This window comes from Chrysoperla carnea, chromosome 5 (assembly GCF_905475395.1).
Source record: "Chrysoperla carnea chromosome 5, inChrCarn1.1, whole genome shotgun sequence".
Classification (NCBI taxonomy): Eukaryota; Metazoa; Arthropoda; class Insecta; order Neuroptera; family Chrysopidae; genus Chrysoperla; species Chrysoperla carnea.
This window is the reverse complement of record NC_058341.1, coordinates 42,092,774-42,164,862: the sequence shown is the minus strand read 5'-3', so window position 1 is coordinate 42,164,862 and position 72,089 is coordinate 42,092,774. Positions and strand designations below refer to the sequence as shown.

At 29.3% G+C, this 72,089-nt stretch overlaps 1 protein-coding gene across 1 annotated transcript; it reads left to right on the top strand.

Annotated features, from left to right (window-relative positions):
• The first annotated feature begins 28,357 nt into the window (after positions 1-28,357).
• On the top strand, positions 28,358-69,076 carry LOC123301181 (monocarboxylate transporter 10-like). Its single transcript, XM_044883915.1, has 6 exons — positions 28,358-28,637; positions 29,320-29,619; positions 65,151-65,484; positions 66,292-66,812; positions 67,945-68,082; positions 68,301-69,076. The coding sequence occupies exons 1-6, from the start codon at positions 28,370-28,372 to the stop codon at positions 69,074-69,076; spliced, it is 2,337 nt and encodes a 778-aa protein (XP_044739850.1). The 5' UTR covers positions 28,358-28,369.
• Positions 69,077-72,089: the final 3,013 nt, after the last annotated feature.

Here is a 72,089-nt window from a genome sequence, read left to right as displayed (position 1 = left end):
TTCAGCTGTTTACAAAAGCGTTTTTTTGTTTTTGTTTTTTTAAACCATTATTTATTATTCAAAGGTAATTTAATAAAGAGAGATACAAGAAAAAACGCGAATTTGTTGGAGGTTTTTTAAATTTTGTAAATTACACTTGTATTTTGTAATTTCAGATAACTTATAATTGTTATTATGGAAGAAAGTATTTATTTTAACATTGCCTTATTTATATCTGACATCAACATATTTGCGCTAGATATTAAATAGGTGAAATATGTACGTGCGTAAATTTTATCGAACGACAGAATATTTTTAATATGATGGCCTAATGCCAAATATACAATATTCATAACAATAATATTTTATCTACATATATATTGTCAACACTTAAGTAATCTTGTAATCTTACATATAAAATATCTGGGAAAGATTAAACTAGGAAATTAAAAATAAAAGATAACTAGTTATTGGCTGAATTTACGTCTATGTACAAACTAAAATAAAAGATTACGTCTCTCTGAGTCAATGATAGATTCTAACCGCGAAATATTCATTACCATATAGTTTCTCTTCTCTTTTTCCTGATATCCTCTTAATAAACTACACGTTTAGGTAAATTATCAAATATTTTATTATTAATCATAATTTAAATAAAATTATGTTGTTATTTTAAATATCAGATGTGTAAAATTTGTCGTTTTTAGTGGTTTCGAAAATTTCCAAAAACAGATGTAAATTTAACGTCAGTTCTATTACGTACATTCTTAAATAGAACAAATTACAATAAACATAAAAAATTAAAAATTAATTTAGTGAAATAGTGCGGAAAAATTTATTTTCTTTCCTATGGTGGAAAATTTACTTTCTCATACAATTATTTGTTTTATTGTCCGCTAGTCATTTTAAACACCAGAAAAACAGGTATAGTGACGTCAAAACGCTAGTTAAGAATAAAAAAAAATTGTCAGCTATAGGGACTGCCGATAGCAGTGAAAACTTAGAACTTATAGTATAAAAATTTGAAATTTCATAATATTTGAATCAAAATTATCATCATCAATCTGGTTTTCACATCTATGGAATTATATGTATGTTTATATGATTATTTTAATATATTGTTTAAATAAATGTGGTTGTTTAAATATATCTAATAAAATCTTGGACAGCCCGTAAAATAACCCGTAAATAACCAATGTACAGCTACAGATATACTGCTATAAGCATGTCGGTGACGCGAACACACGAGATTTAACCCATCCAAAGAGCGTCTCACGCGCACAGAACACGACCGCTGCGCATGCGTCAGTCATGAGCATGTCGGTGACGCGAACTCATGGCATTTTATCTACCAAAAGGTGCCCAACGTCGCTAAATAAGTTTTCACTTAAAAAACGGTTTAACAAAATATCGATAAAAATTTAGATTAGAAGAAAAATCCAAAAAACAGCAAAACGTCATTCGTAAAATAGCCTATTTCATCTGTTATTTCGAGTTTAGTTAGTATACTGCTTGTCTTACCGATAAATACCAATGTAAGAAGTCCAGTCTCGGATCAAAATTTAAACAACAATAATAAAAATGGAAACCTATTAGTACAAGATTCTAATTAGGTTCGACCTTCACCCATCTGTTTATCGAATGAAAATTATTTTTTATGGAATGTAAAATATTAACAAATATCTATTCCTGTAATGGGTTTCCAAAAAAATATGGTCAAGGCTTCTTTTAATTAAAATATCAAAACCTTTCTTTATTAGATATGTGAGTCAATGAATTAACAGATGAACGTAATTACTATAATCTTGGCCACATTTTTTTAGACGACAAATTGCAGGGATATTTATTTACATTTTATATTTCATAAAAAATAACTTTCATTCTGTAAGCAGATGGGTAAAGATCGATCCTAATTTAGATCTAGGTCATATTCCTTATCTTTGGAACTTAAAAATGGACAAAGACTCTTCAAACGTTGTATAATTAATTGAAATGAATAAAGCTTCATTATAATTAACTGAAAAAGAAGTCAGTGTTGAGACCAATTAATAAACTCGACAATGCACTTCCTGAAATACCAATGCAACGTGAATATATCTATATAGAGGTCCAACAAAATAAATTTTTATATTAATTATTATACACGAATAGGAACAGCATTTTCATATAGGAATTTTCGTTCATTTTAATAGTCATAATTTACAATGTTTATATTTATTTATTTAATTTTATTATTTTATTTTGTCTTACAAAATAATTTACTGAATTATTTTTTTTGCGTGCCATAAAAGTTTTCTTTGAGATTACATAAACACACACCATGATTTATTTAATTTGATCATTTTATTTATATACTAACTGATACCCGTAGCTACGTATACATACATCAAGTCGTTAGATCTTATAAAGCTGAAACTACTTCCTATAAGGTCTATTCCACCAACTTTTCTCGCTCTGCTCTTTCCTCCGACAACCTTTGTACAGATCCCAGTTTATGATTGTATTGTCTTTATACAGCTGAAAATAATAATTCAAATGAATGTAAAGATTGCATAACTAGATGTACAAAACTTTACAATCTATATCCTCTGCCTCCAGCCCTTAGCTTAGCTGTTTCTTTTATGTGCCTACTTTCAGCGATTTCTCGTGGTTATATTGACTTCCCACTATAGGAAGTTATTGTATTGGGTCCGATTTTCGAAATCGAAATTTTCAAAATATCTTTACTTTTCATGGTAAGGATATGGCATTAACACCAATTTGGAGAAGAAGTATGTGTGTGTGTGTGTGTGTGTGTCGTCGATATCGCGCAAACAAAAAATATCTTTGAATAGACTTCGATGAGATGTCGATCAAAGCGTATTAGAGGCAATATTATCCAAAAATAATTTCATAACATTTGGACGAGACGTTTCGAGTCGGTAAAATTTTTCTTTTTGCAAATTTTTTATAACTTTTTATTATGCTTGGAAGTTAATCGTGTAGACTTCAAGGGTCGCACCAGGCACTATCCACGGCTTGTTAAGGATAAATATAGGTAGTGAAACAATTTTAATTACTGATGGTTAATTGATGGAACAAATTGATAAAACTTCATATTGATTTTATTAGTCTTTCTCCAGAGATGAACGTACATAGCACAAACAGACGAATGTTTTATAATATTCCAGATAAATATAATATGATGTAGGGGAGTATTGAAGAATGTGGTGAATTATGTGTAATGTTAAAAGGGTACATTTTCATATAATATGGTAGAATGCCTTAATATTTGTTTTTCGTTATTTATTGCATCTACACAATACTTGTGTTTTTAGCTATGTGAAAAATGATGCATTTAACTAGTGAAATATTCGCAAAGAAATTTTGTTTGTATTATTGTTTATCCTTTCATTTTTACCTCTAAATCGGATAAATGTTTAGCTCACTGACAAATTTTAATACATTAATAAATATATATAGACTTTTCGAAAAAATTCGCTTACTTTTTTTCGGGCCCGTAATCTAAGAGTATTTTTTAAAATGAAAACTTCTTTAGGCGCGTTAGGCACTTTTGGGATGAGGAAAAAGTACTGAACTAGCATGATCTTCATGCAAAAAATTAAAAACAAATCGCTAAAATTCGAAACCCAACCCTCGTTAATAATTTCAGTTTAATAATTATAAAATTTTAATTATTCACACTATAATTAATTAAAAAATTTAAAACAAAGCACGATTATTCCAAAGTTTTAAATTTTCACCTCTGTCGGCAGTTTTCATGACTGACTATCATTTTTTTAATGATTTTTTGAGACCATTGCGGATATAATCTGCCCTTCATTATAAAAAAATTATAAATAAACTATTTTTAATTGATTTTATGCATTCTTTACTATTATCGAATAAAATTCCCAAACTAAAATATTTACGGAAACTAAATGCCGCAACTTTCATTCACAAAAAATTAAAAGTATCAATTAGTAGATATTTAATTTGAAAAGTAATAAGACATGAAGTATAATAAAACAAAATGTACTCACTATTTAGACAGTTAATTTATCTTCTACCATGTAATTATTTTTGAAATATACCAAAAATACTTATTATAAAATTATTCAAGAATTAAAAAATTTTTGATAAAAAATCTTTTTACAAACAAATATTATAGCGTGGACATAAAATCTAGAGGATTTATACATAAAAGTGATGAAACCTTTAAATAAACATTGGTATTTTTGTTCAAAATTTTATCCTACTGTCTATTGGCTGTACACTAAGGCTTTTTACGAATTTATAAGTTATAGTTTATAAGTACTAACGCTAGCTGTAAATTTTAGTTTTACGGGTGTATTGTGTAGCAAACCAAAATATGTAAATTTGTACTGTTCCTAACAAAAGCAAAATGTATTACTCTAAATGTCTCTCAAAATTAGTGAAACTATTATCGATTTTGGGTGCACATATTCTGGGCACTAAAAACATTTGCTTGAAAGGTTAGGTATGGTTAGGTTAGGATGGCTGTCCTGGGGTGAGACACAGCAGGTTCAAGTAAGTTCATCTCCTCATAGCAAGAGCTGGACAGTGACAGAGTAGATGAGACATTGTCTCCTCCTCCTCACCACTGCGACAGCTCCTGCAGTAGTCGTGATACACTATCTGGCCCAGGCGTTCAGCATTCCTGCCGCCTAACTATTGGCCGCCCAACAGAGGTCCTTGGAAGTGATATCTTCGGAGCGCCTACGGTTGTACTCAGACCATATCTGTCTTGTACTACCACAAGTACGTTCCTCCTTCCATCTAAGATTGGCCTTTTTTAAGATATTCTCTTTGAGGAGCAACTTTCAGTTCGCAAATGGAACTCCCGGATATTTATTGATGCTTGTATCCGGCAGTATTGTGCCATTTCTAGCAAGCTCATCGGCTTCACAATTTTCTGGAATGTTCCTGTTTCGCGGTACCTATAGCAGTTTTACATTAATTTGTTCCGTCAGCTCATAAGGACGTACGGCAGTCCTGTGCTACATTTCAGGCTTTGAGTTAAGATAAACTGAGCTGAAAGAATTGAGAGCAGCTTGCCTGTCGGTGAAGATTGTAATGTCCATGCACCTAAGGGTGGTCAGTCTTATACATTCACATACCTCATGAATAGCCATCACTTCCGGTTGATACACGCTGCAGTGATTCAGTAGCGGAAATGATAGACGCAGGTCGAGATTTTCAAAGAAGATCCCACAACCCACCCTCTTCTCTAACTTAGATCCGTCAGTGTAAAATACGATGCCCTTTGGCTTAACCAGGTTATCAGCCCAATCTTGCCTGGAGGGGATCTTTACTGAGAACCTATTCCCAAAGTTAGCAGAAGGTAAAATGTAGTCAACGGATCTTGAAAGTGAGTTTTGCGAGAACTTTTAAAAGAATTCACCATAAACTTTAATCAAAAATGATTCAAGCTACAGTGTTTGAGCTGCATGAGATTCTCTAAGTGGAAATGCGCTTGTTATTTGTAAATGATTTAGAAATTATGTGTTTTACACGAAATCTTAAATATTTTAGAATTCATAAAATAAATAAATAAATAAGTAAAATATAATATAAAACATTTGTAGCAAAATAAAAAGAAGGAATTATTCATAATTGTAAAATAAAAGAAGAAGCAGTCATCTTCGCAGTGTTTTATGAAGAAAATTTCGTCTGTTTTATAAGAGAGTGTAAAAGTCTGTTCTATTACAAATATTATATTTTACAATAATAAATCAGTCTATAGTGGTTTTTTACATACATCTTTCGCGAAGAAAACATACAGACATCCAAAATTTTAAACTAAATACACGATACCTTTCATATCTATTGGCAACCTTAATTCTTGTACCTTATAATTGTTCAGACATGTATCTCAAATATAACCGCAATTAAACACTAGCTATCTTCTTTTAAAAGATAAAAACTTATGAGAACCATTTACCATAAATGGGTGGGTAGAGACATGTCAGTAATACAAGGGGCAAAGTGTTGGCCCAGCAATCCATTTATTGTGAGTTCTACTTGGTGTAAAAATGTTATTTTTCTCCTCTTCGAGCGGAAAGTGTCAACAATCGTCCCAATGCGCCAAACATAGTTTCCATTTTCCGTCTACGTCGAGCAAAAAAATAGTATTCACACCACGGGAACAAGTAAAGTGTTTTTAATTAGTGGAAGTTTAGGATTCCGTACCCGAAACAACTAAAAATTAGGCGATGATCTTCAAAATTGGTTCAGTTTGCATAAGGCTCTAATGAAAAAGTTTATTTTATGAAAAGTGTTCTCAGGTATGTTTTAAGTGCCAGTTTTGGGTTCTGATGCGGTAATTACGTGTAATAAAAGATAAAAATTGTCTTGTGTGGATTGTAAAACAACAGACCAAAATAAAATAAATAAGCAATCTGTCTTCATGCTTCACTTCAATAAGAATATGAAAGCATATTTTTGTTTTTAAAAAATAATAAAAAGTAACAGATATATTTTGAGTATTTTAGGTTTTCCATTTTCTGTTGATAAATGAGTATTTGTTATAAATGATCATACAAGTACTATATCACTATTTTTATGTAAAAGTATAATTTTACTTTCATTTCAAGGAAAATATGTTTATTTGTTTGTTTGTTTACAACTTGTAAAGTCAATATAACGTAAGATGTAAAATTTTATGTGCAAACAAAATATGTCTTTATTATGTTTTGAATAAAGATTTTTCGAATGTGAATATCTAAAAATCAGACAAATGGGATCCAAGTAATACGACATTAATTTCAATTTAATAATTGTAATCAAAAGCACTAAACTTCTAAAGGAAAGTTTAAAAAGTTCCCAGTACATATAAGTGGATATTTTTTATTGATAACCATACTTTTGAGATTTTGTAAGTGATCTTTCTAGGGGAGTCTGTAAAAAGACATTAATTTCACTTTTCATAATATTTAACTCGAAAGCACTAGTTTCTAAAAGAAAATTTCAACACCGCTTCCACTACGTATGCGGCGCATATTTTCTATTACTTATCTTCATGCAACTCGTGTATGTTTTTTACCATTCCATTTTTACCATGACAGCTTTGGAACTTCGATAAATAGAATCTTATAAATCATCAGCTTTCGCGATATTCTCTGTACCTATAATTATTGAGAAAAACATTTGTTCTTTTTTCTTTTATAAATACTAGTCTCCATTTATCATAAAAAAACACATGTTATCAAATTACAAAAAATTTTGGTTTTTCAAATTAAATCATTAATCTTAAATTACACACACTTCTTATCTATTCTTTTTAATTTTTATCGACATTTTTTTTTGTATACTCATAAATTTGAAAAGAAAAAAAAAACAGAAAATTTTATTGAAAAACATACAATGAAAGATAAAATATATAATGAAACATGTTCTTTTTAAAGGAGATAATGTAAAAAACTACATGGTCTACCTATATATAGGCCTTTCAGCAATACAACCATTCTGACGTTTATAGTTATCAAAACCAAATTCAACAAAATTCTACTCAATAAAATAAAATGGTCATTTAAAAGTCAGTCTAAAAAATATTAAGATATAATATTATTAGAAATATATCGGTATTCATTTCGGTTCATAATATGATTTTAGATCAAAATTGTAAATTTTAATGTTTGTTTTCACAGGAAAAACAGAAAAGTTACTTTTCGGAAGTTTAGATTCTGCTGTAATGGTCTCTGGAAAATTGAATAATTTGCCTCTTATCTGTCTACTGATTCTTCTTAGACGCATGCATAAAATCAAATTACTTATGAAGATGTCTTACAGGAACTAATTTCAGGCGCAATTTTATAATCACTATTGTAAAAAACCATCTTAACAGTGTATTAAGCTATGTCCACTTAAAGTATTTCGATACCAAAAAAATGAAATTGATCCAAAAAATCTTAAATTTTATTTATCAATTAATCATCCTTTTATACATCTTTTGTGAAAAATTCATATCGATTCTCTAAACGGCTAGGAGAAATTGGGTGATTCATTGATAAATAAATTTTAAATTTTTGTTATGAATTTCTTTTAAACTCTTTAAGGTATTTCCAATATTTCGATACCGTTAATTGATAATGATATGGAAGATTTAAAATTTTATTTATCAATTAATCACCCTTTTATACGTCCTTTTTTGAAAAATTCACATCGATGCTCTGTGTTTTTACATAAAAAAGTTTTCATTGTTTTGCACAGTTCTTAATTTCGGTATGATTTTAAAGCTCAAAACTTGAGGAATATTGATGAAGGTTTTTATGTAAATGGTAAAACATTTTTAAAAGCACTTACTTACTAAAAAACTAACATTTTTTACAACTTCTTCGATACCACCATGTAAAAAGGGCGGTTTATAATAAGTAATTTATCGAAACCGTATCAGAGTTATCGAAACATCTTAAGAGTAATATATTGAAAGTTCTTGGTAAGTACTCTCAAATATATATTCTTTTCAAAAAAAAATATGTATTCCTTTTCCTCTTAGGTTATTTGTACGGAGATTATAGCCTATCTTCGATAGTTGATCTTAGACACCATCAAATTTAAGAGAAATATTCGCGCTAACTTCTTTCTAAAAGCTACTTCTAAATACACGTAAAACATTAAATGTTCGTTGAAGACAATTTGTATTTCTGAAAAACCTATATAAGAAATCAATGACAATCTATTTAAAGCAATTCGTGTTTAACTCAATTCATACATTTTGATTAACAAATTTTTTATACACCAATATTCATTTTTGTCTGTGTTCTTTAATAAGACATACACGAACCCACCATAAGTTACCATACATACATACCATACAAACACAAAAATAATACAAAACATAACAATTCCATTTTAAAACTAAATCCATTGTAAAAACACAATGATACCAACTTTTACTATCGATAAATTCGATTTGATTTTAGCATTAAATTTATACAAGAAGATAGGAAGAAAATAGTATTAAATTTTTTGATATTATTATGCATGTGAGTAGAATCACAGATATAGGTTGTTCGACCTTTCGATAGTATGTGCTTTAAGGTAGGTTGGGAAAGCGAGTGTACATACCCCAATGGGGAAAATGAATTTTAAATTTTACATTACATTTTACATAAATGTATGATCCACACTTTTTTAATTTAAATTCGTATAATCGTGTTCTTGATTACGTTTAAAGTTGGTTATTCTTAACAACGCTAATACTCTGAGGTCGTAGAACGGACATCTATTTCAATCCTGATAAATACGTCTAGAAAATCTAAACCAAAATGAATGCCATAGTTAAATGGGCAATCGAAAACCAGAAGAAATCACACAGTTGTCAAACCATATTCATGCTGCGCTCAAAGCTTTTAATTAATCTAAAATAAAGTCCAACACAAAAAAATCTAGTTGAATATAACAAGCTATTATTGGATGAATGCTCAGACACTCAGCCAATAAAATTAGCCAAAATGGGTGTATGTTATCCACTAAACGGCCCAGATTCTATTCTTGTGATACCGAAAAGCACAATAAAAATCTATATAATATAGAATTGATAGGGTTTAAGGTACTTATTGCAACCGTAAAACTTTTACCGCTCAGGTTTTGCATGGAAAAAAGATTCAGTACGTTTGCAACTCTGAAGACACTTATTGATCAGGCTACTGACCATTGTAAACTCAATCAATACATGCACAAAATCTAATTCACAGGGAACGGTTTCAGCAAATACTGAGTATGAGAGAAGGAAAGTTAAATTTGTCGAAAGTGAGTCATTCTCTTTCCGTGTCAGATTTTTGTTTCTTGTTACTCTACTTGGTAGATAATGGAATAACAGCGCAAAAATGAACTCAATTTTTGTCCTAAGTTAAAAATCACATAAGACAAAAAAGAGACCGATAGCAAATTTTAGTAAAATTGATCTGAACAATAGAGGATCGGATTAAATTTTTTTTATCACTGCAGATGAAGAATTCTCACTTCATGAATAGCAAAATGTAGTTGGTTTTTAAAAATCTTTACTAGTATGCAAGATATTAATATTTAAAATTCTTAATTAAACAAAGAGGAAGATACCCACTAGTGACGTCATGCATGGATATCACCATAGATATTACATATAAAACTTTGTTTTGCTAAAATGAGATGGGCAACCTTTGAGTACAATCTTTGACTGCTTATAACTTCTTCGTTTTTTAATCCATTTTAATTTCCCTTTCAAATTTGGTAATAGTAGCAAGCCTTGTTTTATATATTTACGGGTAATATGGCCAATTCGACACCAGGATTATCCTCTTATATGAAATTTGCAAAATTTAAAAACTTTTTACATTAAAAAACATTTTTGGGCCGTACGTTATTATAAAAATAATACATTTCAATTTAAGTTACACAGAAATTCCAATATTTTATTCTTCCCAGCATTTTCGATTGTCAGATGTCTAGACTGTAGAGTTCAATTAAATGGGCCTTGAAATGAAAGTAATTCCTCATGAGTGAGTATAGTGGCTAATATTAACTGGATATGTAAATTCTTGCATTAGATAAATTATTAAAAGATATTATGGAACAGACACCATTAAATATGAAATTTCTATCTTTGACAAGGTTGTAAAATTTTATTATGATTTTTCCATAGATTCTTGCATAAAGCGTTCGAAAACGAAAGTGAACAAGATAAAAACCATTTATATCGCTCAAATGGAATTGTGATGGAGACACAAAATAGAATGGTTGTGTTTAAAAAGAAAAGGGAACATCATCTTCGTTTGTCTGGAAACATATTATCTATTGGGGAATAATAATATTATGAAAAACCAGACTGTACATCTATCTATATGGGATAGTTGTCAAAGTCTGCCATACGATGATTCAAATAAATTACTTATCACCGCCATTACTCCTTTCCGATATATATCGTAAATGTTTAGAAAAAAGGTGGTGAATATCTTTTCCAATTAATAAAATACATCGTTTTTGATTTTTATTGTCGAAAACTTATAGGCCAACTTTTGACAAGGGATCCGATCATGACGATAATCGGCATTGTCTGATTACCCAATAACGTTATTTCAAACATAATCCTACTGCATTCATGGTACTTTTCATGATGATTGCACATCGTTAACTTATACATATACAGAAACAGAAAATTGTTTAAAATCTTTTGGCAAAATATGCCACTGATTGGGAAAGGCATGTATTCACACCGTGCGCGAGTTTCGTTTCCATGACAACGATACACTACTTTAATTATAGAATTGTATGGATGCATATATAATTGTATGGGTTGCAGTTATGACTTACATTGAAAATTTAATATTATTGTCTCACAAATTTAAATAAATAATTATGATAATTTACATTTGAAAAATAATATTTGTGCAATTTGATTTCTTATTTTCACAATTTTTAATGCATTAAGTTTAATTAATTAGTATTTTTCAATAATTTTAATTTGATATTTTCTTAAACATTAACATGTAAAGAATTGCAAATTAGTCATAACAGCGTCCTTTATCGCCAAAATTTTTCACTGGAAGCGCTGGCATCGATTTTATTGTCCCTACCATGAATAGCAATATTTTTTTAATTTGATAATTGCATGAGTAGAGTTCATTACTTGGCAAAATAAACTAGCAATCAAATTTTATCAATGCTGAAAGAAAAATTAAAAAATGACAGTGGATTAACGGATATACATAGGCAACTGTCTCCTTTACATACATTGACTTATTGATATATGATAATGTTATTGACATAACCACTGTGGAAGAATTTATCTTAACGTCTCTAAGTATGTAATTCTACTAACATGATATCTCATAATTTTTAAATTTCTATATTCAGTGGTTGTTGGCATTATTATCATATACTATGAATGATTCGAAAAGTTAAAATCTTTTATTACAAATATTACAACAAATACAGTGTATTCCCGAAACTATCAAGTAAGAATGGCTATCAAATTAAATAATTGAACCATTCTTAGTGATATTACTATAACAGTACATGTAATTCACATATAATGTTATAGCTATAACAGTTAGAATGGTAAGACATGTGTATTTCTTGTGAAACAGAATGTACCTTTGCAATTTTTGACATTTGATATGTTTAAAACAGAATAGAAATATTTACAATTCGCAAAGTTGAAGAAAGATTTTTCTTCGATATGGTATCTTATAAGTAGCCTTTATCATTTTTTCACTAATTGTAAGTTATTTACAGAGATGCTTATTCTGTATGTTTGTTCAATATTCTAAAATACAAATTTGAAACTTTTCGAAAAAAATTATATCATTTAAAAGTAAGTTTTAAACTACTGAGGTAAAATCTAGAAAGAAAATTAATTGTATTAATTGTAAATTTCAGTTTGACCAATATTACTAGAGAAATTAAAAAAAGTTCAATACTCTAATGAGACCTTATATCGTTAATGGTACATCGTACATAAAAAATAGTTCTAAGAATGAAATATCAAAACAAATGCATTCCTCATAAATTTTAAATAGATTAGAAGCATAAAACATAAATTTCGAACACAGAATCCTTATAATGCAAGTCTTAGGTTTTCAAGTCACATATGTCGTCACTTGGATTTTATTATGTAAAATTTATACAGAGTGTTCTTAAAGATTGTGACAAAAGATGAGAGCACAGCTCAAAATTAGTTGATTTAGCTAAAATCCAGGTACAGGATAATAATTAATTTTTTGTGGATATCACTATGTCAATATCAGTGTGAACACCATAATGATTTGACCATTGAGGGAATAGTATCTTTTGCAATAGTGAAGGCGAACGAGTCAATGCAGTACGGGCGTCAGGCCCATACTGGTTGGCGATATCACAATACTTCTGGTGGAATCCTATTCAATACTGTAATATTATATGCTAACATAGATACTATATGAATCTGTCTCTATACCATACCAGCATGGTAGAAAACGTCATACATTTCTTACAGTATAGAAAAGTACCCCCACCCCCATTTTTAATTGGATTTACTATTTATTTAGTTGGCTTAGTGTATATATGCCAAAAATACTGTAATGAAACTAGGCCAAAAATAATGAAACTTTTAGGACAAAAATTTCCTCCCTCCTTGAGCCAAAATCTAGATACAAACATGATGATGAACATAAATTCATTAACGTAGAATTGGAGTTTTTACAATAAAGCGTTCAAACTTTTGATGACAATGGAAGTAAAATATTTTCAGTATGAAATTTAAATTAAACGAATTGCATACTAAAAAAGGATACTGCTGGATTTATTTGGCTACTCTCATAACAAACTGGTTTTAATAAGCTCTCCAAGCTTGTTAAGAACTAAGACAAAGTATATTAAATTGTTTTAGATATTTTTTTAGAACTGAAAATAGGTATAACTCGTAGAACATTGCAATTACCCAAAGTATAAAAAATTAACATCATTGAACTGTACAAATGTTTTAAAGTAACCATCTTCCAATATCTTAGATACATTATTTTCTTGTAAACGTGAAAAACAGTATATCTATGACAATGAAAATCTTATTTAAGTACTAGAAGACGCTTTCACTTTCAGTATATGTTGTCTACAAGAAAAAACTACATTAGTTTTTTTATCTTATACACTGATGTTCATGAATGCTAATGGAAATTTAATTAAGTTTTCAGACCATGATTTAAACTTTAAAAAAATATAAAACCTGTTTCAAAATTAATAAGAATTCCTTGTATTTATGGTCTAATCAGCTAGAAAGTTTATCTTATCATTGTTTACTCTTTTTAGTGCGTTTTTTTAATTATACTGTGAAGCTTTTCCGATTGTTTTAATATGTACAAGAGTATAATAGCACTTTTTTATAAATATTTAATTACCAGGCTGCATTAAAAAATATGTCCTGAAATAGTAAAAGTACAAGAAAAAACATAAATATTGAATCAGAATTCTATTCGACGGTATCGAATCGGAATCCAATTCTATTAGATGGTATTGAATCGGTATCCAATGCAGCAAAATTTATTTTTTTATTTAATTTTATGTCCAATTTTACAGACTCTAGAGTAATTTAAGAAAACAGAAAAAAGATTAAACTATGAAGGGTTAAATTAGCTAGGGTCGACACTTTTATTTATCTTATCTTATTAAGCAAATTTTTACATTGTGAAGTGACTTTGGTTCGGGATTTGGGATATGTAAAGGACAAATCCGTGCAAGATTGCTACCTACATATTTTAATACCAGTCAATTATATCGCTCTATCTACCGTGTTGCTTCAAGATTCTATATCGTTACCTCAATTAGAAGGGAAATATTTTTGGCATGGCTGAATCGTAAGACATGCACGGCAGATAGGTAGTAATAGAACTACCTATCTGCCTATACCTTCACTATTTTGTATGAAATTTCGTCCATCTACTTTCATTAAAGTCCGCGAATTTTTTTAAACTTTGAGAAAGTGAATCTCTCCTCTGGTCGAAGGTAGGTTGGCGAAATTTAATAGACAAATCCATCCTGAACCATGCCGAAAAACGGAATTGTATTGAGGGAATAGTAATATTAACAATAGTTATGGCGGGCTAGCCATTCCAGCTAGGGTACCAGGCCCATACTGGTACTGGCACACAATACTTCTGATGGAAAGACAACATTGTAGACAAAGCCGTGCATTTCTTACCGTATATCTCCCCTGCCATATTTGGGATGTGATAACAAATTTTCGTATAAAACGGCAGATTCGACGATATCTTCAACTGGTATTAAAATCTCGATAGTCGTCACTTCTGAATCTTCCCGGACCATTATTATTCACAAATTTTAGTTCTTGTTAATTTCTTAATTACAGGCATATTTTGTAGTCGAATAATCGAATATTTTTAGTGGAGTCTTGCCTCTGACTCCTACTTATCATACTCAATCCCTATTTTCTTATGTAATACTCCAAAATAATGTACACGATTGTACCCATGTTAGTATAGAAAATTCTAAAGTCAAAGAAATCTATGTATCGAAGACGCGTCATGGTTCTTTTGTGATAAATTTCATTTTGTATACTAAATCTATTCTTTAATGTAAACTTTATCTGGTAAAACTATGTATACAGATATGCATGCTAATATATATAAAAAAATATATACCGAAAAAGATTCACAAGTTAAATTTATACTTCCACAGTATCTCGAATAAAGATTGACGTCACATTAAAACTATATAAGATATTTTTATACGAATCACTGTCGATTTACTTTATCATCGGATTTTATTTTCTCCTCGTTATTTAAAAATTTTTATTAGTATATTAACATAAAAAATCTGCAAATTGAATTTATATTTTAAGAATTTTTTTTTAATCTAATTTATTTTAAAATGAATTTTCGTGAAATAGGTTTTTTTGAATATTACTTGAATTCTACGTTGGTAATATAAAATAATATTTGACTCGATATTTCAAACGTAAAAATTTTAGTGGCAGAATCGACCTTGCAAAAACATGCATTCTCTTATAGAGTAATTGAAACGGAATAGAAATAGCTAGTTTATTACAACTGAAACCTTCAGAACGATAGCTTTCATACTAATGATTAACGGAAACTTCTAAAACGCAAATTTTTTTAAATTTTATATTTAACTTACCTTTCAAATTACAAAAATTCTTCTTAATTCTTTTTTTGATTAAAATGAGAAATTTATAAAAACTAAGATAAATTATGTAAGACTTTCACAGTATGAGAAAACATTGAACATTAAATTTATGGGGATCTGTGATCGTAATAAACATATCCCGAAGGAAATCAGTGTTTATTTTGATTTTTATTATATGTTACTCTTGTTTGATGTCACTTCTCATTTATTTAAAAACCGTTGTATCGTGTTTATGTTTTTACTAACAAAGGTTATCTGTTTTTGATATAAAATACACTCCTGACGTTAAAACCAAGAAACCAAACTGATTTGAACAACAGTTTTAGTCTATTAAGATTCACGACACATGCATAATTGTCATTTTGAAACATTTTGATAAATATTTCCCAAAAATTCATCATTCACTCGAAGGTAATAATTACCTTAGACGTAAGCAAAAATCGCAAAAGGTGGCTTTGCAAACTTAACCTTCCTATAAATTATTTTAAATAACAATAATATACGAAAAGATTTTTTGATATGGGTGATTTAGAATTTTATCTAACAAAAAAATTTAATCGAGATCTCGAAACTGTCGAAAAAATAGAGTGAAGTAGCGTAACTTGCAAAAAAAAAAAAAAATTCACCATTTTCAATTCGTGGCTATTAAGATCAAGGCTTGATCCTGGTTATGAACATTTAGCCTTTAATCATAGATGATGATTAAGTAACATCCAACTTTGTCCTTAATCAAAAACTCTTCAAATCAGAATACTATTTCGGCCAGGAAAAACTTTTCATTTTATATCTTGAATTTCAAGTGAAACTCGGGGAAGAAAGAGAAATATTTGGATCAGTTGAGCGTATACAGAGGTTGTATGATATGACTACAGATTTTGTACACACATAATTAACTAAGACCCTCAAGTAGATACGGAAGCCTGAATGGCACACAATCAATTTATGAGAAAGTGGCGCTACAGTAACTTATATTTTAAATGTGTACTACCCACAAGTATAAAACTAACTTTTAAAAAACCACTAGTTCACTTTCAACAAGTGCACTTTGTGGTATTAGGGAAACGAACCTTTTTGACGATGTCAGTCGGTGATGATTATCCTTTAATTAGACACTACCGAAACTGTCTGGAATTATTAATAATTATTTGCCCTGGTTTAATAATAATATGATAATGCTTATAATTTGTCTTATGTAGTTGGTTCAAAATTTTCTTTAGTATTATTTAAAAAATATAATGCTTTAATTGCTGATGTTTTTCTTTTGCATCTGCACATTTCTAATTTCCAACCTTTAAAAGTATTATTAAATGTTTATTATGATGTTATAATTAGAAATCTGCACATAACAAAATTCCGACATCTTCAAAAAGGTTCGTTACCGTAATACTACAAATCACAAGTGCACTTGTTGAAAGTGAACTAGTGGTTTTTTAAAAGTTGGTTTTATACTTATGGGTAGTACACATTCAAAAAATAAGCTAGTGTAGCGCCACTTTCTCATAAATTGATTGTGAGCCATTCAGGCTTCCTTAAGTAGACCCTCTTGTATAAACAACAAAATAAAATTGACAATTTATTTTCAGTGAATAAACTACATAATTATTATTAAATTAAAATGAATTCTTTGAAATTCACTTAATTTCAACATTTTTGTTATCGTTATTTAAAATTATTTCCAGTGCTTATTATACGCAATTAAGTATATTTTTTATAAAAATTGCACCCAGCAGGAAGGCCAAAAAATAATTTTGATTATAACATTCTTTAATTATGTTTTTACATTTATTTTGAGGATAGCTGTACTCTGACTTTTTAATCTTTTTTCATATCAAGAACACGGGCACAAGAAAACTTTCACTGACTCAAAATGGTGTGAGGAGTAACGTCAACGCAAAATATGGTCAATCAAGTATGACAGTCGTGAGTTATCCATTCATTTATCATTCATTTGTACCTACATACAGTTTATTCTCCCTACTGATATATTTCGCAGACCATCACTGAAGTCCCTACTAGTTAAAAGAAAATATTTTCTTAACATAATTGCAAGGAAATATTTTCTTGTCGCAAGTAAATACTTTCTTGGTTCAATCAAATTCAAATAGTTATATTCTTGACTTAAGTATTGTGATCGTTGCAACTCGAGCAACATTTACTTGTTATAAGAAAATCAACAGCCAAGTTAACGCATTGACTAAGATCTCAATAATGTTTGCAATCCATAGTACACACATGTATTTTCTTTCTCTGCTTCGAAGAAAGGGAGGTGAAAAATAATTCAACGTTGCCTAAATGAGTGTAAATTTACAAGTGAGCAAATAAAAAATGGATTTTTGCATAGCTCAAGGCATCGATTTTCATACTTTCGATTAGCAAAAGGTCTATCTAACACGCATAAATCTGCAACTCCTATACCTCCCGTTATTTGATGAAAGATTTTACGACTGAATTCATTTGATGAACTTGGCAGCTGCCTCGATAAAAAATTAAAAAAGAATTAATCGGTATATTATTCATTTCGATTACCTCACAAAAATCTTTCCAATTTACTGATTATAATTTTTACATGCCTCTACGAGAACCTGAAACTGAGCTTTACACATTTTGACACTTTGAACGAACCTGTTTTTGTATGTGAAAGAAAACTTGAGATATTTTTATCTTTCTCTCCAAAATGAATGTTTTTACAAAGTTTGTGTATTTGGATCAACATCTGTGATACTGAGAATATATTTTTTTTTATTTAAAAATATGATAAAATTGATGTTATTGCCCATATGATTTTTTTATTAATAAATTGATTAAACATAATCCAATTATTAAAATGAACATTCACTAAAACTCATATAGAATAATGAAAGCACTGAAACCAGTTTTTTTTTTTTTGAAGAAGAAAATCGAATAAAAAGTAATAATAATGATAATAAGAATGCCAATAATATTCAAAGTTAATGTTGTTTATGATTTGAAAACAAAAAAATATTAAGTTTGATATATAAATTTGTTATGAATGGTCAATTTAAAATTATTTATGTTTTTGAGTATTAACCTTTACAGAAAGTCCCAAGATTTATTTTTCTGGATCATTGCCTTACGTGGTGACTATTAGAGAGGTTTTTGAATTTTCCATAAATTATTATATACAAGTTAAAAATTGCCAGAAAATAAAAATTTCTAGATTATTTTTCGTTTTAGTGTCAACCATGTCTTTACACTCATCTGACTGTCACCACTATAGCTTAGCACCACTATAATTAATATAAGTAAAATGGAAATATTTTTCAGAGGTTTTGGTTCTAGAAAAGAAATTGTACTCCAATTTGCCTATGAATACTATAGTACATAAAATGCATTAAAAAGTATTTAATTTTGAAAAATAAAATATAATAGACTGTAACATCTTGACGACTTTGGTGCCTTAATTTTTGCTTTTTCCTCGAAAGCAGCTGAAAAGTTCTAGAAAAAAGGAAGATTTTTACGACTCACAGTACCCATTTACTTTCGTACTTTCCATTGGACGTAACACCTCTAAAACAAAATTTTGCCATGCTTCCTTAGAAAATTAAGTCACCGTAATTGCAACCCTTTATCACATCCAGCTTTTTAAACATAAAGGAGTCGACAGAACCGTGGTGGTTTTTGAAAATTGGAAAATGAATTTTCGATGTGCATAGCCACGCAGAAATTTTTTCTTCATTCTAGTCAAAACTGATGTATTTTTGGCCACCCTCCCAACGAGGTAGAAAACTAAAAACTGGATTACCTTGCTCTATTACCGTCTTACGGTTTGTAATTGTTTTTTCTCAGCTTTCTTCTTCATTTACTACAGTCAATATTTAAAGATATTCATTTATTTTATTTGACAAAAATTCTTCAATATAATTTTTTTATTTCTTCAAATAAAAACTGATAGGCATTTTGCCAAAAAGTTAAATAAATGGTGTATATGATAACAATTATATTTGAACAAATATTACTATATTTTATAGAAAAGTAGCTTCATCATACCACCACAAATATACCTTCCTGCAAAGAAAACTAAACTACATATTCAGTCATGTAAACAAATTTTATCATATGTATGTGATCTGCGCTAATAATAATTTAGACTGAATGAAAAGAACCCAATCAAGTGTGAATTTGTTCACATCGAAGGTTCTAACACTCAATTTCTTATAATTTATAAGTATAAAAAAACAATTTCAATTCTCAGAGGTCTCAGCCCAACCAATCTTAGAGGTGTTTTGTGCTCTTTTGAGATTTGAGACACAAACAGACATACGTATAAATACTTTCTTGTTAGAGTCTGTTATGCTGGTTTCCAATTCATGTTTGCAGTTTAGAAGTATAAACAATAAATGATAAAAAAATTAATTTAATTAAATAAAAATTAAATTTTATACAACAGCATAATTATTTTTCATTATGCGCGATATAGACAGACACTGGTCTTTATAGTGTTTTTTGATTATTTGTGCATAGAAAATATATTTGTTTCTCCCTATCCCATTCAAAACAGCAATAAATACGTTGTCATTGCCACCATTATAATAACAAATTTTTCAAAGATTTCTGATACCATTCGGTTGTCTCTCCGAATGGTATTAGTGAAGCTTTTCAAAAAATATTTCTCAGATGAACGGAACCCTTAAAAAGCTTTTTTTTCATAGTTAATAATATCCTTTCTTCGTAGTTGAAAATAAGAATATCATCTCTATAATATTTACATAAAGAATGCGAAAATATCACTATTTTTAGTTGTCATATTTGACGCAATATCATAATCATTTCATATAAGCTTCGATTTTAAGCTTCATTTTATTATTTTGAAATTGGGCAATCTCAGAAGTACGCAAATTATGCGTTATCAGACGTATATTGAATAAAAATTTATAAACGCCTCTAAAATGTGAAAATAAACGATAATTATTATTTAAAATTTGCCATGACTTATTGAAAAAATAGAAAATGAAAAAGTTACTTTAGTAACTTGTTATTTGTTTACATTTTGACAGTAATTTAGAGTGTCGTAATGAATTCATTACGATAAAAGTTCGGTAATAAATTAATTACCACACCAGGACGGTAATGAACTATTTTTCCCACGCATATTGAGTGAGAAAAGTACTTCTTACCTCACGGGTGTAGATATATAAATCTGCAACCAGTGAAGTGGCCTATGATATCCAAAATATGTTTTGTCATCCAAGTTTTATGTTAAATAATAAACGTTGAAAGTGTTTTTTTCAAACCTAAGGACAGTTGAGTCCTTATAAATTTATACAATTATAAAACCTCAATTATGACGTTAATGACGGTGTTTTATTTTACCTACGGTGCCTGTCTTAGTAAAACTTTGATTTCCTCACCCGAATTAAAAATACATGTGTTCTTTTTAATTTAAACATACAAATTGTAACATTTAGAAATTTTAAATTGTTTCTTTTTTCATGAAATAATTTAGTGTTTATCGTGTTGCATGTCAAATGTCGGTATATTGTACATACGGTTTTAGTTTTAAAAGATTGAAAGTTATTACACTATTAACATAAAGTATTGACCCATAACAACCGTGGTTTTAGTACAATAATATTTTCAACTTTGACCTCTAAATTCTATTTTGTATTAACGGACAGGCGGACGAATGGAAGTTATTCATGTGTGTAATGAGTAGCGAATAATAGATTATATATAATAGAATATATATATATATATATGTATATATATATATATATATATATTAAGAAACTAGAGTAATTTACAATATTACTGTACAAATAAATTAAGAGTCTAATAAAAAGGTCACTATTTTAATGATTTATTCATTCCATAGATTTCCAGAGATATAGATTGCTTTACAAATAATTAGTCTATTGAGTATAATTTCCTATCAAACCTGTCGGATAATATAAAGGGGGACAAATAGAATTTTTTCAAAATTTCGAAAGTGCGGCCAGAAAGACACCATTTTCTTTGACATAAAAGTTTTTGTTTTTTTTTAAACTTATCTAATTTATCAAACAATACAAGGTCTGGTATTCAACATTGTCTATACAGGGTATTTCAACAAATGACTCGGTCAATTATTTATTTTCGCTTTTTTTATTTTTAAGATTTTTAAACTTTTTTATGACTGCGATATTGGCTACTTGGCTGCATATACCATGAAAATGAAACAACAGAACTTTTTTTAAAGGCCGTTATGAGCTTAAAATGATTATTTGGTCTCCATATTTTCAATAATTATCCATTTGTAAAGAAATAATATAAGCAATAAAATAACGTAGCCATGATCATAACAAAAATGTTAATTAGATGATTCCTCTCAAAAAACTCACGATAATGTAACTCCACGGTATTTTTGTGTTGAAAATTAAAAAGTCCTCTTTCATTTATATTTGCTCAAGAAGGTATCAACTTCAAAACATCTGTAGTATTCAACTTCAAAACCAATGCAGTGTTAAAGAAGATTCCTTCGACAAAAAAAATATTTTCAATCATTTTTCATTCCATAGTTTTATTGTAACAAATACACCGTTAAACGAGTTTTTCATATAAAACAAACCCATATCATGTATTCGTTCAAAGGTCAATAAATAATTTTTTGATTTTCCATAAATTTAATCGAGCATAATAATTTTAATTTACTTTTGTTGAGATGATTTTATATCAATATATTCACAAATATTTAAAATTTAAGGTATACCTATCTCTACAAAACATACTTCTACATAAATAACACATGAACAAATTTCTTTATTATATGCCAATAAAGGTATCATTCATTCAGAAAATATTGACGTGTTCGGTTTATGCGAAATTATTTATTTCCTTAACCAATTTTAACAGATATAATTCAATGAAAATGTTACTAGGGTCAAAAATATGGTTGGCTTTTGCTCGTAGGAACAAAGAGGATTAATTTTAAATGATATAATTGTATAATGACACAGAGTTTGGAAAATTCAGAAGGTTTGTAGAAAAGGAGGCATATTTTGCAATATTATCGCAAAATGAAAAGTAAGAGACATTTTAAATATAAATAAATAAAGGACCCCGCAAAATTAGCTAGGAAAATGGCTTTCTGTGAAACTATTTAAAAACCGCCCCCAAAATGTTCTTGGGATCATTCTGATCAAAAGCTTCCTTGGCCACAAACAATTTTAACGAGTAGTGTTAGAGTTACAGGCTATATAACTATAACATATGTGTAACTTTGATCACCCGTAGCTTGAAAACTACTTGTTAAACAGTTTTGTCAGCCTTATTATTTGGAATCAGAAATAATTAATTTCAAAATCACATTTTACTTTAAGTTTAACGGCCTTTACTGTGGCACTCATAACCTCCTTTGGGCCCAAATATTATTCACCAGATTTAGAATACCCCAATTAGTTCGGTCAATTGTTCAGAAATCTTTTAATTAAATTAATAAGGAAAATATAAGACTTTCCCAATAGACTTTCTGTGCTATAATAGTAAAATTTCCTGTAATTTTCCATCCAACCTTGATAAAAAATATCTCGTTATCTCACTTCAAAACCAAACAAGTTATTAAATTAGATTATCCTATTGGCATGTTTCCAAACGATAACCCAACTAGACATTTGCAAAACTAACCACAGCGATTTCTGGTGATTTTATCCTCCGAACTAAAAAAAAAAAGGTGCTATAAGTTTGACCGCTATGTGTGTGTGTGTCTGTTTATCTGATTTTGATTTGTTTAGTTTTCTTTGAAAAGTAATTTTATGGAGAGTGTTCTTAGCTATGTTTCAAGTTCGGGTTTAGGTTCCATACGCGAAAAAACTAAAAAAATGACTATGATTTTCAAAATCGGCTTTGTTTGGAAAAGGCTTAAAAAAATAGGTAATTTAGGTATTAGAGATGTTTCAAGTAAGAGTTTAGGGTTCCATACCCGAAAATGGGTTTTTTAAATTTTATAAATTTCAGTAGTTAATGCAGAAAACGTTAAGAGGCCAGATAACACTAAAATATTTTGAATTTGATGTCTATTTTCAAATGGTTCAATGGTTCACCAAATTTTTTGTTATGTCTACGTATTTAGTATATTTACTATATATTACGATTTCGATTTCGTTATTCTATTATATAAAATATAATGCAGATTACATAGGATTATAAGTTCGTTTAAGCGAGAATTGTGGGTTATATAATAATTCCCCTACAATAAATTTTATATGTATGTATATAGTGTTGTCCCTTTTTTTAAAACCTACAAATCAAATGTTTATAGTTCTTGATATTGCAGAATTAACACAATTTAAGAAAATTTTCATTTGTCTAGACACATGCTTTTATTGATAGCATAATTTCTTTTTTATTTCTTCTATAATCAACATATTGTAATTTATTTATAATAGACGATGGATGGGAAAAATTCCCTTTTGTAAATGACAGTGTTGGACATGAAAGTATACTTGGTCAAAACCGACTATAAAGGCATTTTTAGAACGACGAACCTGTATAACGACGCGACGGAAACGAAAAATTCTGACCGAATTAGTATATAATCACAAATATTAATATATCGGCTATAACTACATCTCAGTTATAGCGAGCCATAATCATTGGCCAAAATACCGGATATAACGACCAACGCATACGAATACATACTTTTGTTATATGAAGATACTTTTTCAGTTAAGAAAAACAACGTACGAATTGGTTTTGAATCTTAAAAGCTTTTTTAATCCTTAGCTTAACTTAATTGTATAGATAATAGCGACCAACGGTCATTGTACTTAGTTAGCAATAACGACTAAAGAGTGTATATATTTACGCACTTTTGCTTTAATATAAAAATATACATATCCCTTATAACGAGTATTAGTAATAACGACCATATTTTTAGTCCTTCAATGTCGTTATAACCGACAATTTTTACTCCACTTTGATAAAAAGTATTCGTCACTTAATATTATTGGATCTTGATAATTAATTTGCCTCATAGATTCGATTGACTCGTAAATTATCTGAACAAAGTCAAATGGATTTTCACGATGATTCAACTTCCCAAGAAACTTGATAAAACCAAGAAGCATTTCATAACAACGATTACTAACATACATAGAATATAATATATCACCATCGTGAGTAATTATTTCTAAGAACGTCTTACATCTTTTGTTAGACTGCCTAAGGAATATATCTAAAAAAAATGGCAGTCTTAAATTTCAATGTACTTGTTATGTACGCAGCACTAATGTTACACAATACGTCAGCTGTATAACTATAGATATACTGCTATAAGCCTGTCGGCGCCTGCACAGCATGTCGGTGACGCGAACCCATGACATTTTCTCCTACAAAAAAGTGCCCAACGTAACTAAAGAAGTTTTCTCTTCAAAAATATCGACTTGTTGAAAATGAATGCAAAAACCATAGCTTCATGACTAGTTCTTTTAAAATCCAACCTGTTTTTATCCGACCAAGTCGAAGGAAACTTTCTCTCCGTGGTTGCAGTTTATACATCATTTCATTATTATTAGTTAAATAAATTTTTGTCTAAATTTATTTTTGATAACCACATAAAGGAAAAGTTATTATTGTATGCTACACCATATCTTCCATATAAATAGATCGATGAAATATTATTCGATGGTCCATTTTCTAGATTTCTATATCCCTTTGTTATGGTAGAAACTTATCGTTATTATTAAAAAGTTTTTATTATGAATTTTCTATTGCTAAAACGATTCGAATATTGTGGCCCACAAACCCTTTACAACGTGTTTCAAATTAGAGATTAGATAATAGGAAACTTATACTCTTGTAGATGTAGAATGCTCCATTTTTGAAGCTCTATCTGTTTGTTACTTTTGGATAAAGCAACAATTCAAAGCAACACAAACTTACAAACTTTTTTTCATTCAATAGTGTCGAAAAATGCTCTGGAATTTTAAAATTTCAATCTTAAACAAGTTATGTTTAATTTTAGGTTTGGAAAAAATAAAATAACATGGTAAATTACAAATATGTGTTAGAATTTTGCAAAAAAAAAATAAATAAATGGTGGGATAGACATAGGGTAGCGGGCTTGATTCCCGCCGTCACAAAAATTAATTTAATTTATGGTTGTAATAGGCTAGTGTACTCCATGGTATATGTAGGAAAGAGGTGCACTCAGCCTCAGAAAATAATTGAGGAGCTGATAAATGAAATTATCTATCTTTATGGCCTAAGTCCTTCGCGGACAGCCAATATAACCTAACCTAACCTAGCCTATGATTGACTATAAGATTTAAATGTAAGGCTGAATGAAAAATGTGTACGAAGAGCTTGAAGAATACTGCTTGTCATTCTCGTTCAAAGGGAAACTGAACAAAATAAAATCAGATGAACGTGTATGGGACGCTTTATCACCTTCATATAAAATGGAGTACCATCAATGAAAACAGAATTTGTATCCGCATGTTATTCTTTCTATATCAGACATAGGTTTACACGCGGTAACAAATTTAGTGAGCATAGAGTTTTAGATTGGTTACGTTTGTAAACACAAATGTTATAAAAGAGTCGCGAGTTCGTCTCTTCTCACAAAATATTATATTATCACTATGATCGTGTTCCGTTTGGTGTTTATATACACATATGATAGTGATGTTGTGCTTTAGTTTAGTTTGTATATGTTTTTGGTGTTATATTGGACAAACGAGACAGTATGGATGCGTCTTATGATTCTAGTTTTGTTGTTAAAATCATCACAACAAAAGCATCTTTACCCATGCATACGAAGAAAACTTTTAAATTATACCGAACAAACCAAAATACATTGAAAACGTTACCATTGTTGTGATTTTTAACAAGAGTGAGTGTTCTTTTGTTGGGTAACAAATAGCCCCATATAATTCCGTCCCACTTTTATGAATAATAATTAAGTGTTGGTTTTTTATTTATTTTTTGTTATTTTGTGTTTAAAATATGATTAATTGTTTTTTTTTCTCGTTCAATTCAATGTGGTAATTAAGTGAATTAAAATCATGAATTTTCAAGTGTGTTTAGTGATTAATTATCCAAAATGTAAATAGTATAGAGAATAAAAAAAAATTAATTAGTTTTTTTGGGTCTTTAATTACCTTTAAAATGTATTAAAAATTCTCACGATCTTATTTTATTTTTTAACAAATAATTATAATTATGATTATCTAAAAAAATTTTAATCATTTATAAGTACAGTTTCTATCGTTTGAAATTTTCAGTTTTTAATGTAAGAAATTCATAACACTCTGATCAAATATTTTACTTGGTAGAACTTATATGTTATTATAAAAGAAATTTTTAAATACGATTTTAGCGGAAACAACGGGAAAAATATGTGAAAAGTAGAAAAATTAAGTAATTGATATAATGTTCTCTACAAAGTTTTCGCTACACTTTAATAGTTTTGAAATTTGATTTTAGTCAATATTTTAAATGATCGTCATTAAAATACTATAACCTTTATTATACGTCTATTAAACCATCTAATGAGATTATCTTGCATGCATACAAAGGCGGTAGTTTGTACACAAACGTTTTTTGAAAATATAATATTAATAATAGTATTTTATAAAAATAAAAAAAATCTTAAGAATTTCAAAATACCCGCTAATTAATAACGTAAAATATCTTTATTGTGCTTGTTACGCCATTGCGCATATACCGATAATAGTCCAATAAAATGAAGATTATATAAACGGAAGCATGCATTTTCGAATATAAGTTCATTTGGAGATGAATATAAATTATACATAGTTAAAAACTATTTAATTCTATTAATAGGGTAGAAAAAACTACCCTCAAAATCACTTTTTTGAAAATATTTCCAAAATTTAAATCAAAAATGTAGATATCAAAACGGATTTGCAATAGAAATCGAGATATTTGCAATAAACAAATATCTTTCACCGAAAATTTTACACCGAATTGTTCATTGTCGTAGAACTGAGAAACGCAATTTTGGGGGATTTTTTCAGTTTTTCCGGGGGGAAATCATTTTATGCGACTGAGCTATAAATTAGATTCGTTTATTGCAAATATCTCGGTTTCTATTGCAAATACATCAGGTATGATCAGAAATAATTTTATAGAAAATTTGATATCTACATTTTTATGGAAACGTTTTTCTATATCTTCGTATGTTTTCGAGAAATTTTCAAAAAAGTAATTTTGGGGGTAGTTTTTATTGTTTTTCTACCCCTTTAATAGAATTCAATATTTTTAACTATGTATACTTTATATTTATGCCCCAAGGAACTTATATTCAAAAATGCAGTCGTCCGTTTTGAAGGTAATTTAAATCTTCATTTCATTGGACTATAAGTTCATTTTCATTCAATACATTTTTTGATATTACTATCAAAGGATTAATTGCCAAAATACTTTTAAATTTATATACAAATTTATCATTCCTCCCTTTGCAACTTATGCTAAATATAGGATCTCACATATAAAAACCTTAAGCCTTTGTCTTAAGGATTGTGATGTTCGGGAACGGTAATTAGTTTGATCCTATTCAACGTTGTTCACCAACACCGAAAACAATATACGGCAACGCAGAATAAAACAATAAATAGCACAATTTTTTGTTAAATTCTGCGTATTTGCGAAGTCTGAGAGTCTGGATAAAAATAAGTTCCTATTGGTAGAAACTGTAATTTATTTAAAAATATAAATTCTTTAAATTAAAATTATTTCCTAATTTAACAAATAGTCAGAATCAAAAATAATTAAATTGAAATATCACTGAAAGTTTTGTAACTAAAAATTTAAAATGTCGACATCCGAAGAATCATCACATCGAATAAATCATAATAGTGACAGTTTATTACTTCGACTAGACGATTCAGGTGTGGCAACAAGTGCTGATCTACCAAGTGGTCTAGAAGAAGAGGATATCGAATTTGATCCACGACCAGTATCATCCTCGTCATCTCTTGAATATAATCAACGATATTCAGCTAATACTGAACCACCTGGTGAATTTGAAGATGAGGATGAAGAAGATGTCGATGGTTTGCATCAACACGTTTCACAAAATGGTTAGTTGGCGGAATCTTACATTTTAGTTTCAAAATTTATGGAGTATAATGGTTCAAAAGGCACTCTTTTGTGTTCAACTCAAGAACCGACAATTTGAAAGTTAGCTATCTATTTTTTCTTGCAGAAATGTATCTGGGGAATAAAAAAACCTCTATCGTTTACTTTTTAACTTACTTTATACAAAATCTTAACTCTTAAAAAACCCACTTATTACGAATATACTGTCCAAAATATTCCTCTTTGAGATCCAAAATCATTATTCACTGATTTCCGAGGACGTAAATCTCAAATATTAAACTCACTGTATCTCTCGCTTACCTTGATGATCGAGTGTGTTAGTTCTACAGGCCAGTTGTATTCCCAAACATGATTATTTTTTAAATTTGCTTTGAAATTGGGGTCTAACAGGTCACTCCTAACGAAAATGATGTTCTGGTAGTAATCTTGGGATACATTTTAAGGAAACGAAAGATTTAGAACAATTTCAAGCCAATTGAAATTTCTAAATAAAAAGTCACCCGGAGGATTTCTTCGATCAGATAGTCCTGGTCGCATCTTTACAATAAAAAAGTTGCATCAAATTCTATAATGTAAATTTAATGCTAAAGAGTGCTTTTGAAACATGTAACTATTTCAAAATTTGGAACTTTAGTGAATTTGCTGTCAAATTTTTTCGCCTAGGTTTAAATTACCATGATAGCAACGATAATGAAGAACAGTATCATCGACATCGCCGGCATCATCGACATCGAAGTCACGGTAGTAATACAACAGTTGGTAGTAATTTAACATTTAAACATGCAGCACATTGTACAGCGAATACAATACGACAACATTATTACCCAGAGGGTGGTTGGGGTTGGATAATTGTGTTTGTGGCAATGATTGTGCAAATTTTAACACATGGATTACATTTAGCGTGGGGTGTTTTGTTAATTGAAACGTTAAAAAAATTCCCGAAAGCTAGTTATGTGGATACAGGTGAGAAAATATTTGGAATACATTACTTTTGACGATAAAGAGTTTATTTTATTTTTACATTTTTAATAAATTGGTAAACAATTAAATGTTCCAAAAGGGAACATAATCTCTTTATACGTGATATAAAAGTCATTTTTTCTATACGGAAATTCAAAGATGAGCTTTGAGCAGTCTTAACCTTTTAATGTCCTTTGATTATAAAATAAATAAATAACACAATTTTACTCATTGCTATGAATGGATGGATGTGTGTTAACACATCAGTGTCCTTAAATTACTCCCAAACTAAAGGAGTTTTATTTTTCAAATCATTCAAGTACATTGAAATAAGTTTATGAGCCATTTAGTCCTGTCGATAAAATGCAAATTTATAGGAATATCCAAATTTATATTATAGCCAATCAGCCAATCCTAATCACTGTCTCATCAAAAGTACTATGTATATTTACCTCAAAAGACTGTCAGATTCTATTTTGGTCTAGTTCTTAGTCAAATCATGCAGATGGATCTTGATTTTTGTGATTTTTTGTCTTGTGAATTTTGAACGTAATTCTTGTAAGACCAAATCCACGGCTAGTTTTTCTATTCACTCGATACTTACCCAGTTTACACTTGCACAAAGTTCAAACCACGGTAGAAGAGGAATTTTCTCTCAAAATATTCAAGAAGGTCTATTTCATCGCGGGAATATCTTTGTGTATCAAATGGGCTCTGGATTGAAACTGGCACACCTCAAGACACGGTTATTTATCTAATAAATAATCAATGTGTTGAAATAGAGGAAGAGGCGTGGAAGATGGAAAGCTAATAACAGATTAAGACCCCGGAAACAAGTTCAGTGGCAAATTTTTGTTGATATCCTTTGTTCGTGAACTAAAAAATGGGGTTTAACCACCGTTTTTCTGATATCTATCCACAATAAAGACTACTTACAGCTTCGTTTTTGCGACGTCAATGTGACCAATTTATCGCCTCATTAATTATAATTTTAATTGATCACACTGCCGCTCCCTGGATTCGAACCCACAACTTCCCTGTCAATAGTCTAACGAGAAACGAGTCGATTGTCATTTAGCTCGCCCAGCCACTGAGCCCGTGACTAACATTATACTATGTCAGCAGTATGTGTGCTCTGGACTACCTATCTCTACAAAAATAAATCTGGAAAAGGAATTCACTTAAATTCGTAGGCGCCACCCTATAAGTTCTTATAATAAATAACAATGCCTAAATAACTGTCTGGTAAACTAATTCCTTGATTAAAATTCACATCTGCGAAATAATGACTTAATTTGAATAATTAACATAATTATATGAGTTAAAACAAATAACAACTCGAATAACATTCAATAATTAGATGCGTATATTTAAATAGAATTATTAAATTGTTTTTAGAAAATCTAATTTCCAAATGATAATTTTTGTAATATGAACGAGGCTTTATACCAACCAAACATCTGACTTAATTAAGAAGTAAACCTATAATTTATTAAATCAATAATAAATTAAAAAGAAAAAATAATAATAAACTAAATTTAGATATTCATAAATTTTTTATGGTTATAAAAAAAATTTAACATCCTGTAATTTGATTTCAAATTATTACTTTGAGAGATGTATTTCCCATATACGTATAATAAAGGCTGTTTATTTTGAAATTCACCATTTGAGCTGGCAATTTTTGTTTGAAAACTGACAGCAGACTTTGTGTTTAGTTTTGTTTGCCAATGCATAATAAATAGACTCATGCGAGAGCAACGCTTGGAAATAATTTAAAAATTTTTATTAATTTTACTTAATAGACCTGTTGTTTACGTAATGGCATTCGTTTATTTTCTTTGAAAACATGTAAAGTCACTTGTTTCCGCCGATAAGCCAAAGACGGTTGAACACCTGGAATACAATATTCGCCGAGTAATAAATTGAACATCCAGATTCCAACATCTACGCGCATTCGACCAAAATAATATTCAAACACTAATGGCACTTCTAAAGAAACACCCGTTATTTAAGTAATACTGGTTGTATTCAATTTTTACTTATATAATGCTTTTAATATGTAGTTTTTATTAAAAATTGAATTATCTCAAAACTATACTTCTACTGAAGAATCTATCATACACGCATTCATGAAATCGGTTAAACCAATAAAATTACTGATTACGTCACCGTTGAGACTCTGTATATGTTGTCTTTATGTCCTAAGGGTCCGCGTCTTACATAATTCTGTAAATTCCAGGAGTGAACCGTTCTTTTTCACAAGACTCGTAAATATTTTGATTGCGACCCCACCTTCCAATTGAAAAATATACATTTTTGCTATTCTAACGGAAGTATATTCGAATAAAAAATGAAATATTGTTTTGCCTGACCTTCAATACGACGGGTTGGCCGTTGACTGACATCTTAAAAATTGAAAGCGATAGCAGTCTTGGCCGTATAGTCTTGACTTTGTCGTTGAGCAAAGTGTGTCAAATATGTTGGCAATAATCTAATGTACTAAGGTCAAGATAAGACTCTTGGTCTTTGTTTTACTCTTCACTTTTCCGGGTAATACCTTCTATAGAGTAAAATTATTCCTTGATAATTTCAAATTAATGAGCACTTTAATTTTTCTACAAATTATATAATCCTGGAAAAAACGATAAAGTATAATAACCTGCTTCCCCGCCTAACTTTTTATATAATGTCCATCGCTTCATTAAAACAATTTATTTAATTACCAGATATTCCAATTGTATTTGGACTACAATGATTTTAAAACAATACACTGAATTTTACTTTTTGAGAAAAATTTAACTAATTTAAAAAAGGTAACGAAACATCAAATGTTTTCTCTTTTCACATAGTAGTAGTAAAGACGGATAGTGATTATTTAATAGTCGACAGAAGTCTTTTGTTTTTACTAATTACAATTCTAATATAGTGACTAAAGAAGATATAAGTACTTTATATAAACATGTTTTCCGAATTGATTGATCGAATTAAACTTGTTTTAATCCAAGTAAATTAAATAATTATAAATAATTTAATGAATTTTCTCTTTACAGTTTCTAGAATCTATTTTCATATTTTGTTAAATTAAATTATTTATCAAAATTGAAAAAAAAAATTTTTTTAAGTATTAATAATATATTGAAAATTCAGATATTTTTTTTAATTTGTATTTTTTTAAACATTCACTTAAGAACCTCCGCATTATTTGAAGTTGGTTTAAAAAAGTAATAACAATAATAATCAAAGAAGGATGCTATATTAAATCATTTTTTTATGTGACAACTTTGATAACATTTTTAATTATCTGATGAAATTTTTTATTTAGTTTATATAGAAAAATAAAATTTATGTAAATTGTTTTAAATGACATACGAGTTATAATAATATAGACGCACGCTGCTCATATACACAAAATGTAGCCAGTCTTACTCTTATCCCATACGCAAATAATATATATTTTTTTAAATGGAAGTCATTTTTATATTTGTGAGAGAAAGTCATTAGTTACTTCGAAAATAGAAATGAGTTTCTTTTCTAATATCTTTTCCGTTTTGAGGCTAATAATATCAACTTTATAACATTATATATGTGTACCTATGCATGTGTGGGTACATAAAGAGAAGAGAAGCGATTCTTCCCCCCCCCCTCGAATAGCTCGTATCAAAAATGGAATGTGAAGAATGTAGATTTTATTAATTTAAGTGATTTCTCTATATTTTAAATTAAGAAAGAGCTAAAAAAAATCCAGCTTCTTTGACGATTAGATTACTATTTTTGGATATATATCCAGGATTGCTCCGAAATACTGCCTATTCGCACAGCATTTTAGAGGATATCTCAAAAACAACTGACTCAATCGTTACATGAACGCAAGTTTTTTTTTGTTTGGTAAATACTACTCTTTTATTCCAAGTTTCATCAATTTTAGTTACAAATTTTTTTTACCTATGGTTTCTCGATTGTACCTTTTAAAGAAATTTAAAAAAATTATGTCCCCGATTTGGATAAAATTAATTTTTCATTTTGGTCAAATTTGGAATCATTTTGGATCAAAAATCGCAAAAATTGGATTTTTTTACGCTTATTTTCGGAGATATCAACTAAAATCGTATATGACCAGGAATACTCCGTAGGCATTTTTTCAGTTCCCATACCCCAGAAACTTATCGCATAATTAACCTGTTTTTCGTGTCTCTGGATTATAAATGTTATACGTATCGAAAACATCTCTCGATTATAAATGGTATACGTATCCAAACATGCAAGTCATATGCTTATTTGACAATTTTTCTATACTATTTTAAGCGATTTTTCAAAATCTTTGAGTGAACCTTATCCTACGTAGTCATCAAATATGAAAAATAAAATTCCAAAAAAATCAAGTTTTGTCTCAGATTTGGATAGGAAACATTTTTTAGTATAATTTCGATTGCTTTGACGGTTTTACATCTGAGAGAACAAACTAAAAAGTATAAGCATGAAAAACTTAAAATTATTAATATATAACCCAAATAATGCCTGAGAAAAGTCAATATCATCGATAATTAAAAAAAGGAAATATGTTATCATAAACAAAGTCAATAAAATGTAAATTTTACCATGCCTCACTTAGATGTGAACGATTTGAATGTTTTTGACCTCAAAATTTGAAAACATCATGGATAGTAGTATATTTTCTTGATAAGAAAGCTATTGATATAAACCTCAAAGGTCATGTCCGTGACTTATTTTTTGTATTATATAAACTTTACTTTTAAAATTTATTACCGCCTATTTTTATCAAGATTCGTAGTTGATGATGATAAAAAACATTTTCGTTATTTTTGTTTTTTTGGCGAAACAAAAAAATAAACTTTATATAATGTTCATGTAAATTGTCGGGTACAGAGTTTTGATATATTTACACAATTTTTTTTTTTTTTTTAATTTCGTAGAATGCTTGGGTAATAATATGTGTGTTCAGATCATTAACCTTTGAAGTTATGATTTTTGATACAAATTCAAAGCCTTTAATTTGGCCCTGAAAAAATCCAAATTAATTCCATATTTATTACTTTCGAGACAAGCATGTATCAAACTTTTTGGATACTTGAATGCTAATTTTAAAACATAAAACGTGAAATATTGTGAAAACCGCTATAACGTGTATAAATTAATAAAATACGTGTTAAGTTGGTAATTCATGGATCAAAATGGTCTGTAAAAATCAACTTTGTAACCTTATCAAAAGAAAATCGGAAATGCTGGTGTCAAATTTATTTTAATGAGTTATGTATTGTGGGTGGCTGTAAAGGTCATTTTTTAAGTCTTGCATCTAAGGTGGTTTTGTGAATAACAAAAATGTACATGGTTTCCATGAAAACAGCTTATATGTTAAACTATAGTTATGGGTAGGTACTGTAAAACAACAAGTCAGTCGACATGGAGGGCTCACTATAAACAGTCTGTATGAAGAGTTCTCTACGAACAGTCAATGTGAACGGTGGTTATTACAGTGCAGAGCTAATAATGTCTTTTTGAATTATTTTAAAATATATTTGGAAATCAAGATTATAAATTCAAAGGAAGCACAGGACTGCCCTACGTTCTTAAATGAGCTGGCGGAACAAATGAATGTAAGCCTGGTATGGGTTTCGGAACACAGAGACATTCCAGGAAATTGTGAAGCCGGCGAGCTTGCTAGAAATGGCACAATGCTGTCGGACACAAGCATCAATAGGCCTCCGGGAGTACCGTTCGCGAATTTTAAGCTACTTCTTAAAGAGAATATGTTAAAAAGGGCCAATTGTAGATAGAGGGAGGAGCGTACTTGTGGTACTACAAGATAGATATGAGTACACCCGTAGCCGTTCCGAAAATCTTATATCCCTTCCAAGAGCCTCTGTTAGCAAAGTTGTTGCGGCTATTACAGGACCCTGTTTGGGCGGCAGGCATGCTGACAGTGTAGCACGACTACTGTCACAGTGGTGAGGAGAAGAAGACAATGTCTCATCTTCTCTGTCACTGCCCAGCTCTTGCTTTGCGGAGATGTACTTACTTGAGCCAGCCTATCTTTGACGACCTCTCCGACCTAAAGTCCGCCGACGTCAAAGTACTGCTTCTGTTCTTAAACAGCTCCAAATGGTTCATGGAGTAGTGGCCGGGAATGGGCCAACCATTTTTCGGTATCACAACGGTTTCTATTATCTAATTGTGTATCTGCTCGAAAAAAACATTTTTGTAAGTTATAGGTCAGATAGACCTAAAAATACAAAAATATCTACTTCTTTTAAGTTGACTCTTACCTTTTCCTTTTAAAATTAAGTCGCTCTGGAAACTGCTTGCAAAATAAAGTTTGATCCTGTCATAATAATGAAATATGTTGGTTTTAAATTTTTTCTTCTCCAAACTTTATTATTATTATTATTATTTATTCCCAAACTTTAATAATACAATACCTTTGTGTTTGTTGAAATACGTTCATCATTTTGTTAGAAGGGTAATTTAAATGTTAAAACATTATTAACTTGCTTTCATATCTTTTATACTGATAGCTAATGGGTAATATTCAAAGGGTATAATTAATTTTTATCGTATATAGTTTGCATTATACCTTATGCATAATAATTAGCGTTGATCGTTAGGTTAGTGACGTTAAAAATAATAATAATTATCCAAGAGGTGAAGAGAAATGCAAGAAAAATGTGGGGTTACTTTATATATACGAGAAAAAAAACTAGTATATTATAAACGTAATCGTTTGTAGTACAGTGGAATTAATTGAGTTCCTTGTGTAAAACTTGAAAGGTTGGACTAAAAATTAAAACAAAATTTTATTTAAAACATTTTATTAAAAATAAACAATAAATAATATGATGGTATATCATAAAATTAAATAATCCATAAAATACTGGTCGGCAATGCTTACTCTTTAGAGTAATTCAGTTCTGCAGGTAGAAGTAGGTACTTCCAATGAGTACCATTAATCTCATTTTGAAACATACCTCTTTTACTAAAAGTCACTCAGAGTAAATTTTTATGGTTTTATCTTTTATCATTGGACTTTATACTAATTTTTTTTTCTTTCAAGAAAATTTTTCCCATTATTAATACGCTTTAATTCGCTTGGTATGTCTCTATGTAACGGAATCTTTGAACGTTATTTTTTAATCACTTCAAAACGTCGGCTTGAATTGTACTAATCAAGGACCGATGACAATGCAAAAATTAAACAATTTTGTTAGATAATCCTGATCAGGATCTTCGAGAATTGACGGTTTACTAAAAAATATTTGATGGTGGAAGCGCAGATAAAAAATTCCATAATGTTTATAAATAATTAGCATAAAAAAACTGAAAAACACGATATACAAATAGCTGAAATAGTTAAAAAAAAAATAGAGTGATTAAGATAAAAAGTTTATCGTAAAAAAGCGTGGAGTGCTTTTTAAAATATTTTATAATGGCTCTACTTCTACAAATATCTATCAATAAAACAAATCTGTCAACAGACAACAAATTTACCCTCATTTTTATATTAGAGTATGTGTATTGATGGCTAACTCCTTCAATGAAAATTTGTCCCTAAATAAATAAAGTTAATAAAACTCAAAATAAAGTTTATAAGGCTTGAAATTGATTGATTTACGATGGTTTTTACTTGAGTTGATCGTTATAGGCGATATATTTGCTTATAATTCCAATGAATGTTGGTCGCTATAGCCGATTTGTCGTTATAGCCTATTCATTATAGTGTTCAAGTGTGTCTACTTAAGTTGACTTTTGGAAAACTTTTTTTATTAATAAACTTCACGAAAAAAGTTTTTCTTTTCAAAAATCTCTGCTTTCGAAAATATTAACATTCAGCTATTCACTTTTGACATCGAATGTACAGGGTGTCCACGAATTGAAAATATTCGACAGGAATATTAATGGTCGTTTAGAAATTTAGACCATTTAGAACAGGTTATAAGGGAAACGGTTCAAGAAATGAAACCCAAGATATGAAGGAGTGTATTTAAAGAATTTTATAAAAAAACAATTGCATGTATGGAACGCGAATCAACAATTGCACGCTATTATCGTTATAAACCAGTCATCATACTTCAAATGTTTATTTTCTAATTTGATTGACACATTTAATAAATGATAACAAAATAATTAATACAGAACATATATTATTCATACATTACATTACAAATACAATTACTATTGTTGACGTAAGTAACAACAATTATCTCTTGTTCGTTTTTGCCTCAACATATCTAATATACCTTCGCGTTCCATACATGTCATTGTTTCTTTACAAAATTCTTTAAATACACTCCTACATATCCTAGAAGTGATTTCTGGAACTATTTTCCTTATTATCAGTTCTAAATGGTCGACATTTCAAAACGACCATTAACATTCCCGTCGAACTTTTTCAATTTGTTTATGTCATCCTGTACATTCGATGTCAAAACGGAATATTTTCGAAAACATAGATTTTTATAAAGAATAACTTTTATTTTCGTACAACTAATTATAAAAATAAGGTCAACTTAAGTAGACACGGTGCATATATGCTTATATAAGGATTCGGCCAGGACCTCGTCGTTATAACCGGTATCGTTTTAACCATTTTTGATCGTATGTATAAATTCGCGTCAGTTTCAAACGCTGTTTTATTATCAATTCAGGATTAGTTCTCTGTTTTTGCACCATTTTTCATATAATGACAATTAACTAATTAGCGACCATGTTGCCCTCGTGTGTTTACATGCCATCTACAAACGATCAATTATCAATTGGTACATTAAGGTGGTAGGTTATTATTTCACATAAAACAGTACGGAAAGAAAGAATTTTTACTTCATTACTTAGAAAAACTTGTATATGTTTGTTTTTACACATTATTTTCTAGTTTATATGTTTCCTTTTTGTATATTTGTTCATAAGTAATATATATATATAGATGGATATTATTTTAAAATGACTTTTTTGTATCAGTTTTTCGACTGATAGAAATAGTTTTTGAGAGGAAAACTTTTTATCAACAAACATCTTAGATATATATTATGATATCGAAATAGTTTGGTGAATACTACACATCAACGAAGAACTAGGTTAAACAGCTATCGAATTGTTTCTTCAAAAGAAGCATGTAAGGTAAATAAATGAATACAATGGTATATTTTCAACAACTATATTAAAAACCTGTTTTTGTGATTTTTTTAAATTATATTTCCTAGAGTGAAGAAAAGGAAATAATTGTTCACTTCTTATGTGAGTATTGGACTATCAATTTCCAATTTCTAAAACGTATCCTTGTTTTCCTAACAAACTGGAACCGTTCAACTTTTTTCACCAAAAAAATAAATCGTATATAGAATTATTATTAAAAAAAATTTTTTTTATTGTTTATGATACTGCATTATTTATGCGAAAAAATTGAAAAGCATGTAATTAAAGTCATATTTGACATCGTTATTTAATTTCCGATTCATCATCTTCTATGAAATTTGTACTAAAAACTATTTTCTTTTGTTCTAATTTTTCTAGTCTTTAACTTTTCCAAAACAGAATTTCCTAATTATCCTTAACCGAGAATGTTTTCGACATACATTTGATAAAAGAGAGTCAGTGACTCAGTTTACATATAATTAGGGTCCACTTTAATATTACCTAACGTACGTTATTATTCTGTTTTTCTAATACCCTTTTCTGGATTTAGAAAAGAATAGACCGAAAAAAAGTTTGTAATAGTGTCACATTTTTGAATGCAAGGAACCAACAAACTTGTAATTACAACCATACTCCGGGTCTATAAAATTTTGGTCTATTTTTTCCGGGTCTATTTTTTCCGATTACCCCCTTTTGTATAGAAATAAAAGACTGCCGGGAAAAAGCTGTTACAATTGCGGTAAACAAACCCTGGTCTCTATGTGTCCAGCTGGTAAAATAGAATCTTGGAAAAAAGGTATTACTAAAATATATTTTCATTTTCGTATCTCACTTTATCTACTTGTAAGTATAAATTCTACTGAACTATATAAAATATTGTCTCCCATTAAATTAGATATTTCAGTTTATAATTCAAGAAGAGCGCATACTATCTATATTTTGTTTTGTATCCACAATGAAATTTATTATGAAAATAATAAGTCCAAATAAATTTTACAGTTTTTATAAGTTTTAAGTTTGAGAAAGTCGTAAAGAAGACGCAAATATAAATTATTTTTCAATAATAATGCATTCGAAAATACTAAAACTAAATATTTTGCTACTTTAATCAAGTTTTTAAATATAAAAAAATCTTGTCAACATGTAATTATAGTCCGGGGTGTGGCCTTTTAGGTAGTGTTTCTACGCCGAACGATTACCATATTTTTCAATAGGTCTCGAATAACTAATTAGTGAGCCAAGCGTCAACTAACGTACCTTCGGTATATGTGGGATTGGAAGGTTGTGGTATTGATAAAAAAGAAATTTTCATAAAAAATTGACATCATACTAAGCCAAAAATAAACCTTCAACTGCCTCGTAAAGGAGGGATCACTTTCGCAACCTCCCGCAATCCCAATTACCGCTACTTGAGCAGCTGACGGTCAGTTCATTTATTTTTATTTGTCATATATAAGATCAACAGTCGATGCCAAACTCAGCCGGCTTGCAATACTTTTCTATTTACAACGCTATTTCCCAGATATTATTAGTTGCCGATGGAAAAGAAGGATCGACATTCGTTTTCTACGTTGTAAATCTGAGAGTCAAAAAAAGCCAAAAATCTAAAATATTAGGTAAAAATTTAATTTAACACATTTAACCACCCTTCCCCTCCATGGACTTATCGTAGGGGGAGGAGTGATAATATCATTTTTCCGTTTTTGTACTTAATCTTTGTTACTTTAGTCAAGTTCAAAGCTCCCATAAGAAACTTGTTTTGTACTACATAATTTGTGTATGTTCAGACATAAATATGAGTTGCGGTCTCATTTTAAAATTTTGTTCTGTTACTTTTATCCATACTTACATGTTTCTTAAGCCATATCATCGCATTTCAAATCTTCTTGTTTTAGATTTACTAGCCAAAGTGGCTTGTATAAGCTTTGTAATATCCGAAAAATACTCATTTCAAGCAAAAATTCATCTGAGAATTTTTGACTTTTTACACCAGAGATACTCAAGTCCTACCAGAACCAAAGTCTAGAATGAATTTGTTTTCTTACTGTCTCACTTTAGTATCCTTTCAGTGTAACTTTTACGGAACTAAATAAAATAATACCACCGATTAAAATATATATTGCATTATAATTCAAGGAGAGTGCATACGGTTTTTTAGTCTTATTTGTTTCCACAATATAAAGTTTATTAGGACGATAATAAGAAGTTCAAATCAATATTCTCGTTACAATTTTTATTTATTAAGTTTGACAAAGTCGTTAAGAAAACACAAATATACTTAATTTTTCAGTAGTAACGTATTCAATGAACTAAACCATTTTTATTACATTCAAAGAAAAATAAATATTTTATTGGCTTATATATCTATATATGTATTGGATATGTCGATATAATAATAGATTTTCGATACATTTAATTCAGATTTTTTCCTTTTTATCGAAGTTCCTCTACAAGGGAAATGCGTTGTTGGTTTTGAAAAAAATTCCTTCGAATGTTCGTTGAGTATCCTACCTCGCAGATGTTGAAAATAGCCGTGAAAATTTAAGCACGTACTCAAACGGTCACAATTATTGTCCGATAGAAATAAAACTTTGATATCCTCTTTTTTTTTAACAAGAAAGGATAATATTCCTAAGACAAAATTTTCTTAATTTTCGCAGGTGCTGCGTGACATATTTTATTTTTGTTACAATCGCAACAGTAGTAATCATTATCTTGATGTTTTTCTTTCACTTATTTTCTCCAGTTTTTTTTATGTATCGACAATGTTATCACAATTTCTTTCACTAAATTTGGGATATGATTGAGGAGAAAATTTTTATTAGTACATTAAACTTTCATCAAAGAATTTTTTCTAAAAAAAATATTTGTTTAAAGGTTTTTTTTTTTGCATACACATGTATAATAAAGATACTTTTCAATACATCCGACTAAAAAAAATGTGACAAATCTAATTTCCGATTTGTGCAATATCCCAGAAATGTACTTAGCAGTTAAAAAAATTATCGAAAATTATTAAATAGAACATTTCGTTTTCGATAGGGAAAAAATGCTTCATTTTGACGACATTGTACCTTTTGTCACCTTCAAACCGGTTGTGAAAGAATGAAACCTAAAATTTTCTAGGGACCATTTTTGAACTTTCACATGGATGCCCAAATCGACGAATTTTCACTAAAAACAGCAATCAAATCAGGGCAAGAGTTATTAAGGGTAGATACTTACCATTTTCTTTGTTGTCTATCTTTAGAATCAATCGATCGATTTCATTCTTTTTATCATGGTGAATAGGAAATTATAATAAAAGTACACATTCTGCCAGAAATCGAACCACGAACCCTTCACTCTCCTTTTGAAAGATGATACCCATAAGCTACAGAAATGTTCTGAGAATGTATCGAATTTTTTACTTCATATATTCCCTATTTACAAAGACTAAGAATTTCGTTTTTTTTCTCGGTGTACCGAATTGACTGTAAGTAGAAAAAGCTAGTTGTAATACAGTGCTATCCTTTTACTTTCTAATTAGACTGAGTGTAAAAAGTACATGGAATGGGATATAAAAAGAACAAGGTTCGTATGAACTAACCACATTTATTAATTGATAAATAATAGACAACATGTCGTGTTTTAATGTCATATATTTATACATTATTGACATGTTGAACATAAAATAAATAAAATTATTATCATGTTTAAATAATTGTTTCTTAGGGCTATCATAAACGAACATGTTAATAAAAAGAAAGAAAAGTTCAATGAGCAAATCCTCTTCTTTTTTGTGTATAATTTCAGATTATTTGAGTTTAAATTTAAACTCATTTAGTAGATTAATAACACAAGTATGTCCTGATACGTTTATTTAGACCTACGGGCTGAGCCATTTTAATATATTATGGCTAAATACAATTGTTCTACGTAAGGGCATATTAGATGGTTCTTTAATACTTTATTCTGGTACATTTTAATTCTGATTTTAATTTTTGACGCAGATTTAATAAATTAAATTGTTAATTCTTGGCCCCAGTAAGACCGTACTGTTTTCCGTAGAATAAAAATTTGTTATGAAAAACTAGAGTTCCCATTCTGAAGAAAAAAATTTATATGGTAGGGCCAAGGTTGGTTGGAAACCAAGACTTTGGTTGGCTTCCATCAAACTACCCATCACACTCTTTTGTTAAAGTTAATTCTTGATTGGTTAACTTCAAAACAAGCTATTAGCCATAATAGATTAAAATAGTTCACATAGTTGTCTTTTTGAGTGGTATAAATGTCTTCGTCGAATTATTTGCAATATTATTTCCATCAATACAAAAACATTTAATAACAAATCAACTAACAGGTAAGAAAATGTAATTTTAAATAAAAATCAAAATTATTCGAATCAATTTTGTGGCTTTATCTGAATACGGTTTTAGATGCCTAGCCTATAGTGAATTTTATTAGTTTATCTAAAAAATAAGAGGACGTAATAGATAATTTTAAAAAGATTAAACATTACAATGCTGTCCGTATAGAACAGTCCCTAGATATTATATTTTTTTAAATCTAAAATCTAATGAAAATCTGCCAATAACATTTAATGAATTTATTTCATTTAAAACAAAATTATTGTTTGTCAATCATAATAACATTATTTCTAAACATGTTCTATTACTAAATATTGCTCAGCAGCATATCCCTGGTTATATTTATCTACAAAAGACACAGCTTCGTGTCATTTCTTACAAATGGAAGATGAAAGAACATCTGGATTTTAAAATATAATATCAAATTCGTGCACTAGAAAAATTTAAAAATCCATGAATGATTTTTAAATACAGCAATCTTTATTGCATAATACGTAGAGTATTTAAAGAACAGCAAAATCTAACATTGGATTTGCGTAATAATTATCAACGAAAATTTTGTTAACGCGTTCTTAACAAGATTATATTGAAGATACAGGGATAATTTGTACATAATAATACACATGAAAAACAAAACTTCCTCCAAATTTTAATGGTATAAAATTATTAGTTAATTTAGCCATGCATAGAAACTTTATCCCAAAATTGTTTCCTTCAAAAACAGTGCAATTTATATATATTTTTATTTTTTTATTCCGTATAATTTTGTGTATCGTCTAATCAAGTTTCGGTTTTCATGTGTTTCCATTTTTTTCGTATATTTTAGAAGGGAGTCACAATATATACCTAAAGAAAATTTCCATTTGTCGAGATTATTTACTGTTTCGACATTTTCAAACCTCCATCTTTGGAATTTTGCATATCGTGTTTTCAGTGAATAACTGCATAAACAACAGACGCCTACTACCGAATTTGCCTCATTTAAATTGTAAAACAAGACTTAACTTATAATAGAATTAAAATAGCATTGATTTAAAAACGAAGAAACTATAAGATTTCAAAGATTGTTGTCCGTCTCTTTCTTTCTAAACGGAGTTTTATAAGAACGCCACTTATAGTACATCTCCTCTTTGTGTAATAAGTAAGTTCATAATTAACTAATTTCTAAATACTTTCTCTATCATGTACGTAAAGTTATTCTACATCTTTATAATCTTCATCTTAAGTTAAACAATATGTAGTTTTCCTTGCGCTTCCACCAAAAATATTTCTTTAATATTTTATTAGTTTCTCTAAAAGTAAAGTTACAGGTTTTGTGATTTGAATGTTATTTTCCAAAAATATTATTTTACTTCCAAAACCTGTGTTTTACTTGAAATAATTTATTCAGTTATAATTGGTACTATTAGAGCAAAGATATAGTAGATAGGTATAATTCTCTAAAATGAAAATTCCCATAAAACAACGATATTTTCAATTTTCGAAGATGTGTGGTATATTTATTTCTTATCCTAAGAAAACAAGTATCAATCTTCTATGTTTTTCCTTTCTTTTCACTGTTTATGTTTGGTATTATATTTTCTTTTTACGCGCAATAAAAATGTTTATATACATTAAGTATAAAATGCGTTTTACCATGTGAAAAGTATTATATAGTGCGTATGTGATCCATGTGTATGTTTCTGTCCACATATATGTATAATAAAAGTTTGTTTTTACATAGAAATTTATAGTGAAAATCACTTATAATGTAACTTTACAAAGTTTTTAAATTTTCAAATAAAAATACTTATGGATATCTTTGCATGTAAGTCAAGTGCAGAATAGTTTATTTAAAAAGTTGTTAAGCCCTGAAAGAAGGAAGTTTTTATATTCCAAGACTGCAGCTTAAATGTTCCAAAATTAATTTCTTATAAAAATTTGTATCGCAGAATCTGCGTTAACTAAGCGAATTCTGTCAGAGATTGAAAAAATAACACATTTTTCTTAAAATCAAATATTTTATTTTAAATTTTTCAAGAATTTTTATTTCGAAAACTAAGCGTCTAGAAAAAAAATCAAAAAATACAAAAATATGTTTATTTTATTTAAAAAAATTATTCACAACTTTTTACTTTCCTCCATTTCCTTTGGAAATTCACTAACAAACACAAGTATGGCTAAATTTTTAAAGTTTTCAAGAAATTTTCTTCTATAACACTAATAATTAACTACAGGCAGAAAAAGGGTAATAAATAATCAGCTCATTATACGATTTTATGGATATTATTCAAGAATCGCTCCGAATTTTCTAGAATAATTTTATAACAAAAAATTGAAAAATTTTGGTTTCTTAGACGAAGTTTGTATATTGACTAAAATCGTATACAAAGGGCAGCAATACAAACTATTACTTCAGTCATACGTCATTAACTTCGATATAAAATTTTCATTGTTTTGTAACTAGGTAAGATCCAAAAAAGCTTTGTCCCAAGGATCGTTTTGAAATAAAAGCTTTCCATTGCAGGAAATATGCCAAAAAATATTCATAGATTATTGTTTTTTTTCTTTTTTCAAAATAATTCAATGTTATAAATTTCATCAAATTCCAAAATTCAAATTTTTTGTGATTTTCTCAGTTTTTTCTACCATAAAGAAAATTGTAAAAATTCTAAAGCATTCTTTTGTATTTGATTTGGATAAAAATCATTTTCTAGAGTTATTTTAAAATACCAAAATCAAATTCCTTTGACATTTAAACGAACAACTTCTAAAATTTAAATCCTATAATAGTGATATCTCTGAAAAATTTCAGCTGACATCTCAAAAATTTGTCGTTCAATCGCCAAAAGAAATCTATTTTAGTTTATACAAAAGGTTTGATGTAAATGGGCCATGAAATAAATTGAAAAGTAAGAGCATGCAAATGGGTAATGTTCACACCGTTAAAAAATGTTATCCATTCTCTCCTGATTAAATTCTGAAATAAGTACGTTATAATCGGCTCAAACTATATTTACATTATGAAATAAATGTTGAAATGAAAAAATAAAATAAAATAAATAGCATTCGAAATGTAATATATTTCGAGTTGTGATTGTGCAGTATTCTGTGTTTAATATTCTGGATTTGGGTAGAAATTATGAACAATGCAATTCAGATAAATTAAGTAGAGATAAAAATTTATGAACATAATTGGTTTATTCGAAAATGTTTTATGATGACATGAAAATGTAAATTAATGTTTAAACCAAATTTAATTGAGGTAAAAAAGAAAATGGAGATTTTTAGAATGTAGAACAAAGATTTTCTCATGTAGATAACAATTTTAAGTACTTAAGTTATAGGTTTTTCGAAATAGTATGTATATATGCTATACATATCACATGAATGAAATAAAGTCTCTAGTAAAACAAATTCAGGGTTAAATTACATATATCAATTATGTAATTGATTCACAACAGCCAAAACTAGAAAAAACAAAAAATTATCTAGACAATTTCGGAACGGGTTTTTTTGTAAAATGATATTAAAAAATGAAACCAGGAAATTAAGTTTCTCTTTTTCTGATTTGCCATCCAAGATCGGGAACACGTGCTAAAAATAACTATAACGGAAACAATAAAAGCTAGAAGTACTATGATTTATTATTTTACAAATAATTCTTAAGGAACAAAACATAAAATAAAACCTTATTAGAAATTTGCATTGGAAATGGTAAACTTTTTTTATCACTTCAGGTAAAGATTTTTCTTTGCACGAACAGAAAAGTTTGATTTTTGAAAATCTCTCGAAGTATGTAAAATTTGAACGTTTAAAAAATCTTATTAAATAAAGTCAAAGATATAGATTAGTAACGCCATTGCTCGGTATCATCACAGAGATTACATATACCTACAACTCTGTTTTACCTAAAAGAGACAGGCAACAATCTTTGAATGCTTATAACTTCTTCGTTTTTTAAACAATTTTAATTAAGGGCTGTAAGACAGGAAGGTTGCTTTGTTAGATGATGAATACATACTTAAACTTCGTGAGTGGCTTCCTTTTGGCGTGTCTACCGAACTTCTCTCTACGACAATTTTTCGAAAGTGCTTCGTTTTAAAACGAGCATGATAACGTCATATTTAAGCTATCGATCTCAAAAACGCAGCAAGGAATTTGTCGGACACTATGACCACTCGATAACTTAAGTATTTTTGTTTTCTGAATTGTTTAAAAATTATTAATGTTATCAAGTGATCATAGTGTCCGACAAATTTCATGCTGCGTTTTTTCAGACCGATAGCTTAAATATACCGTTACCATGCTCATTTTAACGCAGCACTTTCGAAATAAGTCATAGAGAGAAGTTTGGTAGTATCGCCCAAAGGCAGCCATGCACGAAATTTTTTTTTTTAATTTGCACCGATTATTTCATAAAGTGTAAAATCATAATAAAAAACAAAGTCATGGCTTTTTTACCTCTGTAAAATAAAAATCTCTTGTATTTTTGCAAATTTTGATTGATGAATTAAAACTAATTTGTTTTAATTTACGATGTGCTAAATTTTCTCCCTATGACGCCAGCATTCTTCTGCAACGACTGAATCTTATGGGTATTTTAGACAACTATTCAATATTATTTTACTAATTTCAATCCCGATTGATTGAATGCCAATAAATATTATTACACAGATAATACGTAAAACTAAAAAGTAATAAATTTACAATAAATTTTAATACTTTTAAATTAACCTAAATTAACGTTATAAAAACGGAAATACATACATCTATATTATTTCGTTTCTAAATCAACATTTCAAATTTCGTATTATTTACTTATGTATGAAGAATTTACTAACATTACATTTATACCATAACATTGAAATTCAAGAACATTTTGAACATATCCTGTTCCTGAGTTGTGTTGTGTTGAATCGGAATCAAAACGAAAGATTTGGCGCCTTTAGTTAGATAAAGACGTTTTATTCATTATAATAGGTTGGCTGATAAGTCCCCGGTCTGACACATAAATGGCGTCGCTAGTATTAAATGCATATTATTTTTATATAGTACCAACCTTCAAATGATTCGTGTCAAAATTTGACGTCTGTAAGTCAATTAGTTTGTGAGATAGAGCGTCTTTTGTGAAGCAACTTTTGTTATTGTGAAAAAAATGGAAAAAAAGGAATTTCGTGTTTTGATAAAATACTGTTTTCTGAAGGGAAAAAATACAGTGGAAGCAAAAACTTGGCTTGATAATGAGTTTCCGGACTCTGTATTTTTTCCCTTCAGAAAACAGTATTTTATCAAAACACGAAATTCCATTTTTTCCATTTTTTTCACAATAACAAAAGTTGCTTCACAAAAGACGCTCTATCTCACAAACTAATTGACTTACAGACGTCAAATTTTGACACGAATCATTTGAAGGTTGGTACTATATAAAAATAATATGCATTTAATACTAGCGACGCCATTTATGTGTCAGACCGGGGACTTATCAGCCAACCTGTTAATATTATTACTTTATACTAGAAAGATATATTATTTATGTTTACAACACTTCAAAACAAAGTTATTCATATAATATGTGTGTAAGTAATATAATGATTATTGTGATTGAAATAATATCGTAAAATATAATTTGAGTGAAATAACATTATTTATAGTTTATTTATTATATATTGAAATTCAATTTTATTTGTTTCATATTAATGAAAATTACTTATATTCTATCGAAAAAGAATTTTTCATACATATTTTTTAATTAACAAAACAAACAATTGACTTAGTTAATTGTTGAAATATCGTGTAAAGACAGTATTGATTACGCAATCGTTTGTTTTTTACGTCAAATAAGCAAAGAAAGATAGCCAAACATACATACATACATGTCATTTACACTTATCTGATATTCCCATATAAGACATACTTTAAAATTTGCGTTCTCACGGATAAACAGTGATGTTTACGAAAAAATGTCTCAAACAAAAGTTGTTCATCTCGGTTTACAAGATGGGTCCTTTATGTCCTGAGCATGCTATAAAAATTTCAGCTTGATATCTTGTATCGTTTTTGAGCTAACGTTGACAAACAGACAGATGGGCAGGCAACCGAAAAGGGATTATTTAGGTGATTTTATGAACACCTACACCAAAATTTTGATCGTAGCGTCAATATTTTTAAGCGTTACAAACTTGGGACTAAGCTTAAAATTCGATGATATATTCCATAAATACATGGTATAAAAATGAATATACAGCTTGCCAACCATCGCGTTAGCCATGTAAAATATATGAAGTGAGAAAAGTTTTTATGGACGTTCTTACGTATAAGACAAAGAAAGAGTTATAGTCAGACAATGTATAGTGTTTGATTTGACGAAGACGACTGACCGGCTGACACGCCAACAACTAATAAATAATATGATTGCGCTCGCATCACACACAATACATTGTCTGAAAACTCTTTCTGTGTTTTATACATAAGAACATCCATAAAAACTCTTCTTACTTCATATATTTTAAATGGCTAACAAGATGGTTGCCAAACTGTATAATGACGAAATAAACGCTAGTAACTTGTTTTAGTAGAAGTATAATTTTGTAGAATCTCGTTACTTTTTACGAAACAAAAATAATTGAAGAAGGAAGAGATATATATAGCTATATTACCCTGGTAAATAAGTTGCTTAGAAAGCTGGTCAAGAATATTTTCGTCAAAAAAGAGTTTTTTGATCCAAGAAAGACATTGCTTGTTGACGAACCTTATATAGTAAATAAATGGGTGAAGGTCGACCCTAATTCGGAGCTTAGAACATTATAAATACTTTATCTATTAAAAATTTATAAATTTTTTGTGGAAACATTTTAGATAAAACCTAAAATCATATCCAGAATTTTAATGCAAAATTATTTATTATAATATAAACAAAATCTTTATCTATATATTCTGACTCACCCAGTGACCCCAAGTACTTTTGAATCTCGTTATTTCGATCCCTTGAAAATCCTTTTTTTTTAAATCTATTAACTGGCTGAATATTAATGTTATTTTTCTTATTTTGTTACAGGTATGGTATTACAACATGATATCCTAAAATACGTAAGAAAAAATGTACATTTAAAAACACATGTGTTTTTTTACACACTTCTTTTATTATTATTCAATATCAATATAGACCAAATAAACTATATTATTTAATTTAGTTTCTAGTTTAGTTCACTAAAGAAGTTATGTGATTAATTTATAGCTTAAGGGATTTATACATTAGTTTGTAATATTTTTATAATATAAATTTTACAAATTATACACTATTGTAAAAATAGAATTCTCTTCATGGAAATTAATTAATTAACTTGTCTTTTTTTATTTCTCAAATTACTATATCTACTTGGTGGACTTACTAATTATGGAAGCATGAGCCTAACAATAAATGAAAGAAATTTGATAATTATCAAATAGCAATGAGACAGAAATTCTTATGTGAAATTTAATGATATGCCTAACAATTTTTATCTCAACGAGAATTGTCGAAAGTGAGATGACCTCTTCTCAATATCCGATAAATTAAAAACTTGAAAAAAAAAACCGTTTTTCTTATTATTGTGTTGCATTAGAAGCGAAAAACTTTTTTAAATCACCCTTGGAAGCGTGAAAATAAAAGGCATTAAACCAGTTGCTATTTTAAAGATATATAAAAAAAAGTAGTCAGCTATGGGGACTATAGATGGAAGTGAAAACTTAAAACTTTGAAATAACTGGCTTTTGGTGTGGCCTTCGACCTGGCTGGTCTCTTCGGTAGTGGAGCTCGCTATACCTATTCTCAATACCTGAATAATAAGAAATAATATCTCAATACTATTCAAAAAGCTGTTCACAATTCTAAATAAATATGATGGAGCACAAATAAATAAAACTATTCAAATACATAAATTTGAATAGTTAGATGTAATGTAATATATAATTTATATGCGTTTCCACCATTTATTTCATGCGTTTTAAATTTTTGGTGAGGAACGCTCAAAAACATTTTGTAGTGGAACGAATTGTGAATCTAAATCATCTTCGCATACACTTGAACACAAAAAATTTCATCAAAATCGGTCCATCCGAATTCAATTACAAACACCGATGAGTTCCATGATTTTTGTTCTCTCCAAAAATGTGCACAACGTATCAGTTTTCACTTCAAAAAACAAACTGTGATGAATGATGGTGAGTATATTAACATCAGTCAGTAACTTAAGGTAGTACCAGCATGAAATCACTTTTCGACAGATTTGGCCGAATTTTTTTTCTCGGGTTTATAATAGCTTTATTTATGAATTCCTAAAATTTCATAATTTTTGACCGTTTAGATCGCGAGATATTTAAAGACAAAGTTCGCGATTTTGAGGGTCATGTCCCATTTAAAGCATGTAAAATGTCCGGTCTCTCTCCTATTTTTTATGATATTATTATATATGGAGGAAAAAGTAGAAAAAAATGTTTATACAATACAATTCTAAAAAAAAAATTTAGAAATTAATTTTCACTTTCGAGATATTAATTTTGACGTAAATTGACCGAAATTGGGACGTTGGCATAATTATTTCCCATTTTAAACGGTCAAAATTTCTGAAACTTTGGGAATTAATAGTAAGCATTATTAAATTCTTAAATTTAATTTTTCGTTAAATTCTGTCGAAAAAAAAATTGTACCATTGCTTTAACATAGAAACTGCAAATACCATGCTGGAACATCCTTAAACGGCTCGTCAATTATTCTTCAGTTCAACACATATGGCCAAAGAATAATCTGATTCAGGCTGTTCTTAGCGTACTCGTATTATCGTAGGTACAATTCGGAACCGTATCAACAGTTCCCTTAGTATAGAAGTCCGCAGCCCTACCAATCCGCTGCAGCAACTGTTGAGAATCACTGCAAAATAAAAAAAATTTTTTGTTACTCATTTTATTTTATAGCTATATATAAAGAGTACCTATATTAAAATTTTGCCTATTAAAATCATTGACTTGAAAATAGAAAAACTTTCTTCAACGCCCGATAAAACGAGACTTGACATAATCTGAGGCTCTAAAAATTGAAGAAACTATTTTGCGCCATCGAAATTTTTTAAGAAGAAAGTTGCTAGGATAAGCATATTTATTAACGTTTAACGGAAATTCCATTCCAGATAATAAAAATTCACTTCCTTGAGTAGGTCTTAAATATTTTATTTCATATTCTTCATAATAAAAACAAAAAAGTTTTTGTAAATCTTTTTATAGGCTCTTCTATTTATGTGGTCTCAATTCAAATTAATTTTGATACAATTTTTGATATATATTTATTTTATTAGTATTTAATAACATCATAAATAAACCTATAATGATATATCATTATGACCACATCGAATTGTTAGTTTTGTCTTTCCACTGTAAGATTTTGGGATTTCATGGGCAATAAAAACAATCGGTCTGTATTATCAAATATTATATGTCTCTAAATAGGAAAACATAAAAACCGTAATTGTATATAATAAAACTTTTAAGAAAATATATAAAATCAAATTCAAAAAAATAGACTAGAAAATAGTGCCACTGATGTTTTTCATTTATTCTTTAGATAGAAATACAAATTTTTCAGAAACTCGTTAATCCTAGCTACAAACTTGACAAGCATACTCGATCAATCTTCTTGTAAATGTCTTCTAAATTTTCTATCGAAACCACACGATACAAGCAAGTATGCTTACACAATTTCCGTGCATAACGATGATCTCACATGACCAGACGCTTACTTCAGAGCAGGGTTCGAGGATATATATCAATGGATATATATCATGATATATATCCGATATATATCACGTGAATTTTTATGATATATATCAATACAAAAATGATTTTAAAAAATTTAATATTATTTAGTAATTTCTGGCTCTTGTTACCGTATTTCTACTTCCCAAATTTTGATGGCATTGGAGTAGAGTTAAAACCTACTAATACCAAACTCAAATCGTGTCGTGTCAGAAAAAGTTCGTTACTAAAGAGTAAGTTTAAGTAAGATTCAGAATCAGAAGATGATCCAGCTTTATCTTCCTTGCAGTCAAACCAAGCATAATTATGAAACGACAATTTTTTTTTATGTGATAATTAACAATTTATTACGAATGACTGATGACTGATTTGATAATTAAAAGGCTGATTATACTCTAGAAGTATTATTTGTAATGTTTATTGTTTTGTTGCCTGAGTGTAGGTATGACCATAGACTGATAATTTATAAAATTGTTTTTTGTTTTCAAATTGATTGTTATTTATAAAAATTTTGTTATTTTTAATTGATTTTGCTTTTGATCTAGAAGAATATTTTATGTTTTGGTTTCATTTGTCTGATTTGAAGTGCCAAAGTAAATAATACCTTTAAAACATTTTAGTTTTTTTTAAATATCAAAATTTTGATATATATCGGATATATATCAAAAATATCCGATATTTTGATATTTATAATAAATATGGGATATTTTCGAACCCTGCTTCAGAGACCTTTTACCTTGCCAAGACGAAAATGTGTAACCAAGCCAAGATGAAAAGTAATTAGTAAACAATGCTTAAAAAAAGCAAAAATATTTTTTAACCTTATTTCACTTGTAATACCATTTAATTGAACAAAATAATTCACTGATGAGAGAAGCTAAACCATCCAAAAAACTGGCCAGAGTTTGCACAAGTCTGCAAAATTTTGGCACAGATTCAAATTCAATCATTTCTCAAATAAATTGTGTAGTAAAAATTTTCTCGCAAATTTTTCAATAGGCATTCCAGTTTACTTGCATAAAAAGATTTGATCATGCAAACTTATCAAGCTTCTTAGAAGGTGTGTATCCACCTTTGGTCCCTTACAACTTTTATCTGACTCCTCTGATATGCGAGTTTATTTGATCCTATTATTTTAAAGCTATTGGGTGTTCCAGCTAAGAGATACTCTATCTAGCGTTTTAAAGCAGGGGAAAATTTGAATATCGAAAAATTAACATTTTCATCCCAACGACCAATTTTATTCGTACAAAGTTAAGAAAAATAAAATTAGGTTTTGGAGATTGAAACATTTTAAATAACAACAATTATAATAAATTTATTGGAAAAATAATCAATTCTAGTGAAACGACGGTTTTCTTGGATGTTCTATTCTAATTCCAAGAATCATCTTCATTTTTTGAAGTCAGTAAAAATATTTGACATTAATAAATTTATGATATAATGACGAAATAAAATTTTAAGTAGAATATAATTTTAGTGTATATATAGTTTTAATGTGATTTTTATCTGTATAATTGAATTCATTCAAAATATTATTATTGTACGAACATTTTTAATAGCTGATACAATGTTGAATGTTGTAATCTGAATTGAATTATCAATAAACTCTAAAAAAACACTGTTGGGCATCTTTATTAGGCTATGATGTCACTGTGAAACGAACCATAAATATATTTATTATCACCTATATACGGGTATAATCAAAACACTTTGTTTCTATTGGCTACACAAACAAATATGAAGAATTTTATATTATTCAGAAAAAAAAAGTACAAAATAACAAAACGATCACGGAATACAAATATGATAAAAGCGCTGGAGAGTATAAAAGTAAAACTAACCAGTGGTTTTTAACAAGTGTTTTTCAAAAAATTTGAAAAATTATAATCATCGGAAACGGAACTGAAAACTAAGTAGAACCTCTACGACTCTAGTGAGATTCGAGATAGCTACGGTAAAAAACAAAATTTCTAAATTTTCTCCTACTTTTTCGTCTTATCAAGCTACGAATCTCGATGTCGAAAATAATGTAGTTTGAGCTAAAGACGTATAGAGATCCTTATGTAATTCATCTCTGCCATTAGTTCAAAAAGAAGATACCTGTTCTGGTTTTTCTGAAAAAATGGGATAATTTCAAGGTTTAATATAGCAGGATTTCTATCTCATCTATTAACGAATTAAAACTGAGCTCTATATAACTCAACGAGCGCAGTATCGCAGTCAAACTGCCCTGAATTGTAGCCCTGATGGGATGGAAGAAGAACAAGACAGTGTTGCTTATGGCATAAGGTATGCCTGAAATGAACCGAGTCTGATATCGAAACTTATACGATTCTCGTTACAAGAGGCTACATAAAGTTTCAAATCAGTAGAGTCGATGATAAAGTCATTTTAATCGTTGAAATTTTGTTACATATTGCTATGTACTGCGCTGAACTACGAAAAAAAAATTCTTTTACTCCCTTCAGGTAATAAATTCGTTTTAAAGAAAGTGTGCAAATGATTTGCAAGTCTAGGTGTTTAGAATACGATTACTATAAGTGTCTCATCTGACTGACTCTTTTTTATGTGAGCAAATTGTCAATTTAGCTTATACAGCATCTGCATAATTTAATAACATATTCTAATAATTTATAATCATATTAATTTCTTTTTAATTACATATATTCACCAATCTCATGTATAATGACGGTGTAATTAAAATTACAAGAGTCTAGTTTGTTTGAACAATTTTACTTGCCATTACTTAGATTTTCAGTGTCAGCAAACGAGTCTTTATCTTTGAAGAAAATGTAACGTTCAATTATTTTCGCTTTATTCTTAAATATAATAATATTATAACTTCTAAAAACATTTTAAAATTCAGATTACTGTCAGTAAATTGTCGTATAATGTAATGATAAGAAGCTTTTATATTAATATTATTTTAGTTGAAAGCTTGCAGCTTATGTCTATGTATATATTTTTGTTAGAAAGCTCTAGACATGCATGTAGCACCATTTATTTGAGGATTGTATGCACTCATACACATATTTTGTCTAAACTTTAAAAAGTTTTGTTTAAATATATGGAAAGTTTCGTCATCCTTTGGCTTATATTACTAAAATGTTGAGCTTTGATAACATACAGTTAATGGTGAAAGCGAAGGGAAGATTAACATACAATACAGATCCATGGTAATGACTAGATATTGAAATAGTGAGCTATTTATTATCATTTCTACATTAGAGCATTTTTGTTGCAAATTATTATGATTTCTAAAGGAAATTCCTAAAAAAATGAGTTTATGAAAATATTTGAGACTTACATTTCAAATTTTGAGGGTAAATTCAGTTAGAACTTGGGAAAATCACTTTCAGGAGAAATAACACACAAATGCCATTTATTTTAATATTTTAAATATATTTTATGGAATTGATATCGCTCTCCAATCATCTATACTTTAACTATAGTTGTCTCTGTTGTCTCTGGAAACGATGCCTCGTGTTCTCTGTCATTGTCCAGCTCTTGCCATGAGGACTTATTAAAGCCAGCCACTCTTTGACGATCTCTCTGAGATAAAGTCTCTCTGAGCTAAGCATTAACAGGAAAGCACTCCTGCTACTCTTAAACAGCTCAAAATGGACACGGAGTAATGGCTGGGGATGAGCCAACCCTTTTTTCGGTACCACAACGTACCCCCTGGTCTAAGTATATCCCACCCCAGGACAGCCTCTCTAACCTAAGTCCATATTGTTTGTATTGACGAAAAAAGTTTAATAAATTAGTTAATAACTCTATACATGCTTATAGAACTCAAAACAGTGAATAATAATTTCACTCGATGACGTATATAAACCATTTTCCTAAATAAAGAGCTTTGTAGTTTCATACAAAATATTGTTGTATTTTCCAAGTGCAACATGTGTAAAACGTATTGCAATAATACAGAAACTTCTAAGTCAAGAAAAAAGTGCTCTATCTTGTATTTTACAGTGCAGTTGAGGTTCTATCATTAATACAGTATACTTAACTTGTCATGTTTGATCAACTAATTAGATAACTATACTGTAAATTGAAACATTATTTATAAACTTATATACTTTTTAACTCTCACCTCTATATAAAGGTTTTTTAATGAATATACCGTAGAAAGTTTTAACGTTTTCCTATTTGGAAGTACTAATAATTTTTAAAATAATTTTCTTGAAGTGGTCTCAAACTTTTCCGCTGTCATGCTGTATAAAAAGAGGCTCGAACTAATTCAATAATTCATTTTTCAAGTTTCCGTAATTATTACCAACATATTATTTTCAATAGATTAGGAGCCAATCAATAGATTCGGGCAAGTGTACAAAATATTAACAAGTGAAATTTACAAAATTTTAAAAACTCACCAAAAATTTTTCGATCACGGAACCCTAAGCTCGCACTTGAAACATATCTAAGAGCACTCTCTATTAAATTATCTTTTTCCTTAAAGCTTTCGCTTTGTTTCGAGTACGGAATCATAAACTCGCATTTAAATCGTTAAAAACGAGATTTGTTCGACTGATCTGTATACCTCAGGCTGACCTAGAGAACGTAACCATACATGTTATCAATTAAAAATTTGTCGTGTTCGCTTGCCAAAGGAATGATAAATATTTTCCTTCATCTGATCGGAGTAAAATAGCATACGTAATCTTTTTCGTTTCGTTTCGAGTCGTTTTCTAATGTTGAGCAGAAAAAATTGATGGAAAATGCTTGAGTAGTAGCATTTAGTCAACAATATGAAAAAATTCAACTGCGTAATTTTGATATACTTATGATGGTATCAAATATTCGATAACTCAAGAAATTCCTTTTAAAGATTCGGAATTTTTCTTTCGTCTTTAAGTTTCAATTGAGGTATCTGAAAAAAAAAATTTCCAAAAAGCTTTTTCCGGCTTAGTGATTTAGAAAAAAATAATTATTATGGAAAAAAATATTCATCTGTACAAATACGGAGGATGAATGGCGTTTTAACAGATTTTACAATCTTTAACGAACATGAAAATGTTTACAAAATACTTCTCTAATAGTTTTCAAGTAGAATAAAACCACTGAAGAATTTTAAAACAAAATAACTTTTTTCTATTCATTTTGTCTTCGAAATCGAAATAGGTATCTGTTATTTATTTTACTATTCCAAAACTATGTATTTTTCTATAGTGTCTAGATCTTGATAAGATGCTGGATATGTATATAGGACAGGGCAACTGAGAGTAATATGAAGTTTTGTCACATATGAACAAATAAATATACCTAATAACCTAAAAAATAACAGATTTAAATTGTCAACGGCGCACATAGGACGATTATTGATAATTAGGCGGCCAAAAGTCAATTTTTTAAATGAAAAGGTTATCAACCAAAAGTAGCCAAAATAGAAAGAGAAAGACACCAGTAACCAGAATTTACCCCTCCCACCTAAAAAAGATGCACTGTGTGCTTGTACTCGCAGTTCAAACTTGATCTTCGCTACAACTGTATGACATTGTTCTTAGTTATCTCAATTGACGAAATTAAAGAAAACTAGTTTTTGTATTTTCTATTTGATAATTGGCAAGGATTGTGATGGATTCAAGTAATTCAGGTAAGAGTTATTATATTCTAATGTATTTTAAGCGTGTTAACTTCATTTTATAGTATCTGTTCAATTTTAAAAGAGGGTATGTTAGAAAAATGTATTTTTTGTTAATTTTCTTGTTCAAACATCATTTAGATATATTATCGCCTCCTCTCGCCTAAAAATTTTTTTAGTTTTAAATATTTTACATATTTGGGTAGCTAACGACACATTTTTTAGGTGCGGATGGCTGCGGATGGCCGACTTAGAGGATTTTTAAGATTGAAAGTCATACGAAAATAAAATGAATTTTTTCTTTAAAATTTAATAAAGTGCATTTTTTTTACTTTAGGTACCTCTGGCGTAAAAATAGTGACCCGACGTTATCTTTACGATAAAATGCAACTGCAAAATTTGCCTAATTTGCCTAATTTGGATGAGAAACTAAATTATCTAGAAAATTACCTTTTGGACTGTTATGGTGACACATCTGATAATAAAAACAGTTTGAAACAAAAATAAGCATATTTTAAAACGTCTATGAAAGAAAAATGGTCGAAAGCTCATTATTTAGTAGTAGCATCCTTAAATACGAGTAAGACAGAGACTACATCTTCTTATTATTAGAGATACTGATATAGGTATAAGAGTCATGTACCCGAGCGGACTTGGATAAAGAGACTCACAATAAATTTTATGACACACAATAAAGCTATAACAATAGTGACTTCGACCTAAAATATCATACCTGCTTTGGCCTATACCTCAGGCACGGGTAAGTTGTTTTAGGTCGAAGTCACTATTGTTATAACTTTATTATGTGTCATAAACTTTATTGCGTGTCTCTTTATCCAAGTCCGCATTGCTTATAGAGGAGGAAGTGAGACGGGTATACGACTCTTCTACCTATTTCAGTCTCTCTAATAGTAATGAGGTAGGTAGAAAAAAATGTTGTCTCTCTCTCTCACTCGTATTTTAGGTTGTCGTTGGTTAGGCTGTCGCTGTCCTACCCGTATTTTAAGTAAGGAGGCCGAGTTATACATTATTTTGAAATACATGCAATAAAAATTGATATAATTACTTACATAATAAAAAATATGGTAATATTCTTACTTTTTGTTGAATTATTTGCGTTTTTATTCAGTAAAACATCATAATTATACAAAGAATAATATGAAATGATAAAATAAAGGTAAAAAAAGCAAAATACACTGTAAAATAATTTTGGCCACCTAAATCGTCCAAATCGTCCTATGTGCGGCGTTAAATTAATGACAATTATATACAATACGGCTGTTACAGACAAAAAACATAGGTAGCTTTGTACATAGTAAACTTCGAGTCCCCAAGTAATAGCTCTATTATAGTTTTTGGCGGTTGATGATTTTTAAGAACCCCCTCCTTTTACTATTTTCAGATTAATACCTGTTTAAAAAGAATTTAGAAAAAAAAAACCGACGGAAAAAAATTTCTGTACCTATTAGTGTCCCTAAACACAAGTGCTAAAAACTTCAGAACCCAACCAACTCTTTTATAGTCGACCAAACAACTCGTCAATTCTACAATAATCCTGGTTTATAAAGTTTTCGTTCTATTTTTTCCGATTACCGTTTAAAATTAGCAGTTATTAACAAACAACTATATTCATATTGCAATAATAAGTAAAAATTTTCTCCCGGAGTTAACAATGTATAGAACAGGATTTAAAAAAGGAGAAACAGGATTAAACTTCCAATTAGCATTGTCCACTTTTTATACTTTAAATACTTTAAAATACAGTAGAATCTCGATAAGTTAAAGTCCAAGGGAAACACAAAATATTTGAAGTTATAGAGGTTTTAAGTTATCAAGTGTCTATGTTAGGTAAAGGTTAATATAGAGGTATGTACATGTTTCTATGTACGCTAGTTAATATAGAGGTATGTACATGTTTCTATGTAGTTACTGAGGGCCTATACAGAGATTATTTATTTAAGTTATAGAGGTTCCATATTTTAAGTTATAGAGGTTTTGGGCTCTGATGGGAAGGGAACATAGTATTTTTTGAAGTAACAGAGGTTTTTATGTTACCGAGGTTTAAGTTATCGAGATTCTACTGTATTATGATTTGTTTCATGAAATTTGAAATCAATCTTTCTGCACGGAAAAGTATTATTTCTTCAAATCCTAATTATCTCAAGATCTCTTCAATGAACTTTAACGTTGAGGTGCTCAGAGAAATGTTTTTACTATTTAGTGCAATAAGACCTCACACTTTTATAAACTTTCTTAAATGTATTTTTACGTTTGAAACGTATTTTTTTAAATTTGTTTATAACTTTTCGAACATATTTCGTAAATTTTCGAACATATTCTAGTATTCTTCGAATTTAATATGATCCTCTTTTTCAGTTTCTAACCACTTTATATCACAAAATACCTCATCCGTTTTTTTTTCAAGATTCCAGCGAGATTTATATCAACAAATGAAAATTTACCCATATTATTTATCTATAAAATTCACACTAATATAAAACGAAAATATTTTTAACATATAAAATATCAACAATCGCATGTGATTTTGAAATTTTTTATCATCAAACCTATAAATTCTTATTTTGTTTACAAACAGTAGAAGTACCAGGAATCTATTTTTATCGCATACACACAAATTAATTAGAATAATTGTTAGCATCTGTTTTATTAAATATTTTACAAATATTTAGAAAAACAAATTGTGTAATACTTTTATTAGATAAGTGACACTATAATCACATGCGTATCCTGTAACGATATCGACTAAAACTTATATCGTGCATCCGAGCAATATCTAGGAGAAATTTATTCAGTCGGCACCACACTAAACTTCACGTTTAATCGCTTTAGTTTGATTTGGAAACTTCTATTCTTTGATTAAAAATTTCTACGCAAGCTCTCCTGTGTAAAATCGTACTCTTAGATACTTTCCTAGTTCACCTTAAGGCTAATCCACCACTGATTGGTTCCAAATAAACTGAAAAAATTGAGGATTGTCACAAGTATATTCGTGGTGAGTTCCAAAGTTTTTCCGGTATAGAAGCAAATACAATTTTCTAAATCTTTTATTACAATTAATATTAAAAATAGTGATAAATTTTTTGTTCTATTTATTTAATACCATTCAATAATCCCCACAGATATGGGCTATAAATTAAAATTAATTTTATCAATTATTTTCATTTTTGATTTCTTTATTACATCCACAAATGATAGATAATATCTTGAAGCGGCCAGAATTTTAAACAAGTTATTTGATTACACATAACGATTTAAAAGTGTACATACTAATCCTACTAATTCAGTATTTGATTGGTATTAACTTAAACCTGACACATCTCTTTATTAAGTATTTAAATGATAAATGAGAGATTATCCTTAAATGTTACTTAATCACATACACTAATACAAAAAATTTTTGTTTGGTTTATAATTTCCGCCCAAAAGATCGCATTATGGAAGCCTAAAGGATTTCACAACCTTTTCCTTGAAATTATTATACGCTACATTTTCGAACTATAAATTTTATCTGTTCACCAGCCTACTCCCCTTGGCCAGATGGGCGGTATTTCTTTCAGTTGGTTTCTTAAACTTTCAACAAGAGGTCAAAAATTATTCAAAACTAATTCAAGATAAATAACAATAGCTTAGGATAAATCATTTTCGTTGAGTACATTATGCTAAACCATTATCTCACACATGTTAATAATTTATAAATAACTTACACCTATAAGGAGATTAAGTAGGCGTTGTTTGCTTTGATTTGATCCAAACAAAAACACATCGATTTAATTGATTTAAAACAAATATTTTATAACTTACAACAGAGAATGGTTAATGTTGCGGCCAGGTACGAAGGCGTACACCAAACAATAACGAAAATAGGCAAGTATCAAATGAAGTCCAGTAACTTTATACAACAGAGTTTTGCCTAAAATCCGGTCGTTCTGATTTTTTGCAGACTTGTTTATGATGTTAGTTCAATGAATAATCCAGGTATGTGACCTCGAACGACGAAAGAACCTTTATCAAAAATCAAAAAAACGTTTCTGATTTTAGCGATTATAACTATATAGAGGACTAGTTTTTTATAGTACTTTTTCAGGACTCTTTTTAGTCTACTTTTAAAGTAGACTAAATTTACTATAAAAAGAAACTAAAATTGTCTCTATGAACCCAATAGTTTAAAGTTTATCAATATTCGACTCAACAGTTGGAGGTTTATACAGAATATAATAAAATATTTATTTTAACATTTTTTTAAGGAATACACCTCAATAACCGATGGATACTAGATTGTGGACCTTATTCTAAATCGAGCTCTGATATTCGACTCTATTTACAGAAAGATCTGATTAATGTGTTTACTAAAATCGTTTTAAGTGCATAGTTTCATAAGATGGAAAAAAGATAATTTGAAAAATTGAAGGTATTTCTTAGCTTGATATAGTCTAAATAGGCGACATAGTTAGGCAAATACCATATCTACAAAACAGGTTGTAAAATAATCCCTATTTATTATAAATGTGTTACGCTTTCACGCACAAACTAGCGAATGATTTTTAATGAAACTTCACAGCAATATAGCTCATACATAAGCATAACACATGAGCTATAATTTATAAAGATATATTTAAAAAAATTAAATTTAAACTGACATTTACTATTTTAAAGATTACTGTAAAAATTTAAAGTAGTAAATGTCAAACAATTCATGACTATCTTTTCTACTATGCTCAATGAATTATGACTATTTTACAGTTTAAAAAATTGAAAACTGTGCATATCTTTCAGCTGCGTAAAACAATCCCTCCATGTTTAATGGAAGGGGGATGAGGGAGATCTAGAGAGGTGGAGGCTATAAAGTGGTAGTTTTTACTTTTAAGCGTAGCGAAGCGGGCGGTTATCAAGCTAGTACTATATATACCTTCTTACTGTTCTAAAAACGCATGTAATTATTTTAATAAAATTCATATAAATCTTAACTACTACACACACAAAAAAAACTCATTTAGTTATTAAAAAGACAATTTATTTAAGACATTTATTTGGCACAATATGCGTGACTCCAAGAACATTTATACGCTACAACTAACACCACAAACATGATAAACGGTCTATCGTAAATCTATCTAGTTTTTTTTTCTTAACTGATATTTCACTACAATATATTATTCAAAAAGATAAATGTGCGTATCTTTTATTTCAAAATTTATACAAGAGCAGTTTCTTTAAATTTATTAGATTTTAAAATTAATATAATTAATATAATAAATTTTTTAAACATTTCTATCCAAAGTATAAAGTATAATTATTATGGTATGAAACTTAATAAATAATAATTTATCTAAGGTCAATCAGACATCATCAACTGCAAGGTTTTGCGTTAACATTAAACCTAGCTCACTTTACCAAATTTAACAATTTCCGAACAGAAATAACTCGAAAATTATGAAATTATATTTCCATAAATTCGGCATGGAAATGCCGAATTTAAAAAAGTGAAGTATTTACTAAAGTTGAAGAGTATTTTCTAAAAATTCCAGATGCAGTTGGTCAAAATGGTCTAGATCTGGCCTTCCGTTTCTATATTCAAATTGTGCTTGCCAAATGTCTAGATCCTACGTTCTATTTATGCTAAAAACTGAACAGGTCCATGTCAGAAATTAGAATTGGTTCAACCAACAATCTTCTAATATAATTAAATTAACACATTTAAATTAAATTCTAAAGAAAAAAATCGCCATCAAAAAAAAGTTCGGTAAAGTGCATTAAATAGGCTTAGTAGTTATGACCTATGACAGTGAATATCTACTTTCCAAAGTTCATTTACCTTGAAAATTTATGCGCATATCTAGTATATAAAGAAGGTAGTGGAAAACCAATCATGACCCGGTGATTATGAAACGTTTTAAAAATAAAGTATTCAATGACATTCATTTCATATTTTGTGGGCATGCATAAAAAATATCACAGACAAAAAGGCATCCCGACCTATACACAATTTTGACGTTGCAATTTAGCTTAAATGATATAGCAAAGTGACAGCATATTTTTTAACTTTTGAATGTAAAATAATTGAAAAACAATAGCTTAATTAAACAATAAAATCTATTTTATTATAAGCATTAAATTTTTCATATCAAAACGTTTGATCATTGAATGAAAGGAAAGTTTCTGATTTTATTTGATAGTTACCTTTTTACCAGGAATTTATTAATTGAGTAATGTTTGTATGATGGCCCATTGTGTGGTTTGGTAAGAAGGCCAGGGCCCGGTCTTTTCTCAGATTTATAGTTCGATTGTAGTACTATTACTGACAAAAGTAGTTAAAAATTCCACGTGTAAAATGTAATTGACGGGTGGAATACTTTTGGTGATAGGCATAAAATGATCCAAAAATCTTTGTGCGTGTAACACGCAAACAGTTATAAATTAAATGTATATACCATCTCAGATTAAAGGTTATTTCGAAGCAAATTGTATTAATGAAATGATTTTAAAATTTGATTCGATTAAGTTACACATTTAATTTTATAACAATACAAAACGATGTTTGTAAAGCCACTATCATGTATGTAAAATTACTACTTTAATGTAAATCAAGTTGCCTATAAAAGAAATTTATTTTATGATTTTATAAGAACAAAAGTTCAAAATTATTAATTTTATATTATTTCTGTTTTCAGGATGGCTGGGTGCATTATCGACAGGTGTTGCGTTACTCGTATCACCAGTCACAATTGCATTTTGTCGGCGTAAGTCAACGCGGCTAACAGCAGTTATGGGTGGACTTGTAACAGCACTTGGATGTTTATTTACATCATTTGCATCACAATTCCATCAATTATTCTTCAGTTATGGAACGGTTGTTGGTGTGGGTGTTGGAATGACACGTGATTGTTCAACATTGATGGTTGCTCAATATTTTAAGCGACGCCGTGAATTTGTTGAAATTTTTATTGTATCTGGGAGTGGCTTAGGAATTGCGATTATGTCTGCTTTTATTAAAGGTGCTATTAGGTGAGTAGCAAGAAAAAACCAAAATACATCCAATTTACGTAAAAAAAAAATAAAACATGATTACCAAATTTTCGCAGTGCGCTGAATTTCTGACTCTTTTTTACACTAAGAAACAGAATAGTATTGTAATACAATATATAAGACTATCCTTTTCTACTTACATCGAGTGTAAATAAGCCTTAACATGGCGCATATACAGGGTGGTCTACATCTAAGTTATATGCCCGTCTATTTAAGTTGCCTCCATATTGAAAACTCTTTTCTTATAAGGTTTACGAAAAAAAAAGTTATTTTTTATAAACATCTCTGCTTTCGCAAATATTAAATTCAGCTAAGAAGTGGTTAAAACATTCCTATCGTTAACAATTCAATCCCAAGCAGTTATCTTCAGTTCATTTTTGCCCCAACGTATCCACCTTCAAATTCCATGTAATTGTTCCTTTATAATATTAGTTAAATTCCCTCCGACATATCTCGGGAGTGATTACTTGAAACGTTTAAAACTTGAAAATTACTTGAAAAGAATAAGTTTTCCTTATGAAGCCAACTTAAGTAGACCCGCTGTACATATTAAAAAAAGTAAAAATAAAGTATTTTCAAGAGTAAACTTTCCGCTTAAGAATGAAATAGTGTAGCCTACTAAATGCAGTTGGGCCATTCTAGTAACCCAATTTTCAGTAAATTTAAAATGATTTACTTATGCGAACTTCTTTCACAAATATGACGATTATATGATTTACAGATGACTACCCTGATGGTAATTAAAGTCTGTACCACTTTTAACAAAATCTACTTTTTTGATTGCAGTGCAATTGGATGGCGTTTTGGTTTACAAGTAATAACAGTGGCTGTATTTTTCACATTTTTTCTGGGTACATTTTATCGTTCCGCGTCATTGTATCACCCACAACGTCGTGCAATATTACATTTAAAAAATCAAAAACGTAAAATTAAGGATAAGAATAAAGTTGATGATCGACCACCATTCTTTGATTTTAGTACGCTACGTAGTAAAACTGTACGAATATTACTAATGTCAACAGGTATTAGTGCATTTGGTATTAATACGCCGATATTTTATTTGGCACATCAAGCTGAAGAGGAAGGCTTAGGTGATACAGCAGTATTGTTACAAACGTATTTAGGATTAGCGTGGACTTTAGGGTGTGCAGCATTTGGTATATTGGTTGTACATAATAATGTGGAATGTCGAATTGCGAGGCAATATTTATGTCAAGCAGCTGTATTTATGTGTGGTTTAAGCATATTAGCATTAACTGCTGTGAAGGGGAACTATCATGGATATGTGATGTTTGCATGGATTTATGGTAAGTCTTTATATTATTATAGATCACCAGATGATGTAAGAGATTACTTAGAAACTGGAACAAACATGACTTGAGCTCAATTAGCAAAAGTTACTGTCGAATAAAGGTGAAGCACACTCACAGGCATGGCAAAGACTATAATTTAAAAATAAGATGCTCCGGGATAATTTGGACCCAGAAGTATCCATTCGAAACAATTTCTTGAAATACTTGCGACAGATTAATTTGTGGCTAACTGCAACTAAACTTTCTAACTGTTCTTAATTTAAACTAACTAGGACCCAGTTGAACGGTATGGTGAACCTAACCTTGTCCATTAAAGAACCGTTTACATCTCCAACGATCGTCTTAGCAGAAGCCCTGAAAAAGAAGCTGTGTGTTCCCTACGTCACCTCAGGACTGACCGTCCTCAAGAATTATTCATCTTTCCAGCTGAGGAATTGTGATCAAAAACACTTAACTGCCACTTCACTCGGCAGATTCACTACTACATTGGACAGATTCACTAATTTTTACAAAGGAAATATCATTTTGTAAATGTGTACTAATCTATCAACCTTGTCGCCTGAAAGTGCGGAATCACGGGACAAATCCGGTAGTTCTGCTTTTTTTGCAGATTTTTTTATGATGTTGGTTTAATGAAAGGACTAGTTTTTGATAGTACATTTTCAGCACGTACTTAAATTTAGTAGACTAAATTTGCTACAATATGAGACTATAATTGTCTCTGTAGACCCAATAGTTTACGAGATAAAGCCTATCAAAGTTTATCGAACTTTATTCATCAATTTTTGGCAATATTCTGTAGTTGAACCAACGTCTGCAAAAAATCAGAACTACCGGATTTGACGCAAGCTCTGATGTATAAAGTTACTGGACTATACCTACCTTCCATAAAATCCTTCTTTGATTTCAACTGCATTCGGTATTAAGATTTTAGTGGGTCGACTTCTGAACCATTAGTCAACCATGTAAAATTCTACCCAAATAAAATTCGCAAACATTTTTCTGTACTTATTAACTTTCGAATAGCTATCAAACAATTAAAACCTAGTTACCGAGAAAATATTTCTAGCTTGAATGACTTAAAACAGTTTTTTTCGGTCAATAATATTTATAATTTTTTTTCCAGGTATATTTTGTGGAGGATATCATTATTCTTTGAAAATGTATACCTATGAGAGGGTCCGTGCCAGAAATTTTGCAAGAACTTGGGGCTTTGTGCAATGTTCTCAAGCCATACCTATTGCAATCGGTGTACCTATATCAGGTAGACAAACTATACCTAATAAAGGGTGATATGTAACTTTTGCATTCGCAGAGCAAGGAAAAATAGGACTTCGTTTATTATTGTTTTCTTCTTCCAAAATTTAATCATTACCTACTTAAAATTTTATAATTTTTTCCAATATGCTATCCGAATGCAAGAGCTACGACAGCCTAAATTACACGAATAAACAAAAATATAAATTTATACTTTTTTTATAGGTTACATAAATGTCGGTTGCGGCGGCAAAGCTGGATATTACTTTAGCTCAACTTGTGTTTTAGTTGGAAGTTTAGCTTTATTTCTGATTGACTTACATCGTCGTAACTTATCACGCCACAAACATACACGCGCAAACGGTACTAAACATTTATGCGTATCAGATAATTGTCCACAAAGACGTCGATTATCTTTCACTCAAGAACCAGATAACGATGGTTTGGCTGGTGCTCCTGGAGCAACTGCAGCAGCTGCTTTAATTGTCGGTAACGATTTAGATGGGCACCACCATCCTGCAGATGGATATATTGATACAATTGCAATTACCGACAAACCTGAACTGACTTGTATATCAGAGGAGGGTATTGCCGACATGGATCTTCCAGATAACATATTAGATGACTTAGACTATATCGGAGATTGTATCACGTCATGTAATAAAGTTGAAAATTATTTAATGTTAAGTGAATTCGAAAATAATTTAATAGCAGAAATGCCAGTGATATTGGATCGTAAAGGACGTCGATGGTCTATTGCAAAGTCGAGGCAAAATACACAAATTGGAAATGCACCTGGTATACCGGAAGAAGTTGAAGTCGAAGATCCAAATGAAACATCTGTTACAATGCATCAACAGCACCAATCGGCACCGTTAAATAGTGGACGCCCAACAAGTGGTAATAACAAATGGACTAATAAACCATCGAATAATGCAACAGAAAAATCTAATTTTATTCAACAGCGTACAATAACTGTTATAGATGAAGCATCAGTTTAATAAATGACTTTTATTATAAATTATCTCTTTTTTTAATAAAAAAAAAATATTTATATAGATATTGTTCCAAAATAACTGTGAATAATTCGAGTGCGCTTTATTTCGTATGCTAAATAGATTATCTATAATTTTATAAATCGTTAAATATATTATATACTCCAAAATCTGTTAAATATTATATTCAATTGTTGCAGTGTTGTCAATCATTGAAGAACATCCCAAGCTAGATTTCGAAATCCTAATGACAGTTTAGACTTTAAACAATTATACCTATATTGTAAGTATTAGGAGTATTGTCGAAGTGGAAAATTAATACTTAGATGGATACAAAAATAAAAATATTTCAACGAAAAAGAAGAAGAAAGTTCCTCAAAAATCTTCTGAAAATCCTGAATTCAAATTTTCATTTTAATTAATCAAATGCCATTTCAGGTAAATTAATGATCTGAATTAAACACTGCCATTTTGTCTCTCACTGCCAGACTTGAATGACTTGTCAAAATATTAATTAATGATGTGTGCTGATCTGTTTGTTCAACGTTACCCGTCCATTTTTATTGACTGATTATACGAAAGAAACCCTTCCCCTTCATGTATACCCAAATGCAACTGTAAAAATAAGTTCGCGACCTCAGAGCTAGTGTGAATATATTAATAGATGAATAGAATGATATAATGGTCCGGGAGCGGACTGCAACAGTGACAATCACGTAAAAACAATTTTTTCAAAGGTTGCCATACTTAAACCATCAACTTCACGTGAAAATTACCTGGTTACCTTATGAGTAAAGTTGGTATCCCAATATTGCATTACAAATTTCACCCCTTCTCCCCCGGTCTAGTAAGGTTGCAGTAGCCCATTGTTTTTACGGGTTTGATTGCCGCTTTATTACAAAGTTTGAGCCAGTTACCGATGGGTCAAGTGATTTTGCGGTTTGCTCCCGGACCATAATTGAAGTTTTAGAATGTTTTGCCGTATTAATATAGTCGGTTCGCCCATTTCTGTAATTGGAATACGCGGTTAATGAAGGTCGTTTTGTATAAGATAATGAAGAAATATTTTTAAATAATTGTAATCTGTCTATCATCAATAATCAATTAAGCAAAATGTACCCTCTTTAAGTCTATCAACTGAAGTCACATGCGTAAGAAAATGCCCCCTCTGGCCTATTGGATGGCGACACCCCTGCTTGTAGGAAATCAAAGACTTCATCTCGAAATATTGCTCGTTTATACAAAGACTTTGATTAAATTGTCACTGGATTTAAAAAAATTAAGTACCTAGATTTGTTTAAATTCTGGGCGAATATTTCTAGAAATTTTTGCAGCCAGAATAAAAATAGTTTGACAACACTGATTCAATTTCACTTTGTTCCTATGTCCTAATTTCAAATTATTTTGATTCGTTTTTCAAAATATCTATTTAAACTATGTAACTTTTTTCAAAATATTTAAGAAATAAAATAATATATTATACTAACTTTTTGTTTTTTGTAAAAATGCCATCGTTGATCAAAAATTAATTGTTATAAAATATTTGAAGTGTACTTGAAATTTAAAAAAAAGAAAAAAAATTAAATTAAAGAAATGGAAAATAAAATTTTAATCTATTATAGAAATTTGTATGTATATTTTATTTTTGTGTTCAAGCCAATTTTAAAAATTAAATTAATCACTGCCACATATGTTTAGTTTTAAAAGAAATTAACATATAATCAAAGAAAATAATAAAGTATTTTAAAGAATTAAAACTATGCAAATTTTTTATACTTCTAGGAATCAAGAATAATAAAACTGTAGGTAGATATCAGCTTTTCAGGTGCGAAAAAGTATTTCAATTTGGTTTAACATATTTATCAGGAAATATCCACTTTCCAGCTTAACTTTCACGTTAATCCAGCTTTTATCGAGAGTTTGTAAGGAACTTCAATTTTTTTTTTTTTTTTTTTGTTACAATACAATACAATAGCCCAACAAAATGTTAATGTGTCTTTCAAAGCGTGGTCGTTAATTTCTCAAGAACAAATTATTTGTTCTTCCCAAGGCCTTATTTTTATATTTTATTTTCTAATTGGCGTATGTTAGGCCAAGTATTCTCAGTCAATTACTTTAATCTGTTATTCTGCGACGAAACACGAAAGCGAACACCGTACAAGAACGAAAAAGGGCAGTACCAAAACCTATATCATGAAACAAAGTCAATACGATGTATTTTAGTTTAGTCCTCCCCTCTCCTTTGAAAATTACCCCAATGTTAATTCTGCAATTACTTCCAGGCAAGTTAATAAAAAAATTTGATTTTTAATTATTTTTTTTTTTATATTTAGTCATACTTTGACCTGAGGGGCTTCATTTTGGTCGCCAACCACCCCTCAGTTGTCAGCATCCGTTTCTATTATTAATACAAATTCGAAAAAATATCATAAATAGTTCCCAAAAAGGTTTTATGTATTATTTCCGTTTCGAGAAAAAAAATAGATTAGACTTATTTAAACAGTTGCAGATTGAAAAAATAATCATTTTGTACTTAAAAAATACGCTTCTCGTATCCTTGACGATAATTTTTCAGCACACTTAGCGACCGCCTATTTGCTTGTAAGATATATTTGTTTTATTCTAAGTTAAAACCAACGCAAAAGTTGAACCATTCTAAGTGATATTGCTTTAACAGTACGTGTAATTCACATATAATATTATAGCTATATCACTTAGAATGGTAAAGCACGTGCATTTTTTGTGACACAGAGGTACCTACAGCTAACTGCTACGATCATTAAATTTTCTAATTTATCACTTAAAATTAATCGTCAAAATCAGAATTTATTCATTTAGGCTAAAGAGCCGTGATTGGGACACCTAACTCTGTAATTGTAACAAATGAAAGCATTTTTCGTGTAGTCGATGCGGAATAAAATAGTGTGATACACGAACAGACGGACGTGAAAGGAATTCGACGCCAGTTTATAAGATAGTTTTCTGAAAAAAGAATAAAGGTAAGTATGTTTGTGAGCAT

What these genes read in the sequence shown, in the direction of transcription:
- LOC123301181 (XM_044883915.1), top strand. Translation starts at nt 28,370, where the DNA reads ATGTCGACATCCGAAGAATCATCACATCGAATAAATCATAATAGTGAC. An exon ending in TTTATTAAAGGTGCTATTAG is followed by an intron (nt 65,485 to 66,291) that starts GTGAGTAGCAAG and finishes TTTTGATTGCAG; the next exon opens with TGCAATTGGATGGCGTTTTG. An exon ending in AATCGGTGTACCTATATCAG is followed by an intron (nt 68,083 to 68,300) that starts GTAGACAAACTA and finishes CTTTTTTTATAG; the next exon opens with GTTACATAAATGTCGGTTGC.